Source organism: Lactuca serriola, chromosome 8 (genome assembly GCF_051521515.1).
Source record: "Lactuca serriola cultivar US96UC23 chromosome 8, Lser_US96UC23_V15, whole genome shotgun sequence".
Taxonomy (NCBI): domain Eukaryota; kingdom Viridiplantae; phylum Streptophyta; class Magnoliopsida; order Asterales; family Asteraceae; genus Lactuca; species Lactuca serriola.
The window spans coordinates 283020163-283092251 of NC_136415.1; the positions used below are offsets into that span (position 1 = coordinate 283020163).

Sequence of the window (72089 nt, forward strand, 5' to 3'; positions counted from 1 at the left end):
TTCCTTTCGAGTAAGACTAGTGAGAGGTACAGCTATACGAGAAAAATCTTTAATGAATATTCGGTAATAACCCGCAAGACCCATGAAACTACGAATTTCGGAAGCATTACGGGGCACTTCCCAATTTTGAATGGCTTCGATTTTGGTAGGATCTACGGATACACCGTCACCAGAAATAACATGGCCGAGAAATTGAACTTGGCGAAGCCAAAATTCACATTTCAAGAATTTAGCATAAATTTTCTCCTTTCGAAGAAGTTCTAAGATTTCACGAATATGAACGACATGATCAGCTTCAGACTTGGAATAGATTAGAATATCGTCAATGAATACGATGACAGACTTATCGAGCATTGGGCGACATACTCGATTCATCATATTCATGAATACAGCAGGAGCATTTGTCAAACCAAATGGCATGACAAGGAATTCGAAATGTCCATATCGAGTACGAAAAGCAGTCTTCGTTACATCCTGCTCGTGAACTTTCAACTGATGATAGCCAGATCTTAGATCAATATTTGAGAAATAGCTAACACCCTGAAGTTGATCGAACAAACCGTCAATACGAGGTAGTGGGTACTTGTTCTTGATAGTCACCTTATTCAGCTCACGATAATCAATTCACATTCGCATCGATCCATCTTTCTTCTTGAAAAACAGTACCGGAGCACCCCAGGGAGAGGTACTTGGTCGAATGAAACCCTTGTCAAGTAATTCCTGCAGTTGGATCATCATTTCTTTCATCTCGGCTGGCGCAAGACGATAAGGAGTCTTTGCAATCGGAGCAACACCAGGCACAAGGTCAATTCGGAATTCTACTTGCCTGTCTGGAGGAAGTCCAGACAGATCATCAGGGAAAACATCAGGATATTCGTTAACAATGGGAACATCATTTACAGTTTTATTCTCCTTTCTTGAGATGTCAATTGTATAGGCCAGATAGATAGAACACCCTTTCGATATGAATTTACGAGCTTTGAGGAAAGAGATTATTTTTAATATCCTTTGTTCACCGTAGACATGAATATGATCTTCCCCTTCAATAGGAATGCGTACCATCTTATCATAACACAAGAGTTCTGCATGGTTCTTTGACAACCAATCCATGCCGAGAATAATATCGAAGTTGGGCAAGGAGATAGGGATTAGGTTAGCAAGAAAATTATAGCCTTCAATTTCTATGACACAATCCCTGTAGATTTTATCAGCAAGTAATGATATACTTCCTGCAGTATCTACGTGAAATGGTTGCACAAGTGCATAGCAAGTAGTTTGAAAAGAATGCGCAAATTCATAAGATACAAAAGAATCTGAGGCACCAGAATCAAATAAGACGTGAGCAGGTCTAGAGTTGACAAGAAATGTACCCGTCACAACATTCGGGTCCTCACGTGCTTCCTCCATGGTAATTTGGAATGCACGACCCTTAGCTTTTGGCACCTCTTCCTTTTTAGCTGGAGTACCCTTTGGTTGTTGGACAGGGACTTGACTTCTCGCCGGTTGTTGAACAGAAGCTTGACTTCCCGTCACTTGGCTGGTAAGATTAGGGCAAAAACGCTTCTTGTGGCCAGTAATACCACATGCATAGCAAGTCACATCCTTCCTTGGGCAAGCTGGCTTTATATGACCGGTTTCTCCACACCCATAACAGACAATGGATTCCTTGTCTATTTTGCATTGACCTGGATGATTCCTTCCACAAACGCGACATGAAGGCGATTGAATAGAAAAAGATTGTGACCCGCCGCGACCACGAAAAGCACTATGAGATTGCGCTTGCTTGCTAGGATCAGTTCGAACATATTGAGCTTGTGGAATAGTGGAAACAGGATTAGTTCTTTCAGTACGTGGATGCTTTGGAATAGTAAGAGTGGCACCACGTATTTCTAAGTCATGCTCACACCTTCGAGCATATTCAACAGCTTTATCAAATGACAGAACATCCCGATTGGCTACAAAATCATGGATTTTATGTCGTAGTCCTTCTAAGAATAACTGAATTTTCTCATCTTCAGTTGGAATACACTTTGCAGCAAACCGTGCTTTTTGATTGAATTGAGTTTCATACTCATTCACAGTCATTCCTCCTTGTTTAAGCTTGAGGAATTCCTTCTCCAATCTCCTCATCATATCTAGAGGACAATATTTCTCTAGCACATGGGGTTTGAACAACTCCCAGGATAAATTCTCCTGGTCATATCCGTTGAGAGCTACATATGTTGCTTCCCACCAGACTAAGGCTTCTCCGATGAGAATTGCAGAAGCATAGATACCTTGTCTTCATCATCCACATGAGAGACATGAAATACTTTCTCAGCGTTTTGAATCCAAGTTAGAACAACTATGGGATTAAGGACACCAGAAAACTCCGTAGCATCACTACTCTTTAAATCTTTGAATGAGGGATGCTTCACCTTTCCGCTTGAAGATTCTCCAGTGGCTTTCTCTTTTCCTTTATCACGATTCTTTTTATGTTCTTCGAGAGTCTGTCGAATAACACCGGTAAGTTTACCCAAGAGTCGCTCCTCACGAGGAGATACTAGAGTATTCACTTCCTCGGGTTGAGGACCTCCACCAACCTCAGGGGTATGGCTACTAACCTGTTCAACCATTACTCGGCAATACGGAGTAACATTGTAATTTAGAATATTAGGGTTTATTATTACCTAATACTTTTACTTATATATTTCTTATGGTTTTTATCCCTATACTTACAATGATTAAGTTCATATATTGAACTTCCAATAGTTTAAGTCTAAATACCAATCCGTGGAATTTAGTTCACTCAAACTACTGCTCTGATACCATGATTGAAAGACCCCAACTTTCGTAATTTTGAAAGACCCAAACTTTCATACTTCACAATATTATTACTCCAAAACATGCTACTTGCATATTCATAAAAGCAATATTTTACATTGATAAAGAGGTTACAATCTACTGGATACAAACCGACTATTACAAAGTGTTATATATTACATAACTACCCAGGATATTGTAATTTATACAAACATAAACTGAAGTACAAAAGTAATATTACAAACTATTCTAATCTTTTAACAGTATATGAACATACTGGTTACTTATCACCTGCAATTGTTAAACATTGATAGGGTAAGCGGTGACGCTTAGTGAGTTCAATAATAGATACAATATAACGTTATGTCATATATATACTTCAATATGGCAGAAGCAAAGATAAACAAGGAACAACAAAGGCATATGTGAATCATGTGTTAAGCTTTTCATATAATTCAATTACTTGATTCAAAGATATAAAATCAATGAGACATAAAAATTTCCATACTTGATATATATCAATAAAGCTTCGGCCCAAATGACACGAAAGACATAAGATTTTTTATTAACATCTTGGTAGATTTCAGACTTATAGCCCTGTCTAACCATTTGCCAATGCCATAGAATAGAAGTCATTCTCTTACGGAGACATGCTCTACATGGCCAGAGGCTACGTACTAGTACCAATGTGAATCTAAGTCCTTTCACTGATCACATGGTCAAAGGTATTACTTTTACTATAAAAATAGCGAATAAAATAACACGGGAAAATAACCCGAAATAATAACATTGAAAAGCACGTAGCACATATAACACATAACATACAATTATTTCTATATATTAAACTCACCGTGAAATAACCGGGGGCTAAAATATTAATTTGGGCAGTACTTCGGCTCTAAATATAACTTTCTTCGTTGAAAACCGGGCCCTGCGAAGGTAGAGCTTCGAAACCGAAAAGATAAATTTTTCGGGCTTCTCGGGAATCTCGGGGCGTGCTTCGAGCTTTGGAATAAGTACCGGGGCTTCGGGGGATGTCAAAGTAGAGAAAATATGGAAAAAGGGGTGAAAATGTTTAAATTTTCTAACATTAACCGAGAAGCCTCGCAGCTACTATTTATAGTAGTGAGGTTCGGAGCTTCGGCCGAAGGAAGAAGGTGAGTCAGCGAGGCAGGTGGCAGCTTCACAGGTGGGACACGCGTCGGATGCAGGCGTCTTACGAGCCGTCTTAGACGTTGCCTAGGACGCCAAGCACGTCGCATGCACAGTGGACCTCGTTTCGGACCAATCAGAGGAGGACACCGGTGCCACGCGTTGGATCTGCGAAAATGTCCGGTATTATCCACAAAATCTCGGATTTTGTGCCAAAAACTTCCGAAAATCATAACGTTCGCATACGAGCTCCGTTTTTGACGTTCTTTATATGCATGCGTAGGTAAAGTTATGCTCTACAATTTTTGTTTAGACTTCGTCGGCTAATTTTGACTTTATTTTTAACAGACCGGGACAGGAAAATCCGTTAAAAATTCATAACTTCTTCATCTGACATCCGTTTTCGTCAGACTTTTTACTGTTGTACTACTAATGATGAGACCTTCAATTCTCGTTTAGGTTGTGTCGGCTGAAAATCACTCGATCTAAAATTCGAGTTTTTAGCTGTCTACTGCTAAGTTGAAACTTCGAAAAATCATAACTTCCTCATACGAAGTTAGATTTTGGCGTTCTTTTTATCGAACTTCTCGGTTTAAAGAATACTAAGACTTTCATTTATATTACTAAGGCTAAAAAGTAGTTTATCAAAAACTCACTTTTTAAGTCATTCAGCGCCGTGTCGGTTTTGTCGCGAATCTTCGATTGATCATAACTTCTTCATTATAACTTGTATTTCGACGAGGTTTTCGCCTACAAGTTTCTAACGAGATTATTTACAAATTTCATTAATAAAATTTTACTTATTTCAAATTTATATTTTCGCTAAATTTCACTATTTGGCTTTTAATTGGAATCTCATAAGACTTCCAATATTTTCTGAGTGATTCTAAACATAGTTTTACTTCATTTCTAGTAAAAACTATCTGTTAGAACTCAACACTCAATTTCACATAGTATTTCACAATTTTATTCATTACAAAACACGATTTCAAAACATGTATGTTACATTATAAGTCACCAATATTCGATGATATTTTGTCAGGAAAGACACCAGATGCTCTTTTCATAATGAATGGAAACAAACATAAGTTTGGGTATTACATTACAGATGTAATATATCTGATGTTTGGGCATTCAATGACACCATACAGAACCAAGAGAAAAATTATTCTAGAGAAGACAATAAGCTGCATATAAGGACGTGGAACATGCTTTTGGAGTTCTAAAGTTGAAGTGTCACATAGTAGAACATGTGGCACAACCATTTGAAATATAAAATCTACGATATATTATGTATGCATGTATCATAATAAATAACATGGTAGTGGAAAATAAATGACGAAATATTACAGAATATATGGCAACAAAGCCCCGACACACACAGTTTCAATTAGGTTCAACAAAATATTTGCATAGAGTCGTTGATATTCACGACACACAAAAAGACGGGCAACTTCGACAGAACTTGGTGGATCATATCTATGGCGCTAACTAGGGGTGAACATGGTGCGGTATGGTGCGGTTTTCGCCTAAAACCGCAACTCATGCCGCTAGGTGCGGTTTTTCTTTATGTAAAACCATTAGGTGCGGTTTTTTTGCGGTTGCGGTTTGTAATGGTGCGGTTTCGGTTTTAAACCGCAAACTACTAAAATGGCCCAATACTAGGAAAATTTGTATGTCTAAAATAAGTAAATAACCATATCATTTAGCATCTTAAAAGCCAATAATATCATTTACTACTTAACCATGACATTAGGCCAATAGCCATTTAAATGGCATAAATTGCAACAAGTCAAAGTAGAAAATTACAAGTTTAAACAAGTCAACAACATAGCCACTAGATTGTCCCAAAATCAATAAAATTGCAACAGATTAAAGAACAAAAATAAAGTTTTTCCAGTTTTTCACTTTCCAACTATGGATCAGTTAATAGACATCTATAGCCAAATTCCACAACTTCCACAACTTAGCCAAAATCCATCATTTTCCACCGGTGCTTCCTAGAAGAAAAAAAAGCAAAAAAAATTATATTAGTATATTTGAAATATGAACAAACATATAAAGAAAACTTTACCAATTTTTAAACTCGTCATCTTCTCATTAAACTCATCTATGTCCTTATTCTTCATAGAAAAACCGAGTTCAAGATCAACCCTTGTACATCTTATCCAATCTTGTGTACAAATCAAAGCTTCCGCGGTTTCGGTATTAAGTGAACTTCTATACTTGTCGATAACTCTACCACCCGTACTAAACGCCGATTCCGATGCAACTGTTGATATTGGCATTGCCAAAACATGTCTAGCTAGTTTGGAGAGTATAGGAAATTTGATTGAATTTGCTTTCCACCATCCCAAAAGATCAAACTTTGGGTCCCTTTTTTCCTTTCTATCTGCTAGATAGATATCAACCTCAGTTTTAATGTCTTGACCCCCATCATCAAACTTGTCAAAATCTAGCTCCAAATCAATATCCATCTCACTAATACTTGACTTTTCACCAAAAATCGGATATTGTGAGTTTGGTACATTCTTATTTTCCGCTTTGCCCTTGTAATGATTAAACAACTCATCAAGAGTCTTAGTCACCTTTCCCACTATCTCTTTACTTTTCTCCGAACCCGTACCATGGATCAAATCAGTACAATAACTAATGTATGCGAGCTTGTTGCGTGGATCCAAAACAACCACAACATACAAGAGATAATTCATATTATCTATGTTGTCCCAATATTTATCATATTTTGTTTTCATCGATAGTGTCATGTTTTTCTTTTGTTCATCTTGACTCAAGGTCATCCGAGTGATGGTGGCCTCCATTTTCACAAGTTCAGAAAAAAATATATTTGATGTTACATACTTTGAAGTGGATATCTTAGTTGTAACATCGGAAAATATTTTCAAGTACTCGATCATATTCCTAATTTAACAATCAAATATCAAAGTGTAAGTATTCAAATGATAAATATAAAACACTAACAAAATAAATCATATATAATAACATACCTAGCTGCTTGCCAATTAGCACCACTCGGAGCACCAACTACTCTAGGCTTTCTTTTCCTTTTTCTTATGCTCCCTTCCACATCTTCCACCCCCTCGGTGCGAAAATAAGCTCCATAAGACGGATCTATTATGTAAAGCCTGTTAAGAAAATAACACATGAACACAATGTTATTTAACTAATAACTAATAAGGAAAGAAATCCTACCTAAAAAGAACACTTTAACCCTTAAAAAACAGAAAACAGCAAAAAAAAACAAAGAAAAAATGCAATTAGCAACAACAAACAGAAACAGCAAAAAAATAGAAAAAAAAAACAGCAAACAACAAACAAAAACAGCAAAAAGCAACAGCAAACAAAAAACATAAAAAAACAGCAATCAACAACAACAAACACAAACAAAAAATAGCAAACAACAATAGCAAACAAAAACAACAAAAAAAAAACATAAACAACAAACAAAAAACTAGAAAAACAGGAAAAAAAAAACTTATACCTGTCAAACGCATTTTCATACACTACAACTGTTTCCAACATTAGATATGTGGAGTTCCATCTTGTATCAACATCAATAGAAATCAAAACTCAAAGCATCTCAAATTCAACTAACTGTGATCACGCGAACATATTCAGAATAGTTGTAAATCGAGTCATCCAAAAAAAATTAATCTTACCTAGATTCAGAGTGTCGATTAGATGCGTCGAAGACCGAAGTGCTGGTCGCTGGTGAGCAAGTCGCTGGGTTCACTTATATAGGTCGCTAGCTCACTGCTTGCTAATTGCTATTGCTAGTGCGAACGAAGTTGCGAGGGGTCAGCGACTCGACTTTGATGACAACGATTGAGATTTGAGAGAAGAGAACACAAGAAATTTTGATTAATTTTAGATGTCGGCTGGAAGAGAAAATTAGCATACGTGATTTTAGGGTTAGAGTTTTGAGGGGTTGAAAAAGTGAAAAGATAAGGACGTGGTATTTTTGTTCCCCCCATTTATTTTCAGTTTTCCCTCTAATTCTATTTCTTCAATTGTAAATAAATAAAAATAAACAGATATGTATATTTATCTTATACTTTAATTTTATTAAATTATCAAATATATAATTATATATATATAATTTAATTATATAATAAATTTTGCGGTGCGGTTTCGGTAAATTTGCACGGTTTTTCAAGCTAAAACCGTACCGTACCATGCTTTGCGGTTGCGATTTTTGCGGTTTCAGTATTTTACGGTTTTTTGTGGTTTTGCGGTAGTGGTAAATGCGGTTTTTGGCGTGGTTTCGGTTTTCAGTTCGGTTTTTGCTCACCCCTAGCGCTAACGATGATGATGCATAATGTTTTAGAAAAAAAGATTATGTATTTTGTTTGGTCTTGTAATGTCTTTTTTCAATTTAGATGTTATGCTTTTATTTAAACGATATGTATTTTAATATTATATAATTTATTTTTATAAATATTGAGAAAATAGGAAATAAGAAAAAAAAACACTAAAAAATGACATGAAAACTAAAGTGGTGTAAAGGCAATTTGTAACATCTTGACTCCCAGGTATAAATTTAAATTATTTTATATTCATTTTGACAGGGCAAATCGACGAGTTGGAAGCCCCAACTCGTCGAGTAGAGATCGAGATGGCCGCGTGAATTTTAGAATCAACTCGACGAGTTGGAGGACCCTAACTTAACGAGTTGGATTTGAGTGAGAAAACCCTAATTTTCAGGGTTTGCACCCTATTTAAAGGACCTTAAGCCCTTTATCCTGCTCACGAGCCTTCTCCACCATCTCATTCAAGGTTTTGCACCCTGTAAAGCTCACAAACTCTCGGATATCACCCCTCAACATGGAATGATATCTCGTCCTCCTCGTATCCTCGTCTGTAGCATACTGTGGGATCAACAATGCTTGTTCCCGAAACTTGGCGATGATCTCCGCCACATCCTCGGTGGTCTGCTGGAGCTCATGAAACTCCCTCACTAGCAGTTGCACCTTAATGAGTGGTGAAAACTCCAAATAAAAATGCCTGATGAACTCTGCCCATGTCATCTCAGCCACACGGCCCACACCGGTTGCTCCCACCTGGCTAGTCACCTCTCCCCACCAATCTCGGGCTCGATCCTTCAGCATACCTGAAGCAAACCCCACCTTTGCCGCATCAGGGCAAGAACTCGTGTGTTGGGTGTTCTCTATGTCCGCCACCCACAGTCGGCTAACAATGGGGTCCCTGACCCCAAAAAACTTCGGCGCCCTACACGTCTTGAACTCCTGGAATGAGGGAGTTCGGGCCCTGACCTGGCCCATAGCAATCTCGGCTCTGAATGCCCTGAGCCTCTCCTCCATGATCTTCATCATACCTTCCTTGAACATCCCAAAAATCATTGGGGTAGCGTCAAGGATGCCCCTCATAACCTCGACTGCAATAAGCTCACACAGCCTCTCATCAATGGGCTCGGTAATGTCACCCGACCCAGATCCAGATCCTGATCCCCCTGCTCCAAACTGTATCACCACCATACTGTATTGTAATACCACAAAACATAATGATCAGGATGTCCAAATAAGGGATCCTCCCACACCGGTTCTCCTTAGAGTTTCCAGATCTAACGTTGGTTCGGGTACAGGTCCTGTGCTTTCAGTAGTACGGGCCCAATACTACCTTCCACACCTACATGTACCTTCCTCAAGGCTCTACCCGATAACTCTAATTCTCCCCAGAACAAATCATATCTCACATACTACATATCTCAAATCCTAGGCTATCCTACGATTTCCTCCATCCATATCAAACCATAACTCAATCATAACAGGTTGCCTTATGCATGCAAATTATACACATAACAGGATCAAATAGACTTTCGAATAATAGACTCTACCCTAATACCACAACCAGACAAGGAACATGAAATAAGGCTAAATCAATCATTATGAGGCTATAAAACCCTAGCCGTATACAATTTTGAAAGCATACACATAGCAAGATTCATACGATTATCATAACTCACATATCAGTATAACATGGCTAACATACTAGGGGAACTACTTACTTGGCTCGGCCGATCGCGCACATTGCACTCTCCTTTTTTCTCATTCTAAAAAGTTTTTAACTTTTATTTTTGAAAACAATTTTAACATTTCCTTAGTTTGAGTCCTGACACACCCGGGAATGTGCCCGAATCCCTCAAACCAAGTCTCTGATACCAACTTGTATCAGTTTTAATAGTAAAAAACATTTCCAATAAACCATAAAATATCAAGTACACTTGTTTTCAAATTCATAACATCAAAAATATTATTTCAAACATCAGAGTGTCCCATAAAAACGCCTGAGAGAAAGAGTGCATGTCGCGCCATCAAGCCATGTCCTTGCCCTTAGGCTCAGATATTGCTGAAACAAATCCACAAACAGTAAGCTAATACTTAGTGAGTTACCTAGAGCTTACCCCATACAATCCACATATTCACATAATCATATTAGCTATAAAAGCTACATAAACCACATAAACCACATAAGCCATGCATACAACATATAGGGATACCTTGGGCTCATCCCTAGGGTCTTACTCTAGGATTCCATGGGCTCCCCACATGGTCTTACACCTAAGTGCCATGGGCTCTCCCATGGTATTTAATAGGAAGGCCATGGGCTTTCCACATGGTCTTACATCCGGGTGCCATGGGCTCTCCCATGGTATTTAATAGGAAGGCCATGGGCTCTCCACATGGTCTTACATCCGGGTGCCATGGGCTCTCCCATGGTCTTTAATTGGAAAGCCATGGGCTCTCCACATGGTCTTACATCCAGGTGTCATGGGCTCTCCCATGGTCTTCCATACAAGCATACCACATATACAACTAGCATACTTCCTAGCTCATAACCAACTATCATGCCACAGAATACAACTTCAGCTAGTGTACCACATATCATAAAATGGGCCGGCCTTGGTGCATTCAACCCATTGGTATGGTGATGAGACTCACCTCTCGAGAATGCTGAACTGACAAGATAAGATCAAATAAGTCCCAACGCACAACTCTAATGCAACTGCCTAATAATCATCATGTGATTAACTTGTCAAAATCCCGAAATACAATAAATACCCTCAAAGTCAACCCTGGTCAACCTTGGTCAAATTCAAGGTCATCAGTCAAGGTCAACAGTCCATGTTGACCCCAACTCGTCGAGTGCATCCAACAACTCATCGAGTTCCTTCAGAGTCCATACAACCGAAATCCCGAGTCAACTCGTCGAGTTCCTTAATGTCCAAGGGCCGAAAACTCTAAACCGAAATCTCTTAATCAGCTCACCGAAATCACTCTAGATCCCGAAAATGGGAAAACCCTACCCGACTCGTCTAGTTGGCTAAGCAACTCGTCGAGTCCCTTCAGCCCTTTTGTGTTCAGTCCTTTGCAGTGGGATCCAAGGCTCCAAACTACAGATCCAACCCCTTATAGTGTAGTTACCACGTAAAGTTGCAAACTTTACGTGCATGCAAGGCCTCACAAGGCTAAAACACTAAAACTAAGGTTCCTACAAGGTTTTAGTGCATGGAAAGGGCCTAAGCTAGATAAAGTGGGCAACTTTATGTTAGTGAAGACCTAGAGGTGTCCAGATTTGGAACCATATCCTTATGACAAGTCCAAATCCGAGTATGACACCCTTTTTGCACCAAAAGTGACCATATTCTTCCATAAGATGAGATCTAAGCAAGTAGAGATCAAGGTAGCAACTTTTTACCTCTAAATGGATGCTAACAACAGGTAGATGCCGGATCCAAAGCCTTCTCCTCACTTCAATCTCTTCAACCTTCAAGTTTCCTTCCAAAAAGCACAAGATTCACTCTCCAAAGCTCACACACACTCAAGAAAGCACCAAAATGCGGCTAGGGTTTCTCTCTGGACTGTAAGAATGATGAAAGAGGCTACAAATGAGCCACAAGTTCTTTAAATAGGATACAAACCCATGAAAATTAGGGTTTTCCTTTACAACACCTACTCGTCGAGTCGGGGCCTTCCGACTCGTCGAGTAGGATCTAAATCCCGCGTCCTCATAAATGATCTCTACTCGACGAGTTTGAGCCCCCTAACTCGTCGAGTCCTAGCAAAAAACCCTAAAAACTTAGAAAATTAAATGATACCTGGAACAGGCGTTACAGTTTGGTCAAGTTATGGACTTAGGAGACCATGGAGGGGTAAAATGTTCTTTCACCCTTTTCGGGAGTTAATAAAGGAGTTTTATAAATTGTTAATTAGAGATAATTATGATATATGTAGGCGGAGTCTAGATCGACCGTTGAGTATGAAACCTACTTTCTTTACTTATGATGTGAGTCTTCTCACTATACTTACCTGAGTAGTAATTACTGTGCGAACGGAGGATCTTATCTGAGTTATTGACCGGAGGGTCTTATGTGTTTATATTGAGTTATGTGATATATTATGCATTTTGTCTTTGTGATTTATGCTGTATATTATTATGTGCCTTATTGATTTACGTGATATATTATGCGCCGACGTGATTGTACACACCGGGTTGATTTGTGTTTTGAGCATTCTGGGATATTGAAAAATAATTTATTGTCTTGACTCTTGTGTTTGAAACAATTTACAATTTTGGTTTGAGAAATGTTAAAATGTGTTTTTGGTGTGGATTTAAAAATGAAATTTTTATTTAAAAATTTAGAGTGTTACACAATTCCTACCTAAAATTAGGGATGTCAAAAACTTTTGTGGGACCCCGCTCCCATGAGACTCCGATTCCATACTAGATAAATTTAAAACAAAATCGGGGGCGGGGGCAGGAGTGAGTTTAAACCTCGTTTTATTTTCGGACTGAGAATGAGAGTTGGTATTTCCGTCCCGTATCCCATGTGGGCCCGGTTTATAAATTTAAATAAAAAATATATATTTAATATAAAAATATATATAGACAATACATTATCTAATTTTAGGGTAGCTTGACTTTTTTCCACTTCATATCATACGACGATACGATAGTGAACTCGTCATATATTTTTGGACATGTCGTATATTTTTTTTGTAATGTTAGATTTTACGTATTTTATATTTGTAAGTTTGTTGGATTTGTTGTTTTATAATGTTGGATTTTTAATTTTTTTTAGTTGTTAGAAAACTAGATTTTAAGTTTTTAAAGTTATGAAAATAAATTTTTTAACCCATAATATAACAACTTTTTTTAGCAAAAAAAAAATCAATTTTAAGCATATAAAACAAAGGAACGAGGGCGAGATCAGATGTGATGAAGGTATTTAAAAGTAGGATCGGGAGCTATGTAAACGGAAGATTTAGGGACGGGGACAATAACTGGTTTTAAAGGCGGAGGTGGATGCAACTATTTTAGCACCCGTTGAGATCCCTACTTAAAATGGTGTGAAAGAAAGAAAGACTTTAGACCCATCCGCCTAAGTTAAAATTAGCATCGTTTTAGTGTCGCAAGTATAAAAGTAAAAAACTTTGTGCAAATATATAAATTTTCGAAACCTTTGTGGTTTTTTTACAAAAAATAAAAGTTATATTAGTGATGGTATCAGAATATTTAGAAAAGGAACTAAAACCCTAACCGTCTTTCTCTCCTATCCTTCTGCTGTCCCCTCTGCCGTCACCGGCATCGCTCCCTGCCGCCGTTCTTCCCCTACTTTGTAAACAAACTGAACACTCAAGTTTCATACAAGTGGAGGTAACCATTTAGAAATTTTCTTTGAATCAGTTGCTGGTTGGTTTTTTGTAATTAGGGTTTAACGATTTTTGTTGATTAGGCCAGACAATTCATTTGGAAACCTAAAAAGCTTGTTTTTTCAGTTGTTAATGATCAATGTTTATGCGTTTTCTTATTAATGCTAAGTATCTGTATAGGATCAAATAGTCGTTTGTTTCTTCAATTCGATTCACAAGACTTCCTGTTCGTAGGATACCTGTTACTAGTTTCAAATAAAATGTTCCTGCGATACAAATACGAATCCTTTCATTGAATCACTTTATTTTGTCGAAGCTCTCCATTTCCAGTGAGTTCGTAATCAACGGTAATCGTCTCTGTAGTGTGAAGTAGGTTTCGACTTAAATTTTTTCTATTGTAATCTGTAAACACTGATTACTTAACCTAATTCTTGATATGCACACTTCTATTCCCCTTTTGCGATATTGTCTTGTTTAAACAAGTAAACAAAAGTGCTTCATGATCTTGTTTCCATTCTGATCTAAACATTCTTAGAACAAAGATTAACGGAAAGAGACACAGTAACTCATGTAACTCTTCATTTAAAAGCAGTCAATCAGCTTTCTGCCTTATTCACATACAGATTGCAACATATAGTCATACACATAAAACTTTTACACAGTATACTGTTTTCTCTTATCATTACATTAAATCATCACTTTGTAAATCATGAATCCCAAATTATTGACTTTTCAAACAGGTGAATTTTAAAGCCAGTAGAAAATGCAGAATGATGAGGTTATATGGCAAGTTCTCAGGCATAAACACTGCAGTTATATGGCCAAGTAAGTCTTGGGCAATTTTGTCATTAATGTGCTGAAAAGTTACCTAAATGTTAACACTGTTTTTATCCCACTTTTTATTTTATTTTTGTTATTTATTTTATCAGAATTACTGCTGGAATTTTTTGTCGGAATGAGTACAATTTAACTGGAATTTGTAACCGAAGCTCATGTCCACTAGCCAATAGTCGTTATGCAACCATCCGTGATCATGATGGTATTTTTCTAAACCCTAAATCATAAGGGTAAAATTGTCATTATAGTAAAATTATCAGTTATCATTAGACTTGTTTGGTTATACATTCTATTTTGTAGGAGTCTTTTACTTGTATATGAAAACCATAGAGAGAGCTCATATGCCAAACAAGCTATGGGAAAGAGTGAAACTGCCTCGCAATTACGAAAAAGCCCTTGAAATCATCGACAACAATCTGGTACAAAACTTTATTTATATCCTTTTGAATTTCTTTAAATGAAAATAAAAATTAAAATTGAATTAAAAAATCAACAGATGTATTGGCCAAAGTTTCTTGTACACAAGGCAAAACAACGGTTGACTAAAATGACACAAATGCGTATACGCATGAGGAAGCTTGCCCTTAAAACAAGGTTTTTTTTTTCTTTAAAAAAAATATCTTATTTGTTCTATTTCTATAATTATAATTAAGCAAAATATATAAACTTGTTACTTTTATAGGGAAAAGATAATGACAACTCCTAGAAAAGAAAAGAAGAGAGAAGCTAGAAGAGAGGAAAAGGCTGAAAAGGCAGCAGTATTGGACAAGGTTACATTTTTTTTTAAAAAAAAAAACTAATGTTTCAGCCATATTTTTTTTAATAAAATGTTTTCACAGTTTTAATAATTAATATTTCTATTTTCCAGAATATCGAAAAGGAATTGTTAGAGCGTTTAAAAAATGGAACATATGGTACTGAGATAGTTAATGCTCATGCTGAAGCATTTAATAAGTTTATTGAACAATTTGAGGGACCAGAAATGGATGTTAATGAAGAGTACGAGGTTTGTTAGTATAATTTATTTTTTCCCAAACTACCCTTTTGTTTTTTTTTCTTTTATTATAAATATTTTCTGGAAAACAGATGGAAACGGAATTTGTTGAAGGCGAGTATGAAGAGGAAGATGATATGGAGGATTACAATGGCCTTCCAACCGGTGATGATGACGATTGTAAGTCGAGGGCGATTTTGTAATTTTCTTGACTTATTTTATTAGTTATTAATTAAACTCCAAATGGATTAGTGGATGATGGAGATGAAGATGATGATGAGGAGGATGATGCTGAGGTGGCAGTGGATAGAAAGAGAGGAAGGAAAGATTCGAAATATGCTTTGAAGAAGCAGGAGAGAGATGCTAAGAAGAAGAAAGGAAGAGTACTTGTTGAGGTAAAACTGTTAAAACAACAAATTACAATGTTATTTATTTATTTATTTATTTTTTTCACATTATGTGTAAAAAAAAGTAAAAGAGTAAAATATTTTTTTCAATTTGGTGATTTGATAATGATGATGTGTGAATTTGGTAGGTTGAGCATGAAGATACAGAAACAAGGCAGAAGGCAATTTTATGAGTGGGAGACTTTAAAAGCTTTTAAATTTTGATGCTCTAAAAATCAAGTTAATGCATTCGTGTTGTAAAAGTTTTGATCTCCTTTTACTTTTGAAATTCTTTTTCTTATTTTAAATTAATTCGTAGGATGTTTTTTCTTTTATCAAGAGTTGTGTTTTTTTAAGGAGGAAATTCGAGTATTGTTGAAGTAATTCATGATCAAATGTTCTATAAAATACTTAAAGTAAAGATGGTATTTTTTTTTTAATTGGGTGTGTATGGTATGTAGCCTATAGAAGTTTTCATTTTATTAGCTTTTAAGTAAAAATAAAAAACTCGAAAAAGAAAAAAACTTAGTTCGATAGTAGGCTTTTAGCTAAATCAAAAAAATTCCAAATCTAAACTACAAGTTGTTTTTAACAAAAAATTCCTTGTAATTTTGCAAATTGAGTTAATTATCCTTCTAAAAATCATAAGTTATTTTATGTACTTTTACATTTTTTAAAATATTTTAGCTAATTTTTGTTTAACATGTAGATGCAAATAAAAGATCTGGCTTTCGGTTTAGCTTTGTTAAATTAGTTCGATATTTTTCTTGTGGATCACTAGTAAAAAGCTATATAAGGTCAAACTCAATTGGGTGTAAATACGTCCACAGTCTTTGTTGTGGATCACTAGTAAAAGACTAAGCCCTAATCTTAATCTCAAATGGGTTTGTTGTAGGCCTCTCAATTCGGGTAGTACTTTTGTTGAACATTCACATAAGTTATTTCAAACTCAAATTCAAACCGACTTAGGGTCTGTTTGATTTGATGCTTACCCGGTCCGGTCAGACGTTTTTGTCTGACTCGGTCCGATCAAATACAGTCAGACTGTTTGACTTGTATCTGACCCAATCCATATGTCTAACTTGGTCCACAAATAATCGCTGATTCGGTCCACAAAAACATCACAGCTGACCGAGAAAAATCTTTTGGTTGCCCTTATCCCAAATCCAGGGCCGGTCCAAAGATATTATGGGCACATGACAAAAATAAAAAATGGGCCCCCTAAAGTCATAAATATAATAAAAATTAATTCGAAATAGAATGCAATAAAATTCACAAAATTCACTATTAATATTGAGAAAACACAAATATGGTCACAACATTACAAAAACAACTAATTTATAGGAAAATATTTCTCCTAGCCTTTCTAGATACAAAATCATTAATAATGTTATCCAAATCAATTTTATGTAACATGTCTTTCTCTATACGTAACATTGCCAATTCGTTCAACATTTTTTGCGACATCGACGTTTTTAGATAATTCTTCAATAACTTTAACTTTGAAAAACTTCTCTCTGCAGATGCAACAGTGACATGAATGGTTAACAAAATGCTATATGCAATAAAAGTATTTGGGTAACAATCAACAGTTTTAACATATTCAAAATTTCAACATTAGATATTATATCATTAGGTAAAGTCATTTTCAACACTTTCAATTCTAAAAAAAGTTCACTTGAATCCACATCAGAAACATTATCTTTAGAAAAAATAGTAGCAAACTTTATACAACTTTCTTTAAGTTCACTTTCACTTAATGACTGTAATTTTTTTGAATCATTTAAAAACCTAAAAATACTTTCAAAGTTTTTTAATTGTTCAAATCTATTTTTTAATGAAACAATTGCCATATCCACAACAACCAAAAAATAATGAACTTTTAAATACTCTTCAACCGATTGCGTTTCTTCTCCGTTATCACTTTCATCAAATTGTTTTTTTTTTCTAACAATACGACGTTTTGATGGAAATGTAGGCTCTACACCCATATCAAGTGCAATAGTTTTAGCAATATTCATACTTGATGCAAAACCTTCATTTCTATATTTTTCAAAAAACTTCATAATATTTTGTATTTGGTTAATAGTAGCGTCAATACAAATAGATTTAGATTGCAACTTTTTACTTACAATATTTATAGCAAATAAAACTTCATACCAAATAACCAATACACAAACGATGAACAATTGATGCACTATCAACAAATTATATGGAAAAGTAAAAGAATAAAACGTAATATCGACACTAATTACCAAACAGTAGAACACATTGCATCAATTATGACAATATTTCTATGTTATCAAACAATGTATTTACTAATTAAGTCAGCACTAAGAAACAATATGTTAACTTTTATCATTAGTTACTAAGAGAGAAAGTAAAACTAAAAAGATGAACAATTAAACATCATGAAGAAATTTCATTTGTTTTGAAAAAAAAAAGTTCATCAATTGAATAGTATATACGAGTAAATTGCTAAAGCATCCAAAAGAAACAAAATTGAGACTTGAGAATTGAAATTGAATTACTAAGCAGAAACAAAATTTTTCTAAATTAGTAAAACAAAAACCAGCCTTCCTCTTCCCTAATTCTAATTCCTCTTTAATTGAATCTAATGAAAACAATTGAATGAAAATTGAGAAACTGAAATCGATTAGAGTTTAGAAACTAAACAGATTAGTCGATTAACTGGTGGTGACCTGGTGTCCTTGTCGACTTGTCCTTGTGTGGCTGTGTCGGCGATTTGAGAATTGAGAAACAAAACATGAAATGAGATTTGAAAAGAGAGCAGCCAGCTGCATGCTTGCGTGAGACTGTGAGAGACAAAGTAACAAACCGAAATCTAAATATATCTAGAGTCGAGACAATTAGCTGTTGGAGATTAAAGATGGTGATTTGTGAGAGAAATCGACGAGACGATTCAGTATCAAGGTGTGAGGCGTCGATTCAATTACTTGGCGCCCTAATCTCAATTTCCCACATTCCCCGCTACCTTCCTTGCCTGGTTCCAATCCTCCTTAATAAATGAAGGTTTTTTGCCACATGTCAATCTCTCATTAATTTTGACACTTATCATTTTGTGGTGTTTTTGAATTAAATATTATCCACTTGTCAATTTTTGGTTTGTGGCAATTTTTAAAATTAAAGTCATATACTTATATATATATAAAGTATTAAATATGATATATATGATATATTAAATTGCAATAAATATGTATATTCCTTAATTTAAAGTTATACATTAAAAAATATTTTCCGTTTACACTTTAATGTTTAATTTTTTTTTAAATCAACCTGTGTAATACACACGTTTCACACCTAGTTTGATAATTAATGGAAATCAAAATCAACTCAGCGACATAAAGATCAAGCGGCTTAGCGGCCCATTTTATTAATTTGTTTGGGACTTGGGTCAATGTGACTTTGGACTGGACATTTGACTAATTTTGGGCCCTACAGAAATATATAGATAAATAAAAGTTATATATATATATATATATATATATATATATATATATATATATATATATATATATATATATATATATATATATATATTCTAGAATTTTTGGCCCCCCTTGAGTCGTAGGCATTGGGCGGTCGCCCACCATCAGGGCCGGCCCTGCCCAAATCACGCGTGCTCCTTAACGCATCTTCTTCTTCATCGCTAAAGTCATGAACGAATGCAAGTCTTAAGCTTCATTGCTTCCTCCTCAACTATCGACCTCTTCCTCCACCGTCGCCTTCCTCCATCCTCGTTGCAACCGCTGTCGCTAGCCTCGTCCTCCGCCGTATCTCTCCTTCATTGTTAGTTTCTTGTCTCGTCCCCTCTTTAGCTCTGCAAAACGATTTCCAAATCGATTGTTCAAAGACCTAATTATTGATTGGTATTGTTCTTCCCCCTAAAGCCCTAGTTGTTGCATAAAGTAAAAAATTTCTCCATTTGAATTCTGAATCAGTGATCACTGTCATCGGTTCTTAGGCGTTTCATATATGTTTTTAGTGTTCTGGATCGTTTTCCTACTTCAAGTTGCTTAATATTTCAATTATGCTTATGATTTTTTACTATTAGTTTATTATTATCTAATGTTCTAATGTTGAATCAACTACAAGAACATAGATCATTGATTTCTTATGAGTTGGATTTGAGGGGGTCCAACTAGTAATGTGGAGAAACTGATTATGATCCTATTAGACAATATAGTCTTGTTAGTTCTGATGAATAGCTTGATGCTCTAGGAGTAGTAGTTGATGTGATTTTCTTGCCTTGATCTTGCTCTACATGATTTTCTTGTCCATTATTTTGTTATGCTCATGATTATTTGTTGTTGTTGTGCAAGGATTTTGTTGCTCTAAATGGTTGTATTTCTCAGTTTCTAGAAGGACAAAAATTCTTCTTTGAGGGGAGCTCCTACAACTAATTTGAAGGAGCTTCACATGAATCCAAATGATTTGAAAGATGTAGCATCTACAGCAGTTTGATGTTTGTATGCTAGAGCTTCATGTGATTTTGATAATAATGTTTGATCTTGTTGTAAGGATAGAACTCTACAATGTGTAATTGGTAAAACTATATCTATAATTTGTCAAGTTAAATGTGAAGATGCAAGAACTCAGTTGTGTCATTTAATTTTTTGTTTGTTATGAGACTGCATTCAGTTTTATTTTTGATTCATGTAACTTGGAACTTGGAAGGTGTTTGCTCTTATAAATGTATTTGTTTTACTTTGGTATATTCTATTCAAATTAGGACTTAGACATGACAAACGTTTTGCTTATTATAAAAAAATGTTACCCTAGATGTAATGTATATATAAAAATTTAATGTTATAAATTAAATGGTAAATCATAAATGAATTATTATAAAAAATGTTGTTTGAGGGTAATATAGTTATTTTGCACGGTCAGTCAGAAGCAAAATCAAACAACAAATTTCAGTCACAAATTAACTCAGTCAAAACTTCTAACCTAGTCAGCTTATAACCCAGTCAGATCTAACCCAGTTAGCAACTATCAAACGACCCCTTAATTATTCTTTTTAAAAATCAATGGTGCCGTTTAAATAAGTTATTTTATGTGATTTTTATATGTTTTAAAAGATTTCACCAAATTTTGTTTGAAAATATACATACAAATAAAAAAATAAGCTTTCAAAGACTATAAACCCTAAGCTCTGGGTTTGTTCACTTTTTGACTGCATAGTTGGTTTGTATATTGCTAATATTAGATGTAACTACTTTATTAAACGTTGTATTTTAGATGTGTCACTTTTGGGTTTCAAGTGCACATTATTTTATTATAATCGGGTGTTACATTTCATATGTTCAAATCAAAAGTTTTAAGCTTTGTTTTGTACAAGGTTACTGGTGGAACTTTTGTAGTTTACTAGTTGGGACTGGCAACGATTCTAGATTTTTTTTTTTTTTTTTTTTTTTTTTTTTTTTTTTTTTTTTTTTTTTTTAATGAGGGACATGAGATGCTTATTTTTATATAAATTTTTAGATCTTGTTAACACATATTTTATATTTATGTTTAAATATTTTATTTTTGGATTTTTTTTTCATAAACCTTCAGGTAGTTAGGTAAGCCCGCTAGTGTCGATATTAAAACTATTTTCAAGTTTGGTCCTTATTTCAATTTTTTTTGAATGAGGTACAAATATATATTAAACTATTCTAAAATTATTCCATCTATGTCCACAGTGGGACTTGAACCCTCGTCTCAAAAGAGGAAGGAAAACACTAGATACCGCTGAGCTAGAAGCCTTTCGATGGTCCTTATTTTAATGTGGATTTATCTTTGGCATCTATTTACAAACTAAACTAACCAAAAATAGTTATGTAATTTTCTATTTTGGAGAATTTTGTTGATATGTTTGTAAATTTTTATATTTATATCTTCCGTATACAACTTCAAGTTATATATCCTTATAAAACTCATAAACTCATGTATACAACAAAATACTTAATTTAATCATGACTAGTCTTTAAAAAATTATGAACAATATTTTTATTATTAATTTTTTTTTTTGAAATGGCAAACTAATCTATTCCTAATAACCATTTATGTCTTCAGGGAGGCTTGAACCCATAACTTCTCAAAAACTTATAATAGTATAATATTATCCTTCTACCAAAAAAAATCCAAACCATATCGGTAGAAATATGGATGTAGCCGCTCAATAACAAAGTTATGGTTGATATATATTTCATGAACTCGACCAATAATATTAACTAATTGAACATAGTTTGGGTCCCAAATTCATAATCCAACATTGAGCTACCATCGATACAAACATATTCATCAACCAATATCCATTGTCGACATTAATAACTACTTCCAAGATGTCCATCGACAACATAGTTAGGGCCGATGGATAATAACAGAGGAAGAACAAAATTGAAATTAGTTTTTTGGTTATAAGTGATCTTATATGTAACTGAAGGACTAGATGATGAACATATTTTTTTAGAGGAAACTAATTGTAGGTCTCCTAAGCTGATTGTCAGAGATTATTTATATTGTTTATCAATTGAAAATATGCAATCACTGGGTTTTGCTAATCGATTATGCAAGATATGGATCAACAAATAGTATGGTCGGGAATAAACATATCGTGAATAAGTAGATTGATTACGAGAAAGATTGCAAATGAGAATTTTCGTAATTTTTTTATAAATTAATTTAAATATAATTTTTTTTAAAATTTTGATTAGAGTAATTATCAATAAATTTAGTTTCTTGATATATATGTAAGTTTATACGTTTTATAAGAATATATATGTAATTTGAAGTCTTAAAAAGATATAAATGTAATTATGAAAGTTTACGAGGATATAAACGAAATTCTCCATTTGAATTTTATCAAGCAACCCAAAATAATAATGTATTTTCCTATTTCATAGCAACCTGACCAAAGTATGTTGTTATGTACTTTAATTGGATGAATTATATTTTTTGCTTATCTAAGAGGGTGTTTGGGATTTCACCTCAAAACAACTTATTGAATTATTGTTTTTTTTGAAAAGTCAATAAGTCAAAAAAATGTTTAGCAAAAAGAAAACGACTTTTAAAACAAGGGGATTTTACGAAGTTAGAATGTGTAACTTTTCTAAATCCTTTATGATTTTTTGAGTTGTAAAAATCAATATTACCTTAAAATACTATTAAGCTAAGACAAACACTTTTGTAAAAAACAACTTATTAACTTTTTTCCACCACAAAAGCTAATCCAGACACTTTTTTAATAACTCATTTTCCTACCTATCAAAAGTCATTAAGTCATTTTTTTTTTCTAAAAGTCATTTGAGTATCAAAATGAAATCCGAAACACCCTCTAAACACAAGCATTGTTATTAATGTCGAATATGTATTTTTTAATATTGAATTATATTTATTAATAAAAAAAGTTGTATAATTATGTATTTTAATTAATAACTAAATATTCGAAGAGTTAATCACTAAACTTAAAAAAAAAGGTTTAAATCTCATCATAAAATTGACCATCTTTCCAATATTTATGTTCTAATTCGTGTTATTTTATATTTATGTTTTTATTTCTTCAAATTTTATATATTTTTTTGAAACGGCAAACTAATTAATTTACTCCTAAATAACCATCTATCTCTCAACTGAGACTTGAACCATTAACCTCTCAAATGAGATGGTCAATTTATATGCATACCCATAAAAATCACCAAAGCATAAAATATTAGTCATTCATATTAACATTGTGGCGAATAAAAAAACTTGTTATTCGTATATCCATTGTAAATTGAAATTAGGAGTTCTATTATTAGTTGTAATTATAGTTTGCCCCAAAATGAAATTTTCTAGGTTATTCTTTTATAAACGCTATATTAATAAAAACTAAAAACCTTTATTTTAGAAAATGAATTTCCTTTGGATTTGATTTCCAAAATCATGTGCAAATAGTTAAAAAGAGAAGTACGTTGTTATTATCGGTTAAAAATATAAGTATGTTGATAGTTTTGATCCTTACGATTACCTTCTCTAAAAGTACGATGCTATTTTCGGGTACCTTAAATCATGTAAAAGATACCTACATGATGCTTAAAATCACCAAATGATTTTTGGTATGATATGTTATTTTGTTAATTTAATTCTTGATGCTTAATGATTTAGTAAATGTTTTTTTTTTCTATAAAAGTACTCGACGCTTAAAATTACTAATCATGATTGTCAGGAATCAGAAGAACTATGATGCACTTGTCAGGAAGTAAACGAGAAAGCAGACAAAATCACATACGCATAGTATTTAACGTTGTTCGGTCATGTGAAGTACTTCCACACAACATGGGGGAATATTAATTCTTATTCACGAGCCCAAACAGAATAACAATACAATCAAGACAAATAAAAGACCTCATAAAGACTCTCTGAAGACCACACAAAATATCATCTATAAATCCTAGGTACCAACCCTTATATATAGACTAGCGATCAGACATAAAACCTTGATGGGCTAGACCCATCCATACATAGGCTTAAGTTTATGTCAAACAATCACAAGACGACACAAAACTGAGTATAGAATCTTCAACCTTGAGGAAATATGCATGTACGCCACTGATGCACCTAGGAAACACATTTTGGAAGGGTTAGCGCATATAGGAGCACATTTGCCTCTCCTGGAGCGCATTCAACAACATATAACTAATCTAAGGAATCCTTGAGCGCATTAATGAAGAAGCAATGTAGTCATGGAGCGTATTCTTCATCATATGACATTCATTTCCCGATATGTTGTTTGTCAAGTTGATCATCACTAAAGTTAAGTTCGATTAGGGTTTTGGAAGGGTCGAGGCGTGGCTACTTGATGGATACAACACGAGCCACATAATTAAGTAGAGAAACAACCGTAACACTCAAATCCATGTATTTTCCTTTAAGTCCTTGAAACAATTTATAATTGCAAAAGAGGTCCCTTCATACGCTGGGTGTACGCTTATGTACGCTTAGCGTACATGGGCGTCTTGGATCGGGGACTTGAGCTACGTACGCGGAGCGTACGTAGCCAAAAGCTAAAACCCTAATTTTAGGGCATGAGCACTATTTAAACACATTTATGACCTTTGGACCCTCATCCTTATCATCCTCCACAACTCTTAACGTCCCTAAAACCCTAGTTTGCATTTGAGTGTTATTTTGAGCTTGGAATTAACTTTAGTGGCCTTTTTGGTGTGTTTGCAAGAAGAAGAACTTGGTGAGCAAGCCTTGGACATGGTTGAGCTTCAAGATCCCGAATCTACATCATCTTAGGAAGCTTTTGAAGGTAAAAAGCTCATACATTGTTGATCCTTTTGTTAGTTAGAGTTAATGTTTGTTTATAATCTCTTTTGGGTCCATGGATTCTCATTTATGAGTTTGAGCAACTCTAGAAGCTAGAAATTCTAGATCTTAGTCCTTATAATGTGTTAGAGGCTTAAATGTTGTCTTGATGGATGATATGTAGCCATGCATGAATCTAGGTTCTTAATGTGAGTTTTGGTGAACAAAAATGGATGTTGGACTCCCATAAGACATGTTAAGGCATAAAGTTGCCAACTTTATGGCCTAGGACCCCCTTAATGATTGAGATCTAGGAGTTGGAGTAAGTGGTTGCATGGGTTAATCACCAAATAGCTTAAGCTGTTAAACAGCTTAGTACGCTGAGGGTACTAGGATGTACACAACGCGTACTGCATGGAAATCGAGTATGTCAGGCGTAATGAGAATTATGCCGTGCGTACACCCCTAGTGGGCTTTTGTTCTTTTGTTGGACTTTTGGATCATTGGACCTTAGTTGGTTTTGGGCCTTGAACTGTTTAGAGTAGACATGCCTTTGAAATTTTGCGAATGGGCCTTATGTGGCGTAGTTGGGCGTTTTGGGCCTTGGATCTCGTTATTACGTTTGGGCCATGAATGGTTAGGCCTATTATGGGAAAAAGCAATTGAGACCTTATTTTAGGAGTTTGGACTTAGGGCTTAGGCCCATGATTTGGGATTGTGACCAAATTATGATAAGGGCTATTTGTTTGTGTTAATATGGGACCTTCCTGTTTAGCAGCCGAGCATTTTGTTGTTTCCAGCAGACTGAGGTGAGTTTCTTACTGTATCAATGGGTCGAAGGCACCAAATCCGACCCATTATTTGCATTATAGTATGCATATTATTTGTGTGATATGTGTATGAAAGACCAGTATGTGGCCCCTGGAAATTGCATAGAAGACCTGGATCTGGCCCCTGAAAATAGTATGAAAGACTAGGATCCGGCCCCTGGCACCTGTATGTAAGACCAAGATTTGGACCCCGCCAATAATTATAAGACTATGATTTGGCCGATAGCAATAATTGTTTGTTGGTATGTAGTACTTTCGGAAAACTCACTAAGAGCTTGCTTACAGTTTGTGTTTATGGTTTAAGGTACTTCTGATACTAAGGGGAAGGGCCCGACGTGATGACACAACATTCTCTCCCGTTATTTCTGCATTTTTAATATTCTACTCTGATGACACGACAATTATACGTTGTAATGGTTTTGGATAAATTTTATGTCTATGGTACTTGTTTATTTTAGAAAAATGAAAATGAATAATTTTATTTGGGGTTTTGGCTATTACAAATTAGTATCAAAGCCTTGGTTTGAGGGTTCGAGCATTGCTCTGGGTTCAGGTTTAGGCGCTGAGCTAACTGATGAGAAGCTGCGTGAGCTTATCGTAGTCAAGGTTACTCGCGGAATCCTTGACGCCACCCCGTAGATTTTCGATACCATCAAGGAGGGGATTATGAAGATCATGGAGGAGAGGCTCCAGTCATTTTGAACCGAGATCGCTGCAGTTCAGATTGGGGCTCGAACTCTCTCATTCCGGGAGTTCAAGGCATGTGGAGCGCCTGAGTTCTTTGGGGCTAAGGACCCCATCTCTAGCGTCACTGGATCGCTGTCATGGATAATGATCAGCACACGAGCGTTTTCCCCAAGGCGGAAAGTGTGGGATTCATGTCCTGCTTGCTGAGAGACCGAGCAACTGGTGGGAGGATGTCACACCCCAAAACCAGAACGACGGAAATGTTCGGGGGTGGAGGACGTCATGTTTATTATCACAATACATGCATCATAGTAATCAAAATAATAAACAAACATTTCATTAGAAAGAAAGTGTTTACAAAGTATGTGTTCACAAAACATAGAATACATAAGCAAATAACAAAACAAGACTTGAAGTTATACTGCTCCATCTTCTGAATCCCAGTGCGAGTACCTGTCTACTAGTTTCCTAAGAATACAAGTTATTTTGAAAGAGTTTATCAGCAATTAAGTTGGTGAGTTCATAAGATCTTAGTGATTTAAGTAAGTTGTAGAAATCTTAGTAAGTTTTGTTTAGAAAAGTTCGCCTGTTCCTCCAGAAAATCCTATATTTCCTGCTTTGATGAAAGATAAGTAAAAATGACTCTACAATCCTTTCTATGAGTACTAAATGGATACAAGTTATATAAAACTCAGAGTAAACAAACAATCGATTGTGTGTATCTGCCCTAAGCCCACAACCAAACAAGGAACATGAAATGAGGCGGATGACACACATCCCATTGGTTGTTAGATCCTTGTTGTATATAACTCTGGTGTATTCCCTTGGTACACACAGATTTAACTGTAATAGTTCCTTTATATTTGATGAAAAGATGCTTTAAGAAAACCCTTATTTCTTATAATAAAAATAGTAACCACGGTGGTTCCTTCTATAATCACTTAGTTTATACTGGTTATATATAATCTAATATTGAATAGATAGTTAGTTGTGTGGATCTGCCCTAAGCCCACAACCAAACAAGGAACAGGAAATGAAGCGGAAGACACACATCCAACTACTTATCAGGTATTAATTATATATAAACCTGATGTATAAACTAAGGTATTATAGAGTTTACCACTTAAGGTCCTTTAAGTCACGCCGATTTAATAAAATGGATTAAACCCTTTACTGGTAAGTTTCTAGTTTTGTATACCAAAAGTTCTGATTCATAAAGTATATTTTGTACTAGAAAACTGTGCATTGAATTTTTGTCTTATGACCTGACCCATACCTGGTGCCCCTTATGATGACTTAATGTATACGGAAAATATATATAACTAGGATCGAATGGATAATAGGCTGGGTAAATCCTCTCTAAGCCCACAACCAAACAAGGAACAAGAAATGAAGCGGAAAGCACACATCCTATTACCTGTAGGATCCTATTAATATATATATATATATATATATATATATATATATATATATATATATATCCCTTGATGTATACATTGAGGAATCATAAGGTTAGCATTATAGGTCCCTTTTTCCACTTAATGTTCATGTTACGAATAAGTTACATATCTTATTTATTATCGTCAGGTACTTTGCAGATGTACCCTTTTTAAATAACTTAGGTTGGATATAACTATCACCTCGTGCCTGCTAACCCTGGTACGTGAAATCGTACTGGTGTCAACGCACACCCGGAAAGATATATTATTAATTTTTATCACCTCGTGCCTGCTAGCCCTGTTGGGTTATGAGCATTCTAACACCCCTAAGTGTACATGCAACCCTAGAAAACCTTGGATCTATGTTTGTCTAAAATACATGCAAAATATGGTTTCCAAGGTTCATAATCCTATCTAGCATACATGGGGAACTTTTAATCTAAAAGATGGCTAGAATTACATACCTTGTAGTCGATTTGATTCCTTGAAAACCTTAAGAGCCTAGCACCCCAAGTGTGATGCCTCAAATGCTTCACACAACACCAAATGCTTTGGAATGACTTTGAGTATGAATAACACTTATAAAAATCAGCCTAGCCCTCTCTTGTTCTTAGTTAGGGGTGGCAATTGTGAACACGACACGACAAAAATACACGACACGAAACGAAATTGTGACGAAACTAAAATTTGAATTCGTGTTCGTGTCGTGTTCATGTCAAGTGTAAAAAACACGATGTCGTGTCGTGTCGTGTTCGTGTTCAAAATTCGACACGATATTGACACGATTTAACATTTATTTGTCGTGTTTTTCGTGTTTCTCGTGTTTGTCGTGTTATGTATGATTAAATTTTAATTAAGTATACTAATTGTTATATTAGGTTATTTTTTCGTGTCGTGTCGTGTTTGTCGTTTTTTAATTGATTCGTTTTCGTGTTAGTTAGAAAAAACACGACATCGTGTCGTGTCGTGTTCGTGTTACATAAAACCTTGTCGTGTCGTGTCGTGTCAGACAAAAACACGACACGATGGCCCGATTTGCCACCCCTATTCTTAGTGTAGCCGATTTTGGTTAGTATCATGTTCCTTATATAGTGTGTCACATCTAGGGTTACACCATGTAAACCCTAATGTGAAATGACTCTTCATTTCCATTACCCATGGGTTTGTAACTCCCATGGAGCATCCTATGGGTTTAACCCAACTTGATAATCCATGGAACCTTTTAGCCTATTATACAAATTATGGATGATTTACATAATCAACCCATATATTTAATTAGTTATCATTTGATCACTTAATTAATTCCAAATTAATTCTTGATCAATACTAATTAAATAATACTATTAATATATTAGAACTTATCATATATTAATAAACCACAAGTGTTATTTCTCTCATTTAGTCTATCCAAATGCATGATGCCATGCAACCCAAATGGACCATGCCGGGTCGGGTCAAGTACATACCAGATATAGTTATGGACTTAGACACCTTATCCAACAGTCTCCTACTTGGATAAGTCTAATAACTATATCTGCAAGTATGACTTCAGGAACCGATCAACAATCATAGCTCTTTCAAGGTCTCTCGGAACTGAGAAGATGATGATGTGCCATTTAAGATAAGTGATCATATAATCCGCTGTTCTAGATATCAGCCGGACAAATACATGGAACAATGTATTTCTTATTGTCCAGCAGTTTGTATCCTGATTTTTGATTTGTTTGACAAAGAACTTAATTGAACACATCAACTTAGTTCTGACCGGGCCCGGTACATAGGTCAAAACAAAATCATTAAGGGGCCCAGATATCGCTTCTAATCCAAGAAGGAACAGATAAACTTCGACTCATATGCTTATTCTTCTACTTGTTGAATCACACACAAAATTATGTTTTATAACATCGAGTTACCAATGCGGTTTCGTATGATCAATGCATAACCAACTCATAGGCAACAAGTCATATCTCTTGGTTTGACGACTTATATGATATTACCGTCTCACGATCACTCGAGATAAATTCCATGAAGTGATACCAGTGAGCGTGGATTGAGTCCAATGCTCAGAACTTATGAGCACTCATGAATGTTGTAGCCATGTCCAACAACTTAGACCTTTACAATCAACTCATGATAGTCTTGATTCATACCTACTTCCAACATATGACCGACTATGGAAAATTCGAATAATATGTTATACCAAACATAATTCTTCTGGAAGTCAAAACATGCAAAAGAAATATAGTAAACGATTAACAAAAGATAGCAAGACTTTACTCATAAATAAACACAACTTTTATTCATCATCAAATGTCAATTACACTTTACAAATTTCAAAAATTATCTAACTACTAAAACTAGTATCATCCTTCAGCCCTATGCTCCGAGCATGCTGGAGATGCTTAACCCGACTCAGTCTCTTCGTGAGGGGATCTGCTGGGTTCTCATCCGATGATACCCTCCTTGCCACGAGGAGTCCTTCTTCTATTCGATGTCTGATGAAATGGTATTTTCTGTCGATGTGTCTGGATCTCCTGTGATCCTTTGGTTCCTTGGCTAAGGCAACTGCACTTTCACTATCACAGAAAATTTCCATTTGCTCCTTTATAGCTGGTATAACTCCAAGGTCTCCAATGAAGTTCTTTAGCCATATCGCCTCCTTTGCTTCCTCGCTTGCTGCTATATACTCTGATTCGCAAGTTGAATCAGCCACTGTCTCCTGCTTGGAACTCTCTCAAGTAATTGCTCCTTCGTTTAAGGTAAAGACCCAGCCTGACTGAGAGCGGAATTATCCCTATCAATCTGAAAGCTAGCATCACTATACCCTACAACTCTCAAGTCATCACTCCCACCGAGGGTAAGAACCCAGTCCTTAGTCCTCCGCAGGTACTCTGACTAAGTCCAATTATCTTTTATTCAGGTCTCTCAGAATCCTTATCCCTAGAATATAGGCAGCTTCTCCTAGGTCTTTCATAGAGAAACACTTCCCAAGCCAGGACTTTACTTACTGCAAGGTTGGGATGTCATTTCCTATGAGTAGTATGTCATCCACACACAGTACCAAAAAGCTAACTATACTCACACTAGCCTTGACATAGACACAAGATTCATCTTCACTCCTTGAAAAACCAAATTCTTTGACTTTCTCATCAAAGAAAAGATTCCATCTCCGAGGTGCCTGTTTTAATCCATAAATGGATTTCTCGAGCTTACACACTCTATTAGGGTATTCTGTACCGACAAAACCCTATGGCTGACACATGTAAACATCTTCAGCCAAACTTCCATTAAGGAAGGCGGTTTTTGTTGGATTAGTGTCTAAGTCCATAACTATTTTGGTATGTACTTGACCCGATGGTGCATGGTCCTTTTGGGTTGCCTTCACCAAAGCAACTTGATAGGATGAATTATGGAGAGAAAGGATTAATTATGATTTATTAATATATTATGAGAATAATATATTAAAGGAAAAATCATATTGTTTAATTAATATAAGTCAAGAATTAATAAGAATTTAGTTTGTGGATAAAAGAGATTAATTAAACTTAAGGGACTGGAATTGTAATTATAAGATAATTGCAATTGGGCTATGGATTACTTGATAATATATAGGTTGGATGAATTCTATGAGGAAGCCCATTAGAAATCGTCCAAGGGTTATTCTAAAAGGGTCCATGGGCTGCTTAGGGCTTAAGCAGTCAAATTAGGGTTTCCTAGTTGAAAACCCTAATAGCCTACATGTATATATAGTACCCTTAAGCCCCAAAAACGTGGCTAAGAGTTCCTCTAGAGTTTTGGACGTTTTTGGGCAGCCTCCTCTCTCCTTATTCTTCATCCTCTTGCTCTTGGTGTCTGTGAACCATTAGAGGAGTGACATTTATGACTCTAAGCTTTCTAAAGTCATTACAAGGAGGATTTAAGATTGTTATTGCTACATAACAATCAAGGTAAGATCTACACCCCATTCATAAGTTAATTTGATTAATTGTATGCTAGAACTAGGGTTTAAAGTCTTGGATGAATTGCATGTACAATAGAGAAACCTAGATCTAAGCATTAGGGTTTGCATGAGCACATAGGATGTTCTTATGACTAAAACCCATCAGTGGTATCAGAGCCTTGATTGGTTTCTATTGTATTGATGCCTTGTTTGTTTGTTCAAGCTGTAGAATCGATTTTTGGCCTCCCCTGTCTGATGAACTCGGCGAGTCCATAAAGGAACTTGACGAGTTCGAGCGTCAGAAGGAGGCAGTTTCGGGATTTCTTGCTGTTTTACTCATGGATACTTGCCTTATCTGTTTTAGGTCATTAAAATCCGATTTTAAACATATTTTTGAGTATATCCTTGATTAAACAAAAGATAATTACCAATTGATTAGATAATAACTTCCTTATATGATTAAAGTTTGATTATTTGTATTAATTGGGTAACTTATCTTGCAAGAAATTGATTTTAGGTCAAATTTAGATAATCATTAAATTAATTGTTTAATTTAAATTATTTTCTATTTGATCCTTTGTGTTTTGAAAAGTTTCAAACTTGCCCTCAAGTTTTGGAATTTAAAAGTTGATTAAAAGTTTAATTTAGAAATGTTAAATTCTAAAACCCTAGTATTGTTTTGAAAAGTTCAATTCTCACCCTTATGGTTTTATTAATTAATTAAAGTGTATAATTAAAAGTGATTTAATAAATCCATAAAGTTTTGGTTCACAATTTGATTGAATTAAAAGTATAATTGTTAAATTTGACCACCTAATATTTTAAAAGTGTAAAATACACCCTATACTATATATAACATTAAAAGTCTAATATTATATATATGTATGAGTAAACAGTCAGTCTTACCGTTAGTAGGCCTCATTCACGAAGCTGGTCTATAAGGGGTGTTTAAGGAAATTGCCTATAAAATGGTGATTGAATGGGTATCCACTCTTACCCACCGCACTCTTGACTAGTGGAGGGTCGTTAGCCGAACAGGTAGGATAGGACAGAAACCTTCCATTATAAGTATAATGAAGTACAAAAGTAACTAAATGCTTTTACAAAATTCCCAATCTTAGTTACTTTAGGCAAAAGTGAATTTATGCAATTCCATGAAATTACACTTTGTACCCTTGTGAAGACGTTAGTGGAGCGTGTGTGGTTAACCGGCACACTAAATGGGTCTAAGCAAAGATAGTAAAGGGTGACTCAATGTTTGTCATAGTTCGGTGGAGCGTGTGTGGTTAACCGGCACATCGAATAGGTGACTGTAACATATGGGGGCACCATGTAAGTTTGCATGGTTATTCACACCCTGTTTTGTGATCCTCAGTATCCCAGTCATAAATCGAGGGGCATATCGAGATTTAAACATGCCATTGAAAAGTTCAATGAATCTCAAAGGATCTAGGAGTTTTCAAAGCATTTAAAACTTAATCTGTTTTTTGTTTTTCATGGTGGAAAATTAGTGAATCGTCATTCACTTACCTTCAAATATTCTGCAACTAGATTACGGCATCCCTTTTCTAGGTTGTAGCGTATTGTGTTGGGTCCTAGCCTTAATATCTCATTTGGGTGATTTATTAAGGACTCAATCAATCAACTAACTTGAATTTGTTTTCTCCCGTTTTGTAGATGTCAAAGTACGACAACTATAGTCTTCCAAAATCTCGTGGAACAAGCTTTCCACATGAAGATGATATTCCACGATTCGATCGAGGAACAAGAGATCATGCCTTACTTCCTCCACCTCCTCCAATTATTCTCCTTAACCCACAAGTTCGAAGGCTTGAAAAGTTCAAGCTCACTCAAGCCTTTTTGGCAAGTAAACATGAAGAAGGACAGTCGGTGTGTGCACACGTCCTAGAGATGAAGTCACACATTGATAGGTTAAGAATGTTGGGATCCGTTTTCTGTGAGGAGCTGGCTGTTGACTGGGTTCTTCAGTCACTTCCTAACTCGTATAGTGAGTTCGTAAGAGAGTACTATATGATGAACCACGACGTGACCCTTATAGATCTCACATATATGCTTATTGTTGCTGAATCAACAATGGTTTGGCGTTGGAAAAGCAAAGTTGATTGGTGAATCTGCCTTCCAGACCTCTATGGATATAGGCAACGACAACAAAAGGCATGCCATGATCACAAGGTTTGATCATAAGAGAAAGGCAAAGTCTGAAGTAGTTCCATGTGTTATTCCAAAAGACTCAATTTGCTTTTATTGCCAAGAGAAGGGGCATTGGAGACGAAGCTGCCCTATTTACCTAAGAGATCTAAGAGACGGGAGAGTCAAAACGTCTGGCTCTGCTTTAGGTAAAATCCATTAACTAACTCTTTTAAGTTCCTATTCTAGATTCTTAATACATAATGTGATAAGATTACAATTGATGTTTTGAAGGATCGAAGAAAAGAGATGTGACAACCCGAAATTTCCATTCTGTATAAACTATATCACTTCAATAGAAGTTATAGCAGTTGATGTGCACAAAAGTACCCAGTAATTTTAATATTTATAACCTAACAAACTTAGACTATCTATGCACTTATAGACAGTGTACCTAGTCAGATTACAGTATAGCTTAGGTAAGTCGGGTGTCAATCACAGGGAACGGTTGATTAATTTAATATATTTAATTATAGGTTATAGGTCACACGAAAAGAATAAAGAAATAAATTTCAAACTAACAATTAATTAACTACTCTCGATAAACTAACAGGAAAGCAAATCTCTTCAGGTACTTTGGTTTAGACAAATTATACCTTTAAAACATAGACAATTGCATACACAAATTCATTTATTCATGTTCACCGATTCCTAAAATGGTTAGATTCGCATTCACTATAACTAATCCTTTAGCAAACAAGTCAATTCAAATAGTGATCAGTTGATTAAACTAACATGCTTCCTAGTGTTCAGTTCGTATCAAGCAAGACGTGTAAATATAGTTAATCAATTTCGACATTTAATTAACCTCTTGTTGATGGTCGTCAAACAAGGCTCACACATTAACTTATTTATTCTCAAATTAATCCTAGTTTCACATTCGTTATTTCTAGTCTTATAATCTCGATGGTCATCAAAAATCATAAGAGACAAACAAATCAAGCAGATGTTCATACAACTTAATTCACTTAACAATTAACAGAAAATAATCATCATTACCACATGAGGATCTTTTAACAAGCTTGGCAAGATAAATTAAACACAAATAAACTATTTAATATAGCAATTAGTCTAATAATCAAAGCTTCATTCAATCATCAACACAACGTAAAAGGGTTTTACACCTAAATCAGAAACTAAACACAGAAAAGTACCACAAGGGAATGCTAAACATGGTCACGTTAGCAACCCATATGATAACCGACATGTATCCGCTCTCCAACCCTTCCGATCTCTGCTCCCGTTAGCTTAACGGCCTTCCGTCCGCCTTCTAGACCCTCAAAACGGCTTAACAGAAGTTAATTATCGACTAAATTAGGTTAGAAGTCGAATCCCCTCTCCTGGTTAGCTGAAAATCGACTTTTATAATCTTTGTGGCCGACCTAAGTACGCTGAGGATTACGCGGTGCGTACATAGGATTACTACGCGATTGAAGTTATCTGAGGCCACCCAGTATGCGACGCGTACCCTTTAATTATGCGGGGCATACGTTGAATTGGTCGTTACGCGGCGCGTAACGGTTATGGACGCGGGGCGTAATCCTCTAATTCAGCAATTTAATTCCTTTAAGCTTCGAAGTCCGGTTTCCGCTTCGGTCTTTTCTTTTGTGCTTTATTGACAACGAATAGCTGCAAAACATAATTCAAAGCATTATGAGTACTTTTTAGTTCTAAAATAGAATAAATAAGGCCAAAATATTAAGATAAAGTGCATAAAAATATATATAAAAATACACATATCAAAATACCCCACACTTAGCCTTTGCTTGCCCCCAAGCAAATTTACTTTAATTTTACCAATATTGCACTAAACAATCCATTTAAAACTCAGCCATTATGCCAAAACCCAACGCATACATTTGTGTCTAAATTTTTCCTAAAGTACCCCCCCATATTTTAAATACTCACAATCTTCATAAACACTCGCCCACTTTTTCCGAACAATGCTCATTTTATGCAACCCTCCGAATCCATTCGCAGAAAACCTCCTAACCTCAAGGTATTTTTAGTTGAGCAACCTAAGCATACATAATCTAGAATTACAATTATCGATACCACTATGGAGCTCTATTTGAATTCTTCATTTCTTTGACATTTGGTCTTTTCTTTTTGAATTCACCACCTTATTTGATTTGATTTCTGGTATCTATCAACTTTTGAATTTCTTAGAATTTTAATCTTTTGATCTTCACTTTAATTGCTCCAAAATTCTTCACACTTTACTCGTAATTCTTTCTCTTTTTTTTACACATGTAACTCACTTTTTTTTTTCACTCAAAACCTACATGCTTAAGCAGAGGCGCTCAACCTCAACCTTTATTGGTTAATGATAATAATTTTCCTGGATACATTTCAGGTTTAGGCTGCTAAACATATTGCATCCCTCAAACCAAGCGGGGTTATGTTTTTGTTCCATGATTTCACTAAAATAAAGGAGGCCACAAATGCACTATAACGTATATTGGCTCAACTAAACATTTGAGTTCTCATCGGATCATTTCATACAATATTAGCAAAAATTTAAATTATCACTAGATTTTTCTAAATTAAACTATTATTTCAAGTTTTCAAAATTTTAAATTATTAAATTTTCCAAATCTAGCAATTTCATTTATTCTTTTAATTTTAATTTACTTTTACCGACCCCCTACCCCACACTTATTTCATACAATGCCCTCATTGTATGCTAAAACGAATTAAGAACATAAAAAGGAGAAAAAGGAACAGACTCCCCTGGGTAGTTGTTGCGAGATCGAATGGGACTGCTACAAGTTGCTTCAAATATCACCGAAAGACTGAAAACTGGAACTGCTGCTTCTGAATTTGCTGAAAAATAAAATCAAGACCGCCATCTTCCAAAATGTGGTGCAAAATATTGCAATTAAATGCAATGTATAGTAACCATGACGTGGGAAAGTGTCGACCACGTCGTCTCGTCAAGAATGATATCCTCTTCTCGCGATGAAAAATCCCCCATAACATAGGAAAGTGTCAACCATGTCGTGGCAGCTGGGACGATACTTCTTCCTCGCGTCGAAATAAAACTCTATGGTGTGGGAACTGCTCATCCATATCATAAGAGTCAAAACATTGTGAAAATGCCAATCTTCAAAACGATCGCTCACGAAATAAATATGCACCCCACACTTATGACAAATTGTGGGTCTCGACTATAATCTTCAACTCACACACTGCTCTCTCTAGCAACAGTCGGACCTAGCTGCTGAACTTACTGCCAACTTCCTAAGGGCGAAAATTCTGCAGAAATCTAAACAACCAAAGAGCATCAACATGGAAAACAAAAGTAAAACAAACTAAATCAAAGTTTAATTACATACCAAATACTAAAAAAACTAAACTAAACTAAAAATAACACAAAACAAAAAATAAACAAAATAAAAAGGATCACTCGTCATCTCCATCATCATGTGGCTGGGTCCTAAAAGTACCGGCCCCATCAAATCGTGACTGGAATGGTGGTGGAAAGGGAACCGAATACTGAAACCCCTGGTGGGCAAAGAATGCGTTCAACGCATTCCCATACCACTGCTGTTGCGTGTCCACATGTGCAACATACTCGCTAAGGTTCTGGACCCTCATGTCAAGACGGCCAATACCCTGAGCCAGGTAGTGCATATCAATCTCCGGCTCAGGTCCCTGCTGCGCTCCCCGAGGAGCAGGTCGATGCCGCTGGACCCGTCTCGGCTGTGGCTCGGCGGCACCCTCCTCATCTGCCACATCATCTGCTCGAACCCTCAAAACACCATCTCCACCCCGTTCTAATACACGCATCGACTCCAATAGCTGAAGACTCATCGACCTCATGTCGTGAAACACCATCGATCTCGTGATCTCACGCGTCAGCAACTGATATGACCGAGCTAACCGCGTGATAAAATGCCCTCCGCATATCGGGCTATCTCCCCGAAGTCCCCTGGCCCTCCGTCCCAAATATGCAGCTAACGCAACTGGAAGTTCAGGTGCCTCCCTGGAGTAACTAGTGCCCATAAGAAATACAAGTCCGTCAAAGGCACTCTCTCACTATTCTTGTGATGCGTGAGAGACATAGAAATCAACCGGTGCAACATTCGGTATGTAGTAGACCGAATCATCCCCCCTCGAGCGGTGGATGGTGTATAAACTCCTCCCGTAATCTCGGCCCAAAAAGTGTTCTCGTTATAGTCTTCTGGCCGGTCCGTGAGACAGTCAGCAAGGAATGTCGGGAAGTGGACACTCCTCGTCTCATCGGCTGTGTAAATACCCACCCGAATCGCAAGCTCTATCACGCTGCATTCCCGGCTCACTCCTCCCAGTCTGAAAGCAAAGGCTGTCCTGTCATTGAGTGCCTTCCTAGGATCATAGGAAACTGTAGCGTAGAACTCCAGCAAAAACTCCCGATATACAGGCTCCTGGATCCTGAACAAACGCGCCCATCCCTGACACACAAACAATTCCACACCACTCGCGTCCGAGTGTGTGTATTGCAAAAATTCCTGGATCAATGCAACAAGTCCAGTCTTGGTAGCCAATTCCCAATCGAATGAGGGTGCAATATCAATCTCCTTTGTGAGAAGCAAGCTCAAATTGGTAACATAACGCGCCCGGGTAGCATCGTTCAACGTTTGCGGAAATTGTAAAAAGCGATGATCGGTCACATCCTCGGGTGGGTTGGTCCTTTGCGTCCTTCGAGCCATAATCTGCACAAACAAACACAAACACAAAACCAAACACCATTTCACAGAATTAACAACCTTTTAAACCAACAAAATGGAACTGGATAGGGACAATACGCTGGGCGTACATCCATCATACGCTGGGCGTACGTCCAGGCTTGCGATTCTGTGTCCTGGTCCGTTTGCTTGTGCTAAAATCATAAACCATATCCATATTCACCTAATTTAAGTATATACGCAGGTGGTCTAGTAAGGTCAAACACATGGGGGAACCAACCTTGAGGTCCAAGGCAGTAGAAAACAAAAAATCGGAGCCACCCTTTAAACTTATGACCAAAAAGATAAATCAGTCCCCTATTAGTTCCTTATCTATTCAAGATTGGCAAACAATTAACAGAGAAACTTCATAGGGCAGTCAATCGATTTTTCAGGGCGTACGCTTGGCGTGCGACCCCAAGCTTTAATCGATGGATATGGGACGGGATTAAGACAAAATTAGGTCCTAGGGTTTAATCAATTGGCAGAAATCGATCCATTCAAGTGGTAATTAGAACACATAATAGCGAAATCGGCCCTAATTCAAGAACACTATGAACCCTAGATTTCGAGCAAAAGCTAAATGCAGCTTATTTCATCAAATTAAACATAAATCCAAGCCATTGAGTGTCCGAAATACTTACTTGTGTGTTGGATTTAACAAGAAACGGAAAAAAATTGAGGATCTTTAGGAGGCTTCTTCCGTCACAACGTATGCGAGAAAGGAGAGGATTGAAAGAATAACACAAAACAGTCAAAGGGTCAAAAGATATACCTGGTCGTCGCCTTACGCGGGGCGTAATGCAAGGTTACGCGGGGCGTAACCCCCAACACCCTGAAATGTTCATCCGCGATCCGGGTACATTACGCATGGCGTAAGTAAACTTACGCGGGGCGTAAGTTAAATGAAACTTTTCCTTTTTCTTTAATTTAACTCTTTTTTCTTTTTAATTATTTAATCTAGGGACTTTAAAACCTTATTATATATATTTTTCTTTTTAATCTAGGGACTTTAATTTCTTTTTAATTTCTTAAGCTAATGATGACTTCACGATGAGTGATAATAAAAAAAACGGAGATGTCATAATCACTTATCTTTGTCAAGATCAAACAACAATGGTTGATCAAAAACCTTTGCATGCAAGAATTGGTTTGCGAATACACCCACTTTCGGGACCCGTTAGAATATTTCCTTTGTTTTCCTTGCACCTTAAACTAAAAGCGGAACAAGAAGTGACCTAACTAGTCAAGAACAACAAGAGCTCGGTCTTCCACTTAACCACCACAATACGCCTTGCTATACTACGCCTCATGGATTGAATTGGACAAATCAACAAAGTAGTAGGCTAAGCAGGTCAAGAATTCCCTAATCGCTTTCATTCCCGAAACCCATGCAAAAAGTAACGTCAAGCAATGTGTACAATCCCAAATTCCTGCAAAATAAAAATAAGAACTATCCCGACAAGTGAAATGATATCATCGAAAATCAAACTAAAAATAAAAACTAACTAAAAACAAATAACGAATAATCAAATAAACTAAATTAATGACAAACCGTTCCCCGGCAACGGCGCTAAAAACTTGATGTGCACAAAAGTACCCAGTAATTTTAATATTTATAACCTAACAAAGTTAGACTATCTATGCACTTATAGGCAGTGTACCTAGTCAGATTACAGTATAGCTTAGGTAAGTCGGGTGTCGATCACAGGGAACGGTTGATTAATTTAATATATTTAATTATAGGTTATAGGTCACACGAAAAGAATAAAGAAATAAATTTCAAACTAACAATTAATTAACTACTCTCGATAAACTAACAGGAAAGCAAATCTCTTCAGGTACTTTGGTTTAGACAAATTATACCTTTAAAACATAGACAATTGCATACACAAATTCATTTATTCATGTTCACCGATTCCTAAAATGATTAGATTCGCATTCCCTATAACTAATCCTTTAGCAAACAAGTCAATTCAAATAGTGATCAGTTGATTAAACTAACATGCTTCCTAGTGTTCAGTTCGTATCAAGCAAGACGTGTAAATATAGTTAATCAATTTCGACATTTAATTAACCTCTTGTTGATGGTCATCAAACAAGGCTCACACATTAACTTATTTATTCTCAAATTAATCCTAGTTTCACATTCATAAGAGACAAGCAAATCAAGCAGATGTTCATACAACTTAATTCACTTAACAATTAACAGAAAATAATCATCATTAACACATGAGGATCTTTTAACAAGCTTGGCAAGATAAATTAAACACAAATAAACTATTTAATATAGCAATTAGTCTAATAATCAAAGCTTCATTAAATCATAAACACAAAGTAAAAGGGTTTTACACCTAAATTAGAAACTAAATACAGAAAAGTACCATAATGGAATTCTAAACATGGTCACGTTAGCAACCCATATGATAACCGACATGTATCCGCTCTCCAACCCTTCCGATCTCTGCTCCCGTTAGCTTAACGGCCTTCCGGCCGCCTTCTAGACCCTCAAAACGGCTTAACAGAAGTTAATTGTCGACTAAATTAGGTTAGAAGTCGAATCCTCCCTCTTGGTTAGCTGAAAATTGACTTTTATAATCTTTGTGGCCGACCTAAGTACGCTGGGCGTACTTAGGATTACGCGGTGCATACATAGGATTACTACGCGATTGAAGTTATCTGAGGCCACCCAGTACGCGCCGCGTACCCTTTAATTACGCGGGGCGTACGTTGAATTGGTCGTTACGCGACGCGTAACGGTTATGGACGCGGGGTGTAATCCTCTAATTCAACAATTTAATTCCTTTAAGCTTCGAAGTCCGGTTTCCGCTTCGGTCTTTTCTTTTGTGCTTTATTGACAACGAATAGCTGCAAAACATAATTCAAAGCATTATGAGTACTTTTTAGTTCTAAAATAGAATAAATAAGGCCAAAATATTAAGATAAATGCATAAAAATATATATAAAAATACACATATCAGCAGTCACAGTTAACTTTCACACTTTCTGCGTAAGTTTGAGTAATTCAGGGTTTACACTTCAGGAAATATCAGGAGAGTGGGTGCACTAGGGTTTTGTGCAACACTGTTATTCCAACACTCTATTATATTAGAGATCAATTCAGGAATAAAAATATTTTCTGCCAAAAATATTTCAGGACTATAAATAGATTTCTGAACCAAATTCATTCATTATTCACATTTCCAACTAGAGAAAAGCCATTTTCTCTCTCACGGATCTTCGAGTTTTTATACCAAAACGTGAGTAACTCTTTCTAATAGTGTTAGAATGCTTATTATGTGCTTATAACATGATTTAGATGGCTAAATCATTAGATCTAGGAGTTTACTCCCCAAGGTGTTCTTGGGCGGTAAACTCCCGAAACAAAGCCAAAACCGACCCTTGTGTTATACAACTGCATTAGACTCAATTGTAGGTGTATTAAGGACAAGAAAACAACCAAAATCCACCCAAGTTTGGGAGTTTACGGCCCAAGAATATCATAGGCCGTAAACTCCAAATTCAAACTCAAAATGGTACTTTTAAGGCTCCTAAAGCCTTAGACAATTACCTAGACTTGTTCCCATTTAATCAAGGGCTTGAACCACATCAAAATCACTTACCAAAGAGAGTTTACGGCCAAGACATGGTTCTTGGGCCGTAAACTCCTTAAAGGGGCACCAAAATGTGCCTAATGCTTTCATATGCTTGGAATAAAAGTATAGAACCTATACCACAAGTGCAAGAGACTTGAAAGTATCAAAAACACACCATACTTAGAGTTTACGGCCGTAAACTCTAAGGGGAATGGCCTCAGGGCCGTAAACTCCTAATTGGAGTATTTCTAGGCCTTAAACCCTTCCAAGAATTTAACCACCAAGTTAGAATAATTCTAGGAATCATTAGGGACTTCAAAACACACCAAACCCCCATGGTTGGGAGTTTACGGCCGTAAACTCAAGAGTTTACAACCGTAAACTCCATGAGTGATGGTATATGGGGAGTAAACTCACATGTAGGGTCCTTTGGAACCCTAAACACAAATACCTTGTCCCACAATAGCTTAGATGCAATCCTTAGGGCTTAAAAACACTTATATAAAGTGTTTATTATGTCTAGGATGTCATAAATTTATCAATTAGTAATTTAAGACTAATTGAATACATATATGTGTGATTATATGTCCATTAGGATCGTAGTGTGTGTACAAGACCTCGCTTGACACCTAGCAATCCTATACCGTTCAGTTCATCCCAATCACTAACTACAGGTGAGTTCATACCCCTAATCAATGTTTTAAATGATTTTAAATGCTTTAAAGGGAGGGGGGATACAAGTAGAAACAAACATGTTATTAAATCATTGATATGTATTTTATAACTGTGTTTGTCATTTAACAGATTTCACATACTACAAAATGTGACGCAAGAAATGGTTTTAAATCTTAAAAACACATTGTTATCAAATGTTTTACCTTTGAAATGTATATTAAATTGACATCAAGTCATTGTTAATTATTGTTCAAAATCCATAAGATGTCTTACAAAACCATTTTACACTCTTGAACTAATGCATGTACACTTATATTCTTATATATGTATTGATGTTATAGTTTACAACTTTCATTTAGTTTTTCACACTCTTGAGTAGTAAGAGTGTATAAACATACTTGAACAACCAATTACCTTCCAGTAAATTATCATAGGGATAATTTGGAGATTTCAAACATAATTCCTATTACAAGGAATCACACAAGAGTCAGTTCATTCATGAGTCTATACCAGTACATTACCTGATACATGAGTACCTTTACAATTGATTACATGATACATGAGTACGTTTACATATACTTACATGATACATGAACACGCTTACATAAACGCATTACATGAGTGCCTTTACGTAGATACACTTAACTGTGTACATTAACATGAATAGTTGTATCTCGAATTGAGAGGATGATTTATTAGTACCTTCTGTGTAAATCTACCTGCATATCCCTAGTACCTCGGGATATCTAGACAGGACCCTATCCCTAGTACCTCGGGATACCTAGATGGGCCTCTATCCCTCAGTACCTCGGGATATACGTACGGGACTAACCATTCCGGAACTCATCTGTTAGCAACAGTGGGTGATGAACATCTACGGATGCCTACAGTTATTACTTATACTAGGAGTACCTTTACAGGGACTAACCATTCCTCCGCTCTGCTGCTGCTACAGAGGACGAGTGGACAATCTTCGGATGTTCATTAGGTTATATGTAATATGTTAGCCCTAGTACCTCGGGATAACATTTACATTCGTCGTGTTAACCTCAGTACCTCGGGATAACACGTACATAAGTGATTTTTCCTGTTTACTTTATTTTGTGATACCTTCACATAAACGAGGAGTTAGACTAAGTACATTAGTACTAAACAACCAAAGGAAAACTATCATTTTACTTACAAAACATTCGGGTCTTGGTAGAAGAATACACTTCATACTTACAGAACATTCGGGTCTTGGTAGAAGACTACATTTCATACTTATAGAAAATAAGGGTTTTTTTCTAGGGATTTCATACTTACCTCAACATTTTCATTTAAAGGTTTACATGGCCTTCATAGCAGATTTTCATAAGCAAGACAACGACACTTAATTTCTTATGAATTCACCAGCTTTAAAGCTGATACTCGCTTTCGAAATAACTTGTATTCTCAGGTCAGCAATAGACAGGTACGATGGCCAGGTTATTGAGAAGACGGAGCAGACAAGACTTGTCTTCTATTTTCATTGTATATTTTTGGTGTCTTACTACAATGAAAGAACACACATGTATTAAAATTCTACTTATAATGCAATGGATGATGTTGTTGCTTGTTTATTATATTACACTGTTGTGATACTGTACATGACGTCCTCCACCCCTAAACGTTTCCGCCGTTCGTGGTTTTGGGGTGTGACAGATTGGTATCAGAGCATTGTTTATAGTGAATTAAGTATATCAACCCATAAAAGATATACTAACTATAAATACATCGGGATTAAAACACTCTGTCTAAGAGTTATACTTTTAAATAATAAAATATTTAACAAAGTATACGTGCCTGCATTCATACTAAAATCAGTGTCACAATGACAAGAACAAAAGTATTACGATTGTTGAATATCACAAGTAAGCCTGGGGATATATGGTCAGTCTTGGGAATGGCATAGCCTGATCAACTATGCTGGTCCGAGGAGTGATTAGCATATGCCCAAGAATGGTTGTGATATGGCAACAAGTCTAAAAACTTACCAACACAACCATAAAGAAATACCATATGGGTATTTGGTCTTGCTATAATTACCTTAGTCAGTCTTCTATTATAGCTATTCCTTCTGTTGTTGGACTATGGGATTTAGTCCATGAGACACATTCATTAATCATTTATTCTTATCCATGTCGTCATATTTTAAATGTATAGTTAAAGATGCCGCCACGCAGGAATCCAAGGCGAAACCCAAACAACGAAGCACCAATACCACCACCTCCACCACCACCTAAACCTCTTCAACCACCAAATCCTTTCGATGCCAACATGTTCCAAGCAGCTTTCACAGCAGCAGTTGCAGCTGCTGTGTCAGCAATCAACGCTCCTGCCCCTAGTGGATCAGGAACAGGTGCACCACCCTCGAACCACAGCGAAAGCCATGGACACCCTCGGGAATGCACCTACAAGGACTTCACTAACGCCAAACCCCGCAGCTTCAATGGAACTGGGGGTGTAATGGTGTTGAGACAATGGATTGAAAAGATGGAATCTGTCTTTGAAATCTGTGCTTTCCAGGAGGGCAACAAGGTCAAGTTTGCAGCTTGTACCTTCTCTGACAGAGCACTAACATGGTGGAACAACCATGTTAACTATCTAACTTTGGTGGTGGCGTAGTCCATCGGCTGGGAAAAGTTGAAAGACATGCTAATGAAAGAATACTGTCCTCGAGGTGAAATACAAAAACTCGAGCAAGAATTCTGGGGTCTACAAATGGTTGGATCCGACATCACTACCTACACAAATAGGTTCTGTGATTTGGCAAACTTATGCCCTGATATGGTTGCTCTCCAGAGCAAAAAGATCGAGAGATATATCTGGGGACTGTCGCCCCAGATCCAGTCAAGTGTGATCGCTTCCAGGCCTATTACCTTTGATAGCGCCAAGGAACTGGCATAATCTCTCATCGACCACCGGAAACCTCAGAACACAACAATCCCTACACCTGTACCACAAAAGTCCAACCCCGACTACAACAAGAAGGGGTGGAATAAGAGGAAAAGAGGGGCTCCGCAAGGATCCTCCAATAAGCAACAACTTGTGGCGATCAATGCTGCCACAATGACTCCTGTTGCCCCTGCGAACCTCTTACCAGCAAGAACATATGCTGGAACTCTCCCGAAGCGCACCAAGTGCAACTTCCACCACCACGAACCTTGCAAGGAGATGCAGTGCACTAACTGCAACAGGAAGGGGCATACAACCCGTTTCTGCAAGGCTCCAACAGCTCAAGCCGCCCAGGCTCCTAACGCTGGTATGGGCCAAACTTGCTACGGTTGTGGCGAAGTGGACCACTACAAGAGGAACTACCCTAAAGCAGGAATGGATGGAGGGGTAGGAAGAGTTATGGCCCTAGGCCACGAGGAAGCAGTAGCTGATCCTACGATAGTTACTGGTACGTTCCTCCTCGATAACTCATATGCTTGCATACTTTTCGATAGTGGAGCCGAGAGAATTTTTGTAAGTCACAAATTTGCACACCTGCTTAAACAAAAACCATGTGCATTAGATAATTCATTCACGGTAGAAATGGCTAACGGGAAAACAGATAGTACATACTGCATATACGTAGGTTGTACTTTAACTTTAGATGGCCATACTTTCAAGATAGATCTAATGCCAGTCCCAATTAAATGTTTCGACGTTATCATCAGTATGGATTGGTTGAGCCTTCTTCGTGCCGACATTATGTGCTTCGAAAAAGCAATTAGTCTTAACCTTCCTAACAACGAAACTTTAGTTATCTACGACGACAAACCTAGTACGAGCCTTCACATCATTTCGTGCATTCAAGCTTAGAAGTGCTTGCGAAAGGAGTACCATGCATTTCTCGCACACGTCGTCGATACCAGTCAAGAACTGAAAGACATCTAGAAAATCCCAGAAGTGCGCGACTTTCCCGACATATTCCCAGAAGAACTTCCCGGATTACCACCACAACGCCAAGTCGAGTTCAGAATCGACTTAGTGCCAGGGGCTACCCCCATAGCCAAATCTCCTTATCGTCTGGCACCGGCTGAAATGCAGGAACTTTCCAGTCAACTTAACAAACTCCTCAAGAAGGGATTCATTCGACCAAGCTTCTCACCATGGGGAGCACCGGTCTTGTTCGTCAAGAAGAAAGATGGATCGTTTCGCATGTGCATCGACTATAGAGAACTCAACAAGCTTACCATTAAAAATCGTTATCCCTTGCCCCGCATTGACGATTTGTTTGATCAACTTCAAGGAGCCAACTACTTCTCGAAGTTAGATCTGCGATCTGGATATCACCAACTACGAGTATTAGAGGAGGATGTTCCCAAGACAGACTTCCGAACTCGTTATGGGCACTACGAGTTTGTAGTAATGCCATTCGGATTAACTAACGCGCCCGCAATATTCATGGATCTGATGAATAGGGTGTGTCGTCCTTACTTGGATCAGTTCGTCATCGTCTTCATTGATGACATACTCATCTACTCTCGAAGTAAGGAGGAGCATAGTCAACATATCCGTAAAATCTTAGAAACATTGCGATCGGAGAAGCACTACGCGAAGTTCTCAAAGTGCGAATTTTGGATTCAGCGAGTCGAATTCTTGGGCCATGTAGTTAGCGAAGAAGGTATACACGTGGACCCTTCCAAAATTAAAGCCATCGAGAACTGGTCAGCACCAAAGACACCTACTGAAATTTGTCAATTTCTAGGTCTAGTTGGCTACTATCGCAGGTTCATTCAGAACTTCTCCAGCATAGCGAAACCTCTTACAACCCTGACCCAGAAAGGCGTGGCCTTTGACTGGGAAGAGAAACAGGAAAGAGCGTTCCAAACGCTCAAACGAGCCTTGTGCACCGCCCCGATGTTGTCCCTCCCCGAAGGGATAGAAGACTTCATTGCCTATTGCGATGCATCCAATCAAGGACTCGGATGTGTTCTGATGCAGCGAGGTAAAGTCATAGCCTATGCCTCGAGACAGCTGAAGACACATGAGGTTAACTACACAACCCACAATCTTGAACTAGGAGCAGTTGTGTTTGCTCTGAAGATCTGGCGACATTACCTGTACGGTACAAAAAGCACGATCTTTACAGACCATAAGAGTCTACAACACATTTTCGACCAGAAAAAGCTCAACATGAGACAACGACGGTGGGTTGAGCTACTTAGTGATTACGAATGCGAAATTCGTTATCATCCGGGTAAAGCCAATGTAGTAGCCGACGCCCTAAGTCGGAAAGAATATACTGGTCGTAGAGTCAAATCTTTGACTCTAACTATCCATTCACACTTGTCCACGCAAATAAATGAGGCTCAGCTCGACGCTTTGAAACCTGAAAACGTGGCGGGTGAATCCCTTAGAGGGATGGATAAGAACTTGGAAGTCAAGGGTGGCGGAGCCTTATACCTCATGGATCGGATCTAGACACCGAAACACGGTGGCTTCAGAGACTTGGTCATGACCGAAGCTCACAACACTCGTTATTCCGTCCACCCGGGTTCAGATAAGATGTATCTGGATCTTAAAAAGTTATACTGGTGGCCTAACATGAAAGCAGATATTGCTACCTTCGTGAGTAAATGCCTTACTTGCGCAAAGGTCAAGGTCGAATACCAGAAACCCTCCGGTCTTCTACACCAACCGGAGATACCAGAATGGAAGTGGGAGCGGATCACTATGGACTTCATAACCAAGTTGCCCAAGACGACGGGTGGACTTGATTCCATATGGGTCATCGTCGATAGACTGACCAAGTCTGCACACTTCCTACCGATCAAAGAAACAGACAAGATGGAGAAACTTACCAGAACTTACATTAGGGAGATTGTAAGGCTGCACGGTGTTCCTTTATCTATCATCTCAGACCGAGATAGTAGATTCACTTCGAGGTTCTGGCAGTCATTACAAAGTTCCCTAGGAACTAGGCTGGATATGAGTACAGCCTACCATCCACAGACCGACGGGCAAAGTGAGAGAACTATCCAAACCTTAGAAGATATGTTGCGTGCCTGTGTGATTGACTTTGGAAAAGCTTGGGATATCCATTTACCCCTTGTTGAATTTTCCTACAACAACAGTTATCATACGAGCATAAAGGCAGCTCCATTAGAGCCCCCCTATGGCCGAAAGTGCAGATCCCCTCTGTGCTGGGCTGAAGTGGGTGATACCCAGTTAGCTAAGGGACGAGTTCCCGAAATCACTCTCACGGGTCCGGAGATCATTCGGGAAATGACAGAGAAGATCGTTAAAATTCGTGAACGATTAAAAGCCTCTAGAGACCGACAGAAAAGCTACGCTAACAAGCGTAGGAAACCATTGGAGTTCCAGGTGGGCGACCGAGTCCTACTGAAGGTCTCACCCTGGAAGGGCTTAATACGCTTTGGAAAGCGTGGGAAGCTCAATCCAAGATACGTAGGGCCTTTCGAGATTCTCGCAAGAATCGGCCCTGTGGCTTACAAGCTCAATCTACCGAAAGAACTCAATAACGTACATCCTACCTTCCACGTGTCAAACTTGAAAAAGTGTCTATCCGACGAGACTCTTGTTATTCCACTCGACGAGATCGAGATCAATGAGAGCCTCAACTTCATGGAGGAACTAGTAGAGATCATGGACCGAGAGGTCAAGCAAACAAAGCAGAGCCGTATCCCGATAGTGAAGGTGCGCTGGAACGCAAAGCGTGGACCGAAATTCACTTGGGAACGTGAGGGTCAGATGAAACTGAAATACCCTCACCTTTTTGCTTAGTTATTTGTAATTTCTTACTTGCTTAAATTCTAATTTCGGGACGAAATTCCTTCTAACGGGGGGATGATGTGACAACCCGAAATTTCCATTATGTACAAACTATATCACTTCAATAGAAGTTATAGCAGTCACAGTTAACTTTCACACTTTCTGCGTAAGTTTGAGTAATTCAGGGTTTACACTTCAGGAAATATCAGGAGAGTGGGTGCACTAGGGTTTTGTGCAACACTGTTATTCCAACACTCTATTATATTAGAGATCAATTCAGGAATAAAAATATTTTCTGCCAAAAATATTTCAGGACTATAAATAGATTTCTGAACCAAATTCATTCATTATTCACATTTCCAACTAGAGAAAAGCCATTTTCTCTCTCACGGATCTTCGAGTTTTTATACCAAAACGTGAGTAACTCTTTCTAATAGTGTTAGAATGCTTATTATGTGCTTATAACATGATTTAGATGGCTAAATCATTAGATCTAGGAGTTTACTCCCCAAGGTGTTCTTGGGCGGTAAACTCCCGAAACAAAGCCAAAACCGACCCTTGTGTTATACAACTGCATTAGACTCAATTGTAGGTGTATTAAGGACAAGAAAACAACCAAAATCCACCCAAGTTTGGGAGTTTACGGCCCAAGAATATCATAGGCCGTAAACTCCAAATTCAAACTCAAAATGGTACTTTTAAGGCTCCTAAAGCCTTAGACAATTACCTAGACTTGTTCCCATTTAATCAAGGGCTTGAACCACATCAAAATCACTTACCAAAGAGAGTTTACGGCCAAGACATGGTTCTTGGGCCGTAAACTCCTTAAAGGGGCACCAAAATGTGCCTAATGCTTTCATATGCTTGGAATAAAAGTATAGAACCTATACCACAAGTGCAAGAGACTTGAAAGTATCAAAAACACACCATACTTAGAGTTTACGGCCGTAAACTCTAAGGGGAATGGCCTCAGGGCCGTAAACTCCTAATTGGAGTATTTCTAGGCCTTAAACCCTTCCAAGAATTTAACCACCAAGTTAGAATAATTCTAGGAATCATTAGGGACTTCAAAACACACCAAACCCCCATGGTTGGGAGTTTACGGCCGTAAACTCAAGAGTTTACAACCGTAAACTCCATGAGTGATGGTATATGGGGAGTAAACTCACATGTAGGGTCCTTTGGAACCCTAAACACAAATACCTTGTCCCACAATAGCTTAGATGCAATCCTTAGGGCTTAAAAACACTTATATAAAGTGTTTATTATGTCTAGGATGTCATAAATTTATCAATTAGTAATTTAAGACTAATTGAATACATATATGTGTGATTATATGTCCATTAGGATCGTAGTGTGTGTACAAGACCTCGCTTGACACCTAGCAATCCTATACCGTTCAGTTCATCCCAATCACCAACTACAGGTGAGTTCATACCCCTAATCAATGTTTTAAATGATTTTAAATGCTTTAAAGGGAGGGGGGATACAAGTAGAAACAAACATGTTATTAAATCATTGATATGTATTTTATAACTGTGTTTGTCATTTAACAGATTTCACATACTACAAAATGTGACGCAAGAAATGGTTTTAAATCTTAAAAACACATTGTTATCAAATGTTTTACCTTTGAAATGTATATTAAATTGACATCAAGTCATTGTTAATTATTGTTCAAAATCCATAAGATGTCTTACAAAACCATTTTACACTCTTGAACTAATGCATGTACACTTATATTCTTATATATGTATTGATGTTATAGTTTACAACTTTCATTTAGTTTTTCACACTCTTGAGTAGTAAGAGTGTATAAACATACTTGAACAACCAATTACCTTCCAGTAAATTATCATAGGGATAATTTGGAGATTTCAAACATAATTCCTATTACAAGGAATCACACAAGAGTCAGTTCATTCATGAGTCTATACCAGTACATTACCTGATACATGAGTACCTTTACAATTGATTACATGATACTTGAGTACGTTTACATATACTTACATGATACATGAACACGCTTACATAAACGCATTACATGAGTGCCTTTACGTAGATACACTTAACTGTGTACATTAACATGAATAGTTGTATCTCGAATTGAGAGGATGATTTATTAGTACCTTCTGTGTAAATCTACCTGCATATCCCTAGTACCTCGGGATATCTAGACAGGACCCTATCCCTAGTACCTCGGGATACCTAGATGGGCCTCTATCCCTCAGTACCTCGGGATATACGTACGGGACTAACCATTCCGGAACTCATCTGTTAGCAACAGTGGGTGATGAACATCTACGGATGCCTACAGTTATTACTTATACTAGGAGTACCTTTACAGGGACTAACCATTCCTCCGCTCTGCTGCTGCTACAGAGGACGAGTGGACAATCTTCGGATGTTCATTAGGTTATATGTAATATGTTAGCCCTAGTACCTCGGGATAACATTTACATTCGTCGTGTTAACCTCAGTACCTCGGGATAACACGTACATAAGTGATTTTTCCTGTTTACTTTATTTTGTGATACCTTCACATAAACGAGGAGTTAGACTAAGTACATTAGTACTAAACAACCAAAGGAAAACTATCATTTTACTTACAAAACATTCGGGTCTTGGTAGAAGAATACACTTCATACTTACAGAACATTCGGGTCTTGGTAGAAGACTACATTTCATACTTATAGAAAATAAGGGTTTTTTTCTAGGGATTTCATACTTACCTCAACATTTTCATTTAAAGGTTTACATGGCCTTCATAGCAGATTTTCATAAGCAAGACAACGACACTTAATTTCTTATGAATTCACCAGCTTTAAAGCTGATACTCGCTTTCGAAATAACTTGTATTCTCAGGTCAGCAATAGACAGGTACGATGGCCAGGTTATTGAGAAGACGGAGCAGACAAGACTTGTCTTCTATTTTCATTGTATATTTTTGGTGTCTTACTACAATGAAAGAACACACATGTATTAAAATTCTACTTATAATGCAATGGATGATGTTGTTGCTTGTTTATTATATTACACTGTTGTGATACTGTACATGACGTCCTCCACCCCTAAACGTTTCCGCCGTTCGTGGATTTCGATCGCATTACTTGAAGATTAGATTCTTGAGCTACTACTTAGAATTAGAATAAGATTGCTAAGAAATATGTATTAACATAGTTATTCGATGAGTTGCATTGTAAGGACAAATTTTTCCGCAATAAAATAAATTTTGTTTTTATATTATTTATTTATCCTTACAAAGACATGTATGAAAAATTGATGTTTGAAAGTTTCTATTATTAGAAATAATGGTTTTGATTCTTAATGTTATTTGTGGAAATGTCGAGAGTTTACCAAATAGGGAGAGTTTCTTGGAATCATGCAACTTGGTTGCACGATGAATGAGAAATTTCATATTTGGAAATTAGACTAGTTCGTTGACAAAGTGTCAAGTGAAGGACTAAGAGATCGAGGACACAAAGTTGTGTGTTGATCAAGTACACCGCAAGAGTAACAAAGATATTCGTCATGATTTACTAAAAGTTTAGTAAATATGATTATGCTTATAAGATTAAGTGTAATTCTGAATTGATTGAAAGAGTTTAAATCAATAGCAGAACGAATAAGAAGAATCAAGTAGGCAGAAAGATAAAAGTTTCTCTATTCTAAGAAGAAGGGAGAGTACCTTTTATTATGTTTTATGATAGGTCTTAATGATTAAGAACCATATCTCAATTGATCTTCTAAGTGAGTCTTAGTACAATTGTATGTCTGAGAAGAGGAATCAAGAATTGAAGAAATGGTTAAATCAAGAAGTCAATCATACTTCATTCCAAAACAAGTCTTAGAGTTAAGATTGTGACATTGAGTGACAAGTCTTAAGAAGGTTTATAACAATCATCAAATGTGGAAAGTTGTGATGTCTTGGATAAGACAAAGACCAACTAGGACCAATTTTATGAAGTGTTTTGTCTTGATAAAAGCTACACTAACTCTTGAATATTTGTTTGTCAAGAAATGTTTATTGACAAGAGAATCTTATATGTAAAGGAGTCAGTGGGAGTCTTAATGGTCATGAAAGGTTTCAAGAACAAATCAAGAATAAACCTTATCGAACATCACTAGCACACGACTTGAGGTTTACAACCTATCGTGTTGACACTATCTTGTTTCTGTGTCGTTCCAATTGAGTTAATTATGCATGTGAGTTCTATGATTTCTCATTTGAATGCATAAAAGGCAAGGACCTTGATCAATGAAAAGTACATTGATAAGAAAGGGTGAGCTGCTTAACTACTTGGAAGACATGGTGGGCACTCGTGTTACCATAAGGCAAGAAATCAAGATTGAGAAAGTTCGGTGCATATGAGTTTGGATTTGTCGCAACTTTGGTTTTGACAAATTCACATGGATAGGAACACATACACCATTAAAATCGAAGTGTCATAAGATTCCCTCCTTCATGAAAATGACTGTGAGGAAATGCTTTCACTAAGAGAGATTTTAAAAAGATAGTAATTGTGAAAATTGGATTCTCGAATTCGATTATGGTTACGGTATCCCTTTCCATGCTTCGAATTGTGAGATTTGGCAATTAGTCTGAATTGTTTAGACACACATATGAGGTATCTAAGGCAAAGGTGTATAAGTTTGAGAAGCTTAGATAAAGGATTATCAAAGCATTAGGTATTAGAAATATGAACTTAAGAAATTCAATAGGTATTGTTTTCTGGAAGTTAAGCTGTTTTCTGAATACATGTCAAAGCAAGTAGGAGCATAAGTGTTATGCTTATATGATAATAATCATCATGATAGTGGGAGCATAAATGTTATGCTTGTATGATTATTATGGCAAGTATTGCAAGTTAGCAATATTAATTATAGAAAACAAGAGTTATACTTTGCAAAGTCGTAAGGGTTGAAAAATTGTTTTGCTATAATTTAGGGAAAGAGTATTGTACTTCTTTTCAAAATCTAAAGCTTAGATTTAGAAATGTTAATAAATTTAGTCAAAGGATACATAGTGTGTTCTTAAATTTCGATTATGATTACGGTATCCCTCTTCATAGTTCGAATTGTAAGAAGGAGACACATAAAATATTATGGCAGAAGATTGATAAAGTATCATATCTTTATGTAAGACATTATGCATCATGTCCCATACGATTTGGGTATAGGATTGATTGCCATTGCTATTATATTTGACCATTCTAAAATTGTCCAAATGTCTAGCGCATTTAGAGGGAAAAAGGACAAGAATCGGTTTTGACTAAGATAATTAAACAACTATCAAAGGACGATCCAAAGTTCGCCGAGGATTGGTCGCTTGTGAGTAGTTGGAAGTATAGTATTGGATGGACCATATCGACATTATTATGAATATATAAGATTCTATTAAGAATAAGTTGTCGTATGGTAAATATGGAAGTGTTTCCACATTGGGAGTTGGATATTGAGAGTCTATGACTGGATTAGAAAATTTTATGCAAAAGGATGTTCAAAGGAATGTACTTTGAGTGAGAGACATCATATCTATAGAATTGTTTCTGATAGAGATTGGCCAAGTCTTGATGATTTTTGAGTTATGACTTTACGAAAGGATCATTGCATAAAGTGTTAGAATCTAGCGTATTCTATAAGTGGCAAGAATTTGATATTCTTACACTTGTGATAGGGATTGGGAGTTGTGAAATGAGTGTGATTGGAAATGTGTTCATTTGACCTATTTCACAAAGTAAGGACCATAGGTAAACATTGTGTGCATGTTAAGAGCATGGGACAAGTATAGTTATAATTCAAGTAAGAAGTTGATTACCCGAAACAACAAATAATGAGTAATCGATATGGTGATAAATAAAAGGTGTTTTATTTATACTTAAAGGTTTGAGGCCATATGAGATTAGTATTATTCTTGCGTTTCACTTTGCATGTTTTGACTTCCTAAATAATTTAATTGGTTCAGAACAGTCAAATTATTCGAACGGGCGACAGTCGTTCGTATGTTGGAAGTAGGTACGAATGAAGACTGTCGTGAATTGGTGTGTGAATTGTCTAAAGTGTATTAGACATAAGCAAATGTTTGCTGCAACGTTCATGAGTGCTTATGAATATGATTTGAGCATTGTATTAAACCCATGCTCACTTGGATCACTTCATGGATTTTATCATGAGTGATTGGTGAGACGATAACATCTTATATTCTTGAAACCGAGATGTGTGAGTTGTATCTTGCGAGTTGGTTGCACATTGATAATATGTAAACGCACCAGTAACTTGGTGTTATAAAACATATTGTTGTGTGTAATTCGGTAAGTGAGTGCAAGCGAGCATTGAGTCAAAGTTTATCCATTCCTTTTATCCAAAGTAGGATAAAAGCGATATCTTTGGGCCCCTCGATGATTAGTGATGGCACCTAAGTGCTTGGCCAAGCCGGGACTAAATTGATGGTTCAATTGTAGTCTACTATCAGTCGTCATAAATCAGAAGTCGGGAAATAGTATAGAGAGAATGATTAAGTTCATGTCTCATATCTATACGATATCTAGAATGGAGGAATATATGATCCCTTATCTAAAGGACACGCGTATCTGATAAGATCAGAGTTGACAGCGGCTTTGGAAAGCTACGATTGCAGATCAGGATCTGAAGTCATACGCAGAATAGTTATGAGACTTATCCAAGTGGGAGACTGTTGGATTAGTGTATAAGTCCATAACTATTTTGGTATGTACTTGACCCGATGGTGCATGGTCCTTTTGGGTTGCCTTCACCAAAGCAACTTGATAGGATGAATTATGGAGAGAAAGGATTAATTATGATTTATTAATATATTATGAGAATAATATATTAAAGGAAAAATCATATTATTTAATTAATATTAGTCAAGAATTAATAAGAATTAAGTTTGGGGATAAAAGAGATTATCAACCAAGTTCCAAACTTGATTGCCATACATGGACTTTATCTCGCTGTCCATTGTCTATTTCCATTTGGCAGACTCGGGGCCTGCCATGGCTTCCGCGTAGCTGTTAGGTTCATCCAGACTTACCAATGTCTCATCACTGATAAGTGGCTCACCTTCCGCAGTAATATGAAAACCATAATAATGCTCAGGTGCATTCCTAACCCTTGTGGAACGCCTCAGAGGTCCAGACTTGTCAATTGGCTCAACAAGAGTTTCCTCCTCAGGTTGAGTGCTAGGGTTTGAAGTTCCTTCACCACTTAACTCTTGAATTTCTTCAAGGTCAATTTGCCTCCCACTGTTTCCTTGGCTTATGAACTCTCTATCTCTCTCGAAATACACCTCTCCTTGATACAAAGACCACATTGTCACTAGGTCTATAGAAGAGGTAACCAAAGGATTTCTGTGGGTAGCCGATGAAAATACACCTCTCACTTCGAGGTTCGAGCTTAATGTTCCTGCCCAATTGATTCTCGACTTCCTGTTTAAACTCTTTAAACCTTTCAAAAGTCTCTGACTTATGCTTCATTAAATAGACATATCCATATCTACTATAATCATAAGTAAAAGTCAAATAATAACGATTAGCATCCCTTGTGGCAGATTTGAAGGGTTTACACACATCCGTGTGTACTAGATCCAACAAACCTTCACCCCTAGCACAAGAACCAGTGAAGGGTGATTTTGTCATTTTGCCAAGTAAGCATGATTCACAACTATCATCTGACTTCAGGTCAAATGACTCCAAGACTCCATCCTTTTGGAGTTGGCCTGTGCGTTTCTTGCTCACATGTCCAAGATGACAATGCCATAATGATGCTTTATCCAACTTATTATTACTCGAAGAATCAATACACAACACATCATTTCCTAGATTATCTACAACAAATACAACTTGATACACACCATCACAAGGTAATGCTTTAAAATAAAGAACATTATTAAAGAAAGCATTTATTCCACCAATTTCATTATCAAAAGAAAAGGTAAACCCTTGTTTGTACAAAGCATGAAAGGAAATAATATTTCTTGCCATTTCTGGCGAATAACAACATTTATTCAGATCTAAAGTAAACCCACTACTTAGCAACAAAGAATAAACTCTAATCTTGGTGACAGGTGAAGCTTTCCTATTCCCCATGATCAAGTTTATCTTTCCATGCTCCACATTCTCACTTCTTCTTAGTCGCTGCAAATCAGAACTGATATGAATACCACAACCTGTATCAAGGACCCAAGAGTTAGAATTGGGTGAGTTATTAGATATAATAGTGTAAATACCTACATGGTTGTGTTTAACTTTCCCATCCTTCACATCTTGTTGGCACTTTGGGCTGTTCCGCTTCCAATGCGACTTTTCATGGAAATAGAAGCATTCAGCCTCTTTTAGGTCAGAAGAAGGAGTGACGAAACCTTTCTTGGTTCACTTGAAGAAGATCCATCAAGGGTCCTATCCTTGGTACCCTTCGAAGAGCTCTTCTTCTTCTTCCCCCTACCTTTCCCGATTGCCAAGACAGGGTAGAGTTTGGAGTAGTAGTAGGATTATTAACAACCGACTTACCTTTAAGACCTGTTTCTGCGGTCTTTAGGAGTCCTTGAAGTTTGCTGAGTGTGACTTCTTCCTTATTCATGTGATATGTCATTCAGAATTGATCATAACACGAGGGTAAGGAGTGAAAAGTGATATCTATTGCAAGCTCATCGGGGAAGTTCACGTTAAGCTTCAGCAAACAGTCCACATACCTTTGCATTTTTGCATGTGGCTCGTGACGAAATCTCCGTCCTTCATCCTGGTTGTTATCATTGAGGATATTATTTCATACCGCTCTTGACAAGCACTCTGATGGTATCTTTCCATCATATCTTGGTGCATCTCCAAAACATGTGGCTCGTGACGAAATCTCCGTCCTTCATCCTGGTTGTTATCATTGAGGATATTATTTCATACCGCTCTTGACAAGCACTCTGATGGTATCTTTCCATCATATCTTGGTGCATCTCCAAAAGGTAGTAGTCCTCATAGGTAGGGGTGAGCAAAACCGAACCCAGAAACTGAAAAACCGACAAAAACCGACGAAACCGAAACCGAAAAACCAAAACCGTAATAGAAACCGACGGTTTGGGTTTGATTTAAAAAAAAAACGTAATATTGGGTTGGTTTCGGTTTTATAAAATACAAAAACCGAGAAAAACCGACCCAAACCAAATTTTATGAAATATATATTTTTTCTGCGATTTATATATGTGTATATATGTTTTCGTTGGCTTCTAAGCACAAAAACAAACTTGGTGTAGTGGTTACGGCGTTGCTACATTTTTCTAGGTGTCCCCAGTTCGAAACTTATTGCCTACATTTTGTTTCTTTTATTTTGGCTGTCCTTTAAAAACTATCCCACATCGTCCAGGTGTTCAAACTAACATTCATATCATCTCTTATACAAAACATGTTGATTCTAACTTCATTCCCACATCGCCCCTTGTAATAGAAATCGATCATCCTTACTTCTATAAAAGGATTATCATCTTTCAAAGAATTACTTGGGATTTCTATTGGGTTTGGGTTTAAACCCAAAACCGAACCGAAAAGATCCCAAAAACCGAGAAATCGAACCCGTCGGTTTTGGGTTGGGTTGGGTTTTAAATTTATGAAAACCGATAAGTCGGGTTTAGGTTCGGTTTTAGGTTAAAACCGACCTAAACCGACCCATGCTCAACCCTACTTATAGGACTTCTAGAGTTCAGCTGTCATGGTGGCCATCATGATGCATGCTTCTTTGGTGGCATCTCTTTCATGAGTCCGAAAGTCAACGATCTCCTGGGGAGTAGCAGTGGACTCATTGATCTCCTTTAGCTCCTTATTGAGGACATATTCCTTTTCCTCGTAACGAGTCACCATCCTGATGTTCCGGATCCAATCCATAAAGTTGGAACCATCGAAGATGACCCTCCCACATAGGTTCATGAGGGAAAAGGAGCCAGTAAGGTTTGAGCCAGAAACAATGTTGTTGGAAGACATCTGAAAAGAAGAGAACAAGATTAGTATAGATATAAAGAGAGTCCTTAATAAAACACCCAAATGTAATATTAAGTCTAGGATCCAATCACAATATATCATATCTTAGAAGAGGTATGCCATAATCTAAGCTATAACATATTTGAAAGGTAGGTGAATGACGATTCACCAATTTCTACCAAAAACCGAAATATAAAATTATTAGGTTTTAATTGGTTCTTGGAAATTCCTAGATTCTTTTGAGATTCAACAAACTTTTCAAAGGCATGTCTCAATCTCAAGTGTGCCCTCCAAGTTTTGTGACTGGGATACCGAGGATCACAAAACGAGGTGTGAAGTTACCATGCAAAGTACTTGGTACCCTTAAAGTTCATCACTCAATCGATGTGCCGGCTAACCACACACGCTCCACCAATACTACGATAAACCTTAAGTCACCCTTTACCTACCTTGTTAAGTCCAAGTTAGTGTGCTAGTTAACCACACACGCTCCACCAACGACTTAAACAAAGTGTAAAGTGTAATTTCATGGATTAGCACCTTATTCACATTCTCCTAAAGTAGCTAAGATTGGGAATTTAATAAAACATTTAGTTACTTTATAATATTCATCATACTTTTAATGAGAATTTATAAGTCCTTGTCCTACCTGTTCGGCTAACGACCCTCCACCGATCAAGGAAGCGGTGGGTGAGAGTGGACACCCATTAAGCTGCCATTTTATAGGCAACAACCTTATACCCCCCCCCCCCCCCCTTATATACCGGCTTCGTGAATGAGGCCTACTAATGGTAAGACGACTTGCTCTTATACATATATATATATATATATATATATATATATATATATATATATATATTATTAACTTATAATATTATAAAGTATAATGGTTGATTTTTAACTTTTAAAAATCTAGGGGTTGGAACTAAAGTTTATTAAGTGACTTTACATGTTCCAAACCTTGAGGGCAAGTTTTGTAACTTTACAAAACCTTTCAAATTCATAACTTATGAGTTATTAAAATGAAGACTCTTCATTTTATAACGTATGTGTTCTTTTAATGGTTTTTAACATAAAGAGACTTTTGGTTATCCATAACTTGAGGACAAGTTATGGACTCCATTAAAACACATAAAGATTATGAATTAATCATTTAAACAAGTAATTCCTGTGATATATCAAAACTCATAAGAACATGAATATTCATATCAAAGTTTCAAGAACATATGAGCACATAAAATCATGAAAAATTGATTTTGGCCATTGTATATGGATTAGAACAACCATTACACCATCTAAAACAAGTTTTACAACACCAAAACAGTTTAGGGTAATGTTTCTAGTCCATTTCCAGCAGCAAAAATTAAAATTCTGCTCCCTGCATGACCAACTCATCAAGTACACGAACTGACTCGCCGAGTTGGATGCATTTTCACTTGGAATTGTCGAGTCCTCCCCATGGAATCGTCGATTCCCCTGTGCAGACATCTAAAAAAATCGATTTTTTTCACTATTTTGTATCAATTATTAACAAACAAACATGTCTCTGATACCACTGTTGGGTTATGAGCATTCTAACACCCCTAAGTGTACATGCAACCCTAGAAAACCTTGGATCTATGTTTGTCTAAAATACATGCAAAATATGATTTCCAAGGTTCATAATCCTATCTAGAATACATGGGGAACTTTTAATATAAAAGATGGCTAGAATTACATACCTTGTAGTTGATTTGATTCCTTGAAAACCTTGAGAGCCTAGCACCCCTAGTGTGATGCCTCAAATGCTTCACACAACACCAAATGCTTTGGAATGACTTTGAGTATGAATAAAACTTATAAAAATAGGCCTAGCCCTCTCTTGGTCTTAGTGTAGCCGATTTTGTTGAGTATCATGTTCCTTATATAGTGTGTCTCATCTAGGGTTACACCATGTAAACCCTAGTGTGACATGACTCTTCATTTCCATGACCCATGGGTTTAAAGTCCCATGGAGCATCCATGGAGCATCCTATGGGTATAACCCAACTTGATAATCCATGGAGCCTTTTAGCCCACTATACAAGTTACGGATGATTTACATAATCAACCCATATATTTAATTAGTTATCTTTTGGTCACTTAATTAATTCCAAATTAATTCTTGATCAGTACAAATTAAATAATACTATTAATATATTAGAACTTATAATATATTAATAAACCACAAGTGTTATTTCTCTCATTTAGTCTATCCAAATGCATGATGTCATGCAACCCAAATGGACCATGCCGGGTCGGGTCAAGTACATACCAGATATAATTTTGGACTTAGACACTTTATCCAACATCCCTGGTACGTGAAATCGTACTAGTGCTAACGCAAACCCAGAAAGATATATTAACGTGATTTTTCCCGGTACTTGTTATAGTATGTGTATCTCTGTACTTGTTATAGCATGTTCCTCACTGTTTCTCTTTATATTATGTTCTCTTATCTAGTATGAACTGAACCTCTAAACTATACCCCTTATAGTTTACTAGTGTTTTATTTGAACTGTTATTGAAAAGACTCATTTTACTACTAAGTTATGTTTGTACTTTAAAAATGGAGTTTTGTTAAACTATAAAGTAACATAACTTTAAAAGAGTTTTTGAAATGCTTCGATCACTTATAAAATACATAAGCAATCTTTTGAAAGATGTTTATAACAAACATTTACACAATTAACATTGTGTTCAACTTGTATTTCCCCCTTAAAACATTTAAAACAAATAAAAGATTCATTTCGGGGTATGAACTCACCTGATGTGGGTGATTCAAATGAATACACGCGTAAGGATGAAAAGTTCCACGAATGAAGTCCCAAGACTTAACGAGTCCTAAATGAAACATAATGGCATATATATATATATATATATATATATATATATATATATATATATAGTGTTTGAAGCAACTAACATGCTAGGAAACACCTTTAAGGACTAGGAAACACTTGAAATGAAGTGTTGAATCACATGTGATTGATCAAGGGAGAGTTCACGGCCACCAATGAAGTTTACAGACAAGGGAGTTTATGGCCGTAAACTCATGGTCAAACATGTATATTTGTGTGGTTTAAGGTTCTACTACTTCCATTAAGGGTTCAAGGTCAAAGGCTTGGACTTTAAGAAGGGTATGTGGCCAAAATGGCACACTTATAGGGGTTTACGGCCAAGGGAGATTGCTTGGCCGTAAACTCCTTTTGTTCTTGCATTCTTGATGATTTCAAGGTTCTAATCAGGTGTTTCAACTAGATAAAAAGTTAAGGAGAGAGTACTTACGATATAGAGGCTTGAAATGGTGATTAAGGTCCAAGAACACTAGTGTGTGTTCTTGGTGTTTCTTGAAGATCTAAGAAAAGTTGATTTCCATGGATGAAATCAAAGAGTTTAACTAGGAGATGAAGTGTAACAACAAATCAAGGAAAGAAAACTTACTACTTTTGAAGATCAAGGATGAAAATCGGGATGATAGTTGAGAGAAAACTCAAGTGTTCTTGAGGTGGAAATGAAATAATGAAAGAAAGTTGAAGGATATGATACTATAAGGAGGAGTTTACGTCCAGCCTTTAGCTTACGGCCGTAAACTCTTGTGCCTTGGTCGTGAACTCCTTTTTGGTGATGCTTAGGATTTGATGTTGCTCAATGACTTTAGCAGGTACTTCCTAACACTTATTCCTTAAGTGTACTAGGCTAAAACTCTTTAGAATGACGTTTAACAAGGATAGAACACATTACTAATGAGTCTGACACTCAGTTGAGTTGACTGGCTGAGCTCTCAAAGCAAAAAAAATCGGGTTGTCACAGAGGAGGTCACCTGAGCAGTTGGGATGCTGTTACAATGATGACTTGGGAGGATTTTATGCAGAGGTTTTATTAGGAGTTTGCACTGGCCATTGAGGTGCAAAAGCTGGTGAGGGATTTCCAGGACCTTCATCAGACTACTGAGACTGTGGCGGAGATCAAAGCCAAATTCAGGGAAAGGGCATTGTTGGTTCCGTAGTACGTTGTAGACGAGGATATGAGGAAGATGAGATATCATGCTATGTTGAGGGATGATATAAGAGAGTTCGTGAACTTTTCAGGGTGCAAGAACCTGAATGGTATGATTGAGAAGGCCCATGAGCGGGAAATTGAGTTAGAGCTACGTACGACGCTGAAGCTAGAGCAGGCGAAGACAATAGTGGTCTATGCCAAGATGCCCAAGACCACCGATACTCATAGCAGAGGCCTACAGGGTCGGGGCTGATTTGCCAAGTGCGGTAAGCCGCATAGTGGAGCTTGCCGATACACGGACTCCGAATGTTTCAGTTGTGGCCAAGAAGGTCACGTGAGCAGGGACTGCCCCAAGAGGGATCTGATTCGTTTCCACTACAACCAGACTGACCATAAAAGGCCGATTGTCCGAGACTGACTGGAGAAGCGGTGGTAGAGCTTGCGCCTACCACCTTGAGGATTATCCATGGCCGCCAGGGCAAGGCGGAGGCTCCTACGGTGAACTTCAAGGCTTTTCAGATGACCACCAATGAGGCTCGTGCAGCGTCGGATGTAGTTGTTGGTATGTGACTTAACTCTATCTTTTATTGCTTTCTTGTTATGCTTATATTTGCTATGATCTTGTATAGGGACCTTTTTGGTCAATGGGTTGTCTGCTCCTGTTTTTTTTTATTCAGGGGCTACCCAATCCTCTGTATCTCTCGCGCTCAATAAGAAGTTTCAAGACGCTCGGGGACTTTGGACTCCCCTCTGGAGGTGTAGATCGCGGATGATAGTACTATAAGTGTTGCGAGGGTTTTCCGAGGGTGTGTTCTGAACATGTTCAGTGAGAGGTTTCCTATTGATTTGGTACCGATTCCCTTGAGGGGATTGAAGGTGATCATCATGATGGACTGGTTGGGGCTCAATGGGACCGTGATTGATTGTGACCGGAAGTTGGTGAGAGTTTGAACCCCAAGTGGGGGAGAACTGGTCATTCCTGGTGAGAGAGCTTCACATGGACCAACTCTCTGGTCAGCTGTGAGGGCTAGGAGGATTTTGCAATAGGTTGTTCGGGATTTTTCTTCTTATGTTTCAGATACACGGGTTGAGGCCAGGTCAGGGTGGAGTAGGGTACCCATTGTGTGAGATTTTCCCGATGTTTTTCCTGAGGAATTGTCGGGAGTGCCTCCAGAGAGGTAGGTTTTGTTTTAGATTGATTTAATACCTAGTTCAGTTATGATAGCCAAAGCGTCGTATCGCCTAGAACCGCCTGAGATGCAGGAGTTGTCAACGCAGCTGCAGGAGCTGCTAGACAAGGATTTTATCCATCCGAGCAGTTCTTTGTGGGGAGCATAGATTTTGTTTGTAAAGAATAAGGACGGGTCGCACATGATGTGTATCGATTATCGGGAACTGAATAAGCTAACGGTGAAGAACCGTTACCCACTTCTGAGGATCGATGATCTATTTGATCAGCTTCAGGGTGCATCTTGGTTTTCCAATATTGATCTTTGGTTAGGATACCATCAGATGAGGATCAGGGATGAGGATGTACAGAAGTCATACTTTAGAACTTGTTATGGTCATTACGAGTTTGTGGTGATGCCTTTCGGGCTCACTAATGCCCTAATAGCATTCATGGGCCTCATGAATCGGGTCTGCAGGCCGATGTTGGAGCGATCAGTGATTGTTTTTATTGATGATATTCTAGTCTACTCCAAGACCAAGGAGAAACATGAGCATCATTTGCGAGAGGTTTTGGAGACCTTGAGGAGGGAGAGGCTGTATGCTAAATTCTCCAAATGCAAGTTTTGGTTGCATGAGGTGCAATTTTCAGGGCACATCATCAATCAAGATGGAATCTTGGTGAACCCGGCCAAGATCAAGGTTGTGATGCATTGGGAGGTTCCGAAAAACGCATCAGAGATTCAGAGTTTCTTGGGTCTTGCGGGGTATTATCAGAGATTTATTCAGGACTTCTCCAAGATTGAGGTGCCTCTGACCCATATGACCAAGAAGAATGTGACCTTTTGGTGGGGTCCATATCAATAGTTGGCCTTTGAGACTTTGAGGCAGAGGTTGTGTGAGGCCTTGATTCTCGTGTTACCTGAGGGATTAAATGATTTTGTGGTGTATTGCGACGCTTCTATTTTGGGATTTAGAGTTGTTCTTATGCAGACAGGGCATGTGATTGCTTACGCCTCGAGGCGGCTGAAGCATCATGAGGCAAATTACCTCACACATGATTTGGAATTGGAGGCAGTGATGTTTGACCTTAATATCTAGAGGCACTACTTGTATGGAGTCTAATGTACTATCTACACCGATCATAAAAGTTTGAAATATCTAGAGATTATGTACCACCCCGGGAAGGCCAATGTGGTGGCCGATTCTTTGAGCTGTAAGGCGGTATGCTCATCGATTCGAGATATTTGTTTAAGGATGATTGTTACTTCACATTTGATGGATTTGATCAAGGAGGCTTAGGAGGAAGGATTGAAAAAGGAAAATTAGAAGTTTGAGTGGATTAGAGGGCATATTCCTTTGTTTGTTAGAGACAGTCGGGGGTTGTTGATGTAGTGTGGTAGGGTTTGGGTTCCGGCATCACTCCTTCTTCTGACCTAAAAGAGGCTGAATGCTTCTATTGTCATGAAAAGGCACATTGGAAGCGGAACTGCCCAAAGTACCAACAAGATGTGAAGGATGGGAAAGTTAAACCCAACCATGCAGGTATTTACACTATCTTATCTAATAACTCACCCCATTCTAACTCATGGGTCCTTGATACCGGTTGTGGTATTCATATCTGTTCTGATTTGCAGGGACTAAGAAGAAGTGAGAATATGGAGCAAGGAAGAATAAACTTGATCATGGGAAACAGGAAAGCTTCACCTGTCACCAAGATTGGAGTTTATACTTTATCGCTGAGTAGTGGGTTTAGTTTAGATTTGAATAAATGTTGTTATTCGCCAGAAATGGCAAGAAATATTATTTCCTTTCGTGCATTTTATAAACAAGGTTTTACCTTTTCATTTAATAATGAAGTTGGTTCTATTGATGCTTTCTTTTATAATGTTCTTTATTTTAAAGCATTACCTTGTGATGGCGTGTATGAAACAGTGTCTGTGGTTGATAACTTAGGAAATAATGTGATGTGTATTGATTCTATTAATAATAATAACTTGGATAAAGCATCATTATGGCATTGTCGTCTTGGACATATAAGCAAGAAACGCATAGGCCAACTCCAAAAGGATGGAGTTTTGGAGTCATTTGACTTAAAGTCAGATGATAGTTGCGAATCATGCTTACTTGGAAAAATGACAAAGTCACCCTTCACTGGTTCTTGTGAAAGGGGTGAAGGTTTGTTGGATCTTGTACACACGGATGTGTGTGGACCCTTCAAACATGCCACAAGGGATGCTAATCGTTATTATTTGAATTTTACTGATGATTACAATAGATATGGATATGTCTACTTAATCAAGCATAAGTCAGAGACTTTCGAAAGGTTTAAGGAATTTAAACAGGAAGTCGAGAATCAATTGGGCAGGAACATTAAGATGCTTCGATCCGATCGAGGTGGTGAGTATCTTAGTTCAGAGTTCCTCGACTATCTTAGGGAATGTGGGATTGTCTCACAATTGACACCTCCCAGGACACCACAGTTGAATGGTGTAGCTGAGAGGCGTAATCGAACCTTGTTGGATATGGTTCGTTCCATGATGAGTCGAGCTTCGCTACCAATCTCATTTTGGGGGTATGCCTTAGAGACTGCCACCCATATCCTTAATCTAGTCCCTACAAAGAAAGTTGCCAAAACTCCTCACGAGATGTGGACTGGTAGAGTACCCAAACTAGACCACATCAAGATTTGGGGTTGCGAAGCTTTCATGAGGCGCGAGTCTCATGATAAGCTAGAACCCCGAAGTGAGAGGTGTATTTTCATCGGCTACCCACAAAGATCCTTTGGTTACCTCTTCTACAGACCTAGTGATAATGTGGTCTTTGTAGCAAGAAGAGGAGTCTTTCGAGAGAGAGAGTTTATAAGCCAAGGAGACAGTGGGAGGCAAATTGACCTTGAAGAAATTCAAGAGTCAAGTGGTGAAGGAACTTCAAACCCTAGCCCTCAACTTGAGGAGGAAACTCCTGTTGAGCCAATTGACGAGTCTGTACCTCTGAGGCGTTCCACAAGAGTTAGGAATGCACCTGAGCACTACTATGGTTTTCATATTACTGCGGAAGGTGAGACACTTATTAGTGATGAGACACTAGTAGGTCTGGATGAACCTAACAGTTACGCGGAAGCCATGGCAGGCCCCGAGTCTGCAAAATGGAAAGAGGCTATGGATAGCGAGATACAATCCATGTATGACAATCAAGTTTGGAACTTGGTTGAGAATGTACCAGGTCGTAAGACTGTATGGTGCAAATGGATCTCAAGAAGAAGACCGACATGGATGGTAATGTACACACTTATAAGGCTCGACTGGTTGCAAAGGGCTTCTCTCAAATTCCTGGAGTGGATTATGATGAGACCTTTTCTCCAGTAACCAAGATTAAGTCTATTAGGGTTATTTTAGCCATAGTTGCATTTCATGACTATGAAATTTGGCAAATGGATGTCAAAACCGCCTTCCTTAATGGAAAGTTGACTGGAGATGTTTACATGAGTCAGCCAGAAGGTTTTGTCAGCAACGAGTACCCTAATAGAGTGTGTAAGCTTGAAAAATCCATTTATGGATTAAAGCAAGCACCGCGCAGATGGAATCTTTGCTTTGATGAAAAGGTCAAGGAATTTGGCTTTTCTAGGAGCGAAGATGAATCTTGTGTTTATGTCAAGGCTAGTGGGAGTATAGTTAGATTTTTGGTATTGTATGTGGATGACATACTACTCATAGGAAATGACATCCCAACTATGAAGGAAGTTAAGTCCTAGCTTGGGAAGTGTTTCTCTATGAAGGACCTAGGAGAAGCTGCCTATATTCTAGGGATAAGGATTTTGAGAGACCGGAGTAAAAGACTAATTGGACTTAGTCAAAGTACCTACTTGGACAAGGTGCTGAAGAGATTCAGCATGGAGAACTCCAAGAAAGGAGAATTACCTATCCAGAGTAATGCCAGATTGAGTAAAGCTCAGAGCCCAAGTACTGAGGCTGAGATAGCAGAAATGACTTGAGTGCCTTATGCTTCGGCGGTAGGCTCGATCATGTATGCTATGACTTGTACTTGACCTGATGTAGCCTTTTCCTTGAGCATGGTTAGCAGGTATCAGGGGAAACCTGGCAAGGCTCACTGGACTGCGGTAAACAATATCCTCAAGTACCTACGAAGGACTAAGGACTGGGTCCTTACCCTCGGTGGGAGTGATGACTTGAGAGTTGTAGGGTATTGTGATGCTGGTTTCCAGACTGATAGGGATAATTTCCGCCCTCAGTTGGGCTAGGTCTTCACCTTAAACGGAGGAGCAATCACTTGGAAGAGTTCCAAGCAGGAGACAGTGGCTGATTCCACTTGTGAATCAGAGTATATAGCAGCGAGCGAGGCAGCCAAGGAGGCTATATGGCTGAAGAACTTCATTGGAGACCTTGGAGTTGTACCAGCTATAAAGGAGCCCATGGAAATTTTATGTGATAGTGAAAGTGGTGTTGCTTTAGCCAAGGAACCAAGGGATCATGGGAGATCCAGACACATCGACAGGAAATATCATTTTATCAGACATCGCATAGAAGAAGGAATCCTCGTGGCAAAGAGGGTGTCATCAGATGAGAACCCAGCAGATCCCATCACGAAGGGACTGAGTAGGGTTAAGCATCTCTAGCATGCTCGGAGCATAGGGCTGAAGGATGATATAAGTTTTAGTGGTTAGATAAATTATGAAATTTGTAAAGTGTAATTGACATTTGATGATGAATAAAAGTTGTGTTTATTTATGAGTAAAGTGTTGCTATCTTTTGTCAATCGTTTACTATAATTTCTTTTGCATGTTGTGACTTCCAGAATAGTATGTTGTGGTTTACATATTATTCAAAATTTTTCCACAGTCAGTCATATGTTGGAAGTAGATATGAAGTAAGACTGTCATGATTGGTTGCAGAGGTCTAAGGTGTTGGACATGGCTACAGCAATCATGAATGCTCATAAGTTCTGAGTATTGGAATCAACCCACGCTCACTGGAATCACTTCATGGAATTTTATTTCGAGTGATCGTGAGACGGTAATATCATATAAGTCTTCAAACCTAGAGATATGATTTGTGGCCTATGAATTGGTTATGCATTGATTGAACGAAAACGCATTGGTAACTCGATGTTATAAAACGTGCTTTTGTGTATGATTCAACTAGTAGTAGAACAAACATATGAGTCGAAGTTTATCTGTTCCTTCTTGGATTAGAAGCTGATATCTGGGCCCCTCGATGTTTTTGTTTTGACCTATGTACCGGGCCCGGTCAGACCTAATTGATGTGTTCAATTTAGTTCTTTGTCAAACAAATCAGAAATCGAGAAACAAACTGCTGGACAATAAGTAAGACATTGTTCCATGTAATTGTCCGACTGATATCTAGAACAGAGGATTATATGATCACTTATCTTAAATGGCGTATCAACATCTTCTCAGTTCCGAGAGACCTTGAAAGAGCTACGATTGCCGATCGGTTCCTAAAGTACTGCAGTTATAGTTATTAGACTTATCCAAGTGGGAGACTGTTGGATAAGGTGTCTAAGTCCATAACTATTTCTGGTATGTACTTGACCCGACCCGGCATGGTCCATTTGGGTTGCATGGCACCATGCAATTGGATAAACTAAATGAGAGAAATAACACATATGGTTTATTAATATATTATAAGTTCTAATATATTAATAATATTATTTAATTAGTTTTGATCAAGAATTAATTTAGAATTAATTAAGTGATCAAAAGGATAACTAATTAAATATATGGGTAGATTATGTAAATCTTCCATATCTTATATAGTGGGCTAAAAGGCTCCATGGATTATCAAGTTGGGTTTCACTCATAGGATGCTCCATGGAGTTAACCCATGGATTGAGAAATGAAGAGTCATGTTACATTAGGGTTTTACCTAATGGAACACACTATATAAAGACCATGTCTCTCCCCAAAATCGGCTACACTAGTGATACACAAGTGAAACAAGAGCGCTTGGCTAATTTTGAGTGTGTTAGAGTATTCTCTCAAGTTTATACTTTGCATTTGGTGTTGTGTGAAGCATTTGAGGCATCACACTTGAGGTGCTAGGCTCACAAGGTTTCAAAGAACACTTTCATCAACAAGGTATGTAGTTCTATCTTTTATACAAAGAAAATTGTTCCCCATGTATGCTAGATAGGTTCATAACCTTGGAAAAACAAATTTGCATGATTATTAGACAAACATAGATCCAAGGTTATTAGGGTTGCATGTACACTTAGGAAGTGTTAGAATGCTGAAAACCCATCAGTGGTATCAGAGACTAGGCTTGCTTGTTTGATTTTTTGTGCAAACTGCATTAAAAATCGAGTTTTCTGCTTTCTGCTCGTATGAACTCGCCGAGTCCATGGGGGGACTCGACGAGTCCATGACGAAGTGCAAGCTACTCGTCGAGTCAGTTCATGCACTCGACGAGTAGAGGCTGTAGTTTTCAGAATTTCGATCTTTGTTGCTGGAAATGGACTAGGAACATTACCCTAAATTGTTTTGGTGTTTTAAAACTTGTTTTACTTGGTGTAATTTTCATGTTAATCCATTTACAATGACAAATTATCAAAATTACAAGTTTTAAGTGTAATTTTTGATTCATGAAAGTGTTCATATTCATGTTCTTGATCTTATGATGTTTAGATGATCATAGGAATTATTTGTAACCTACTTGGTAGTTTAATTCTTGATCAAAATGTGTTTTAATGGAGTCCATAACTTGTCCTCAAGTTATGGAAAACCAAGAGTCACTCTTGAATTAAAACCATTAAAAGAACACAAGAGTTAGAAAAATGAAGAGTCTTCATTTTTTAATACTCTATTTAACTCATAGATTACAAGAAATGAAAAGTTTTGAAAGTTTACAAAACTTGCCTTCAAGTTTTGGAACAAGTAAAGTCATATTAAAAACTTTAGTTCCAA

The 72089-nt window shown here is 37.2% G+C and overlaps 1 protein-coding gene and 1 long non-coding RNA gene across 2 annotated transcripts; both read left to right on the top strand.

The window, feature by feature from the left end:
- Positions 1 to 13516: 13516 nt before the first annotated feature.
- Positions 13517 to 16195, top strand: LOC145070687 (MAK16 protein-like protein). Its single transcript, XM_079017642.1, has 10 exons — positions 13517 to 13647; positions 14384 to 14468; positions 14573 to 14682; positions 14781 to 14899; positions 14977 to 15074; positions 15163 to 15250; positions 15349 to 15486; positions 15567 to 15654; positions 15727 to 15869; positions 16010 to 16195. The coding sequence occupies exons 2-10, from the start codon at positions 14407 to 14409 to the stop codon at positions 16052 to 16054; spliced, it is 891 nt and encodes a 296-aa protein (XP_078873768.1). The 5' UTR covers positions 13517 to 13647; positions 14384 to 14406; the 3' UTR covers positions 16055 to 16195.
- Positions 16196 to 19494: 3299 nt separating this feature from the next.
- Positions 19495 to 20507, top strand: LOC145070145 (uncharacterized). The gene is made up of 2 exons (XR_013689842.1): positions 19495 to 19750; positions 20237 to 20507. It is a non-coding gene; the product is annotated as an uncharacterized LOC145070145 (long non-coding RNA).
- Positions 20508 to 72089: the final 51582 nt, after the last annotated feature.

Bases quoted from the DNA above. Each gene is read 5' to 3' on its own strand.
- LOC145070687 (XM_079017642.1), top strand. From the start codon at position 14,407: ATGCAGAATGATGAGGTTATATGGCAAGTTCTCAGGCATAAACACTGC. The intron at 15,251-15,348 runs GTTACATTTTTT...TCTATTTTCCAG, and splicing joins AGGCAGCAGTATTGGACAAG to AATATCGAAAAGGAATTGTT. The intron at 15,487-15,566 runs GTTTGTTAGTAT...TCTGGAAAACAG, and splicing joins ATGTTAATGAAGAGTACGAG to ATGGAAACGGAATTTGTTGA.